Genomic DNA, 72089 nt, shown 5'->3' on the forward strand with positions numbered 1-72089 from the left:
GTTTGCCTGCTTTATGGAGCTCAAACCAAGGCAAAATTGAAGTATCAGTATTTAAATGTAAATAGACTCAAACTAGGAGTGGATCAAAGGGGGTCCTTTCAGGTGCCAAATCTCCACTGCTAACATTTTATGCATGTTTAGCTTAATTGTAGAAAAGGTGCTTGTAATAATGTTTGGGTGAATAGGTGAATGAGGCATGTTGTATAAAGCGCTTTTTAATGCACGAGCAAAATACAAAAACCCTATATAAAAAGCAGTCAGTTTACCATTTATGTATTTGTTCCATTGAACGCTTCTGTGAAAATCAATTTGATACTTGTTCAAATAAAAAAATTGAATCGATTAGTTGTTTTCTCAACATTTATTAATCGACTATATGCAGAAAACTGTGACACTGTGGAACCCTTATTGCCGTTGTTGCCCTGAGGCAACAGACCAATTTCAATAGCATCAAATAAGGGTTAAAATAATTTAAGGAAAAATGAATTCAAATGATTTTCTGTAACTACAGAAATGACCTAAATAAGACACATTCATTTTTATCGTTTTGTCAACAACAGGGCGCATGAGGTTTGTTCAATATTTGTTGTGTCTACAAGGCTCAGGCGCCCCCAAGTGTCTTATTTGTATAGTTGAAAGCATTATAAAGGAACGCAAAACTAAATTACATATAATTATAATTCTTGGCACTTTCTGGTGTGTGTGAGTTAGTGTTTCTCTTTTATGATTTGTGGGTCCAGCATCAAATTCAGAATCCTTCCCATCACACATGAGGTCTTGAATAATCATCTTATTTTAAAGACCTCGTAGTTTGATAGTTTGCTCCCTGACCGTGGTTCTGCCAGAGGGTGCTTCCTGTTAAAAGTGAGTTGTTCCTTCCCACTGTATTGAGGTTTTTTCTTTTTAATTGTAGACTTTCTACCTTACAATCTATACCACCTCGAGGAGAATGTTGTTGTGATTCAGCTCTGCATAAATACAATTAAATCGAATTAAGTGGGTTCAGCTAATTTGTGAAATAAATGTGAGTGACACGGTAAGTAATAGCCTGCATGTAACTCATTGTAAGAAGAGCAATATCGCCCCCTCCTGGTTCAACTTTTTTTTTCTTTGCAGTAATCTTTCCAATAATAATACATATGCACTAACCTCATGCTTGCTGTTAACAATAGCCTAAAGACATAAAATCAAGTTTAGTTTTTTCTTTAAGTTTATGTTTTTTATATGGTTGGCATTTATTTTGTTTCTTTTTAATAATTATATTGATTCTATTGATTGTTTGCCAAGCACTGAGGTCTCTGCTTAGACTGTGCTACTGGGATCACTGATTTAAAAATGAGGCAAAAGCGCCAAAGTTGTGCTCAAAAACAGTACAGTGAGCTACAACCTGTTGCTGTAGTAATTCTAACACACTTATTGTTTTTAAATACATACATGTTTAGTTTTTTTAAACCTAATTATATAATTTTTTTTGCAAAAGTGTCACCTAAACACCCAAATATACGTAATTCAAAACTTACTTTAATTATTACCCATTTGGCTGGTAACATGGACCCAGTCTGATGGATAGTTACTGAACAGATAGTCTTTTCTTTAAAGGCTGCAGTCAAAGCAAATCATTGTAAAAACAAGACAAGTCAATAAAAAACAAGTAATAACTATAATACTAAACTACAATAGAGAGAAAATCCAGTAAATATAATTATATTATGTAAAAAAATATACAAATATTTACCTCTAATTTAAAAAGACATTACAAGGGTACTAGTTTCATTTTAATCTAAACATAATCTAAATTGACACTAAATCAGTTTAAATATTACAGCTGAAGGTGATTTTAATAAATATACTGCTGCTTGACTTTGTTTTACTACTGCAGTATAATTTATCATGTACAAAAGCTCCAAATGTTGTTTCTCTGACTTAATGTTCTGATGACGTTTGTGTTATTTTGCAGGAAATAGTCAGGACCCAGATGAACCTGTGCTGGAATTCAGTGTGGGTGAGTAATATGAGCATTTATGAAGGCTGTCCATGACCCGTAATTAAATTTAGCGTCATTAGTCTTATTTTGTCTCTCAGTGCAGGTATGTAATGTGACAAAACCGCTAATGATCTGATATGTTTGGGATGGATGGGCTGTGAATTATATAGTGAATTGTCTTATTTTGTCGCTCTGTGCAGGCTAGGGCCTATTATATGCTGTAGCCTGAAAGTAGCTGAGTTGCAGAGGATGGAGTGATCACTGGCTTTCTACTTACAGGGTGGTGGGTCTCAGAGGACAATTGCTACCCCTGTTGAAGTGAACAACGTGTGGAGTGCAACTGGCTTTGTGGCATAGCTGGCTCTGGCCTTGGACTGTGTGTTTTTACTTTGTACCTAAATGGGACACTGGACTTTTAACTATTATTCATTGTGTTTATAAATAAAATTTTAGAATTTTATTGACTGTCATCTTTTTGCCCACGGCGGAGACGGTTGGTCAGACCTAGAATCTCTTTATGTGTGTGTGTGTGCGTAACATCAGCAGGGTTTTGCATAAAAGAGTGTGAGCAGGTCAAAAGGTCAATTCATTTATTGTAGTTTTATGGCAGCACCTTCTAGTGGCCTTGAAGCAAACAGTCTCCTAACTAAGCCATGGCATCTCCGGTCTCTCCTACTTTTGTGTGCTCTGCTGGAGGAGCAGCATTGGATCTAGTGATACTGAGTAAGCTGATTAGGACTGGCGTGGAGAAATGTGGTTTGCATGAGTTAACTGCTACTCCTCTACATCTAAACGAGCCAGTTGAGGAGGTTCAGGCATCTGACAAGGGTGCCTCTTGAGCGCCTCCTGGGTGAGATGTTCCAGGCATGTCCCACCAGGACAGACAGGACACACCCAGGACATGTTGGGGAGATCACAGCACTCAGCAGAGAATGCCTCAGTGTCCCCCAAATAATGGAGGAGCTGGCTCGGGAGAGTAAGGTCTGGGTCTTCTCTGCTTATGCTACTGCCACCAAAACTAGACACCAGATAAGCTCAGAAAAATGAACAACCTGTTTAAATAAAGGTTAATTTAAAAAAATGTTTGTCATTAGCTAGTCTGTGTACATGTACTTCTTCTCCAGTGTTGAAAATGTTAAACTCACAACCTGCACATTTTCTGGTTGCATCATCAAATAAATACCCCCAAAAGTAGTCTGAATACTTTTACACTGGTTTTATGCTGCGATATTTTCAAAGTCTTTCACTGAACACATTCAGTCACACATTGTTCATAATTTATTGGAAGTTTATTGTTTAATGTCCTGTCTAAATAACTTCAGTCACCATTTGTATTCATTAATGAATAACTGACTTCTAATATTAAAAGAAATAGAAACTGTTGTGCTGTTGTTCACGTAGAAGGGCCTGCTTCTGGATGTGCAGACTTTGTGCGTCAGTGGGAAGGTCAGGGTACAGGGTTCGAACCTCCTCATGAGATGTCGTATCTGCTGGATAAAAGCAAGCTACATCACATCAGGGATTGTCCTAGAGCTGCCCTACAGTAACAATCAACTGACTAATATATGAAATACTTGCAGTAGCACAATAATAAACACAAAGCAAAAAAGTGTTTAGTGAAGATAAAAAAAACCCCATCAAAGTTTTAGTTTCGTGGTACATCGATGGAGCTATTGGTTTGGTCGCACTGCTGATAAGAGCTGTGTGTCTCATCATAAGGAAAAGAATGAAAGGTGAGAACATTTACAGATACAACATTTGTAAGTTGTTCTATGAATGTTAGAGTTGACTGTTTTTGTCTTTCCAGGAAACAAAATGCAGAAGAGTGAAAATCCTGTGAGTTTTGAAACATCCATCCATCCATTCACTTCCGCTTATCCTTTTCAGGGTCGCGGGGGGTGCTGGAGCCTATCCCAGCTGTCATAGGGCGAGAGGCAGGGTACACCCTGGACAGGTCGCCAGTCTGTCGCAGGGCTAACACATTGAGACACAGACAACCATTCACACTCACACCTAGTGGCAATCTAGATTATCCAATTAACCTATCCCCACAAGCTGCATGTCTTTGGACGGTGGGAGGAAGCCGGAGTACCCGGAGAGAACCCACGCAAACACGGGGAGAACATGTGTTGTACGGTGGCCCTGAGAGGCCACTGCAACTTAAGACAACACCAGCAATAAGAAAAATGCTGCAAAAGCACACAAAACACAACGAAAAGAGGAAAAACGACAGCGGAAATAGGAAAAAAAAAGATTTGCAAAAGCACAAAGTGTTTCTGGGGAGACAATAACCTGACGGACCAGTTGCAGGAACCAAAATATGCTAAGAATTGCGCTGGGAGACACTTAAAAGAAGTGGAGGATTTATCGGTTTTGTGAGGAAAGAAAAGATGAGTGGTATATGTGTTAGCCTAACTATTAGCCTAAAAATTCATCATCAGTATTATATGAGTCATGATAAAACACACCTAGCATGTTTTGGGTTCCTGCAACTGGTCCGTCGGGTTATTGTCTCCCCAGAAACACTCCCCTTTGCTTTTGGAAATCTGTTTTTTCCTATTTCTGTTTTCGTTTTTCCTATTTACGTTTTTTTTCCTATGTCTGTTACCATTTTTCTTATTTCTATTTTGTTTTGTGTGTTTTGCAGTGTTTTTTTTATTGGTAAATGGACTGATTCTTATATAGCAATTTTCTACTCTCCCAGAGTAGTCAAAGCACTGTAAACAACATGCCTCATTCACCCATTCATACAAGCACGTCTAAAGGTATAGGTGAATTGAAAAATCTAAATTGCCCATAGGTGTGAATGCAGGAGTGAATGTGAGCGTGAATGGTTGTCTGTCTCTGTGTGTTGGCCCTGCGACAGACTGGCGACCTGTCCAGGGTGTACCCCGCCTCTCGCCTTATGACAGCTGGGATAGGCTCCAGCACCCCCCGCGACACTGAAAAGGATAAGTGGATGGATATTACTGAGGAGTCAGCATGTTTTTCTCTTCATTGTTTAGGTGGATCCTGAAGTTTCCTATGTCACCATCAGCAACACCTAGAAAACCAAGATAAGGTGTTTTGTTTAGTGATATCTGTATGTTTGTTTGTTTGTTATTATTTTATCTATATATCAGACAGCTTTTTTCAGGTTCGTGTTGATGATGAAATGATGCAGTGACTTCTGCTCTACTGTCAATTTTAAAATAACATAGTTCAAGCAGTTGAATTCTTAAATGACTCTTCTTTAAAAAGTGTTCAGTGTTTTATGTCTGGTCCGTGTGTCATCTTTGTCTTTACAATGTTGCAGCAATACTGTAGTAATGATATGATATGATATACCTTTATTAGTCCCACAAGGGGAAATTTAAATGTTGGTTTAGTGTAAGCTCAGCTTTTTAACTAATGTAAGAAGTGTTATGACTGACTCGTTTTTAATACCTAAATCTGGCCTCAGTGCACAAACCTAAATGAATCGGTACATATGAAAGCGCCCAAGTCACAAGCTGTGTTCAAGGACATGGATAAAACAAAAAGGTTCAAATCTGTGCACAAAAACCCCACAAATCAGTGTCACTGTTTTAAAATCTGCTGCGAGACCGCTCTAAATGTCAGCGTTTTCTTTACGTAAAGACTGGGGTCTGTAACATATCAGCTCGTTTCTTATTTATTAAAGAACATGCCTGACACCAGGCTTTTGAGTTAACGGCTCCATTAGATCTCTGCAAGTATTTTTAAGTATTTTTAGGTTCTTTCCAGCAGGATTTGTGGCTAGTTCTGGAGCTTGACCCTAAAAGATTTCAGTGTGTCGGTGCTTCTGCTTTCCCTGTTGTCCTTCTGTTCCATCTTTTTTTCTGTTTCTGTCAAATTTAAAAACAACTGCACTCTGAAATACACACTCTTTGCAAGATGTTGTCTAAACTAGTGGTTGGAAGGCATAATTGTGTTTGGTCTCTGATGGTTTATTTACACTTTTTGCAGGCCACGCCCACGGACTACAGAGCCATGATGAGCAACAAAGCCAAGAAGTCTATGGACTTCCTGCTGATGCAGGACACCTCCCCGACAATAGCCACGGACGTGTCACTGCAGTACCGCCTCGACATCGTCTTCTGCCAAACGGTCACCTACACATATTTTAATTATTGAATGTCTGAGCTGATGCGTTTATCCTGGAGTGACTCAGAGTGAAGGAGAAGGCCAAGAAGAAGTGTAAATATCATAAAAGCAAGGAGTTCAGAGCTCTACGACTTAGTGTCTTTATGGTATTTATGTGTGTAATGGAGACCAGGGGTTCCATTACCCTTACTTGTATTTTTATTAATTGACTGACTGATTTGTATTTAAAAACCATAATGAAGAAAAACACACACTGGTTGATTGTGATCTTTATTAGGTTTTTTGGGTTGTTATTTAAGTGACTCGTGAAAGGTGAAGAGACAGGGGGACTGGCCATCCTACCTGTGTCAGGAAAAGAACCCGTGTTAGAGCTGTTCACATTTAATCATTTGTCTGTAACCTAAATTAGTTGTATATGTAAAAAGAGAAGTGTTAACAGTACTCACTTTATAAAGAGTAAAAGCAGCTCAATCACCTGCTTATGAGCTCCTGGAGCAAACCAATGTGCCAGGCTAGGGGAGTGTGTGTTGGAGTGATTTTGTTAAAAGTTGTCATTATTGTGCTTGGACCTTGTCTTGAACTGTATGTTCAGATATTTTTCTGTTCCTCCCCCACATGTAGGATGTTGGGGATGTTACTAGCTATAGTTTTCAACTGCAGGCACAATCTATGTAAGATTCTGGTTTCCTTATTTGGTAAGGAATGTTCACTTCCTGCCCTTTACAGTATGGGCTCACCATGTAAATGGTGGACTGTTAAAGAGGTTAAGCCATATACGAGGTTGAGGGGAGATGCCCTTTTATGACTAGAGATGCGGTTAAAACGTTTGTAACCAGGAAGTCACGTATACAGACACACATACACACACACACACACACAGTGCCTTAGCTTTTACCACACAACATATGGGGTTTACAATGGGCAGTTGTGTAACTGTTTTCATTCAATAAAAGGCTGGAGTTGGAGTTGTCTGAGTTTGGGTGTAGAGCTTGCAACTCTGAGAATCTGACCAGGCTTCCCCTGCACAAGTAAAAACCAATCGAACTCTGATTGTCTTACTTTGTTCTGAGTCAGCGAGGGCTGAAACCTAACTGTGTGGTTAAGGTGTTTTAATGCAGCGGTCCCCAACCGCCGGGCCACGGACCGTCGTTTGGTCGAGAGATGAGGCTCGGGTGTGAAATGTATGGTTTTCAGAGTTTTTATCGTTTTTTATCGTTATTTTGTTATTGTTTTTATCGTTAACTCTGTTTTCCTGGGTCTTTCACGTGTGTTATGAATAAATCTTCTTTTTTTCCGGTACCGGTACTAGTTTTATTTTGTTGTATTTATCTGTGACACCTTAAAGGCCGGTCCGTGAAAATATTGTCGGGCATAAACCGGTCCGTGGCGCAAAAAAGGTTGGGGACCGCTGTTTTAATGTATATAGAAGAGACTGAAGTTTATATGTTATGGAATTATTTATAGGACTTGTTCCAAATCTTCATATGTCTATGATGTGTTATATCTTGGTTATATTGTAGTGGTTTTCTTATGGGGAGGGTTTTGTTTTCCTTTGGTTTGCTGACCCCCAGACTTGGTCTATTCCAGATGCTCACCTGAATCAGGTAGAGTATAACAGGAAGCCATTTGCTTTTCAGAAGGGTTGGATTCTTTGCTGTATCACCATGTGTTCTCATTAATAAAGTACATTTTACTCCAGTCTCGTGCTATTTTAGTGGAAGTGACCCATGACCGTCGGCCAAAACTGACAATATGACTATTAAAAGTCTGAGTAATACTGTAATTTTCTGCTGCTCATTCCTGTGCAACATCCCATTTGGCCTCCCGTCATATTTCTTTTCAAGATTTTCTTATTTAATCACTAGTGTACATATATTTATATTTATAGATACATATATATTTAGTCATCTTTTCTCTTTTACCACGTCTCTCTAATATTTTGCTCTTTACTATTTTTCTATTTTTTATTTTATTATATTTTATTATATTTCTACTGTACCATGCTGCTGAGTGACTGCTGCTCGTCAAACACATTTCATTGCAATGTTGACCCTGTGCTAACTTGCATATGACAAATAAAACTGAAAACAGTAAAGGCAAAGGGAACACATCAAGTAAGGATTTCACACTCCCACTCACAACGGCACTTTCAAAGCATAAAGCCAAATATTTCAAAATTTCATTTTGAGGCATTTTAAAAATGAATGTGTTTGAGTTTCATTGCTCCAAAGCAATGTTTTCATATAAGCAAGACAACAACCAGTTTGCAACCATGTAAGTACAGTCCTCTATTGTAAACAGACGTGTTGGCAATCTGTCTGCGTTTATAAATTAGACAACAGTTATTTGCAGATCTTCATCAATCTGCCTGAGAGTGATTGCAGTCGGTCTGAGTTGGACTGCAACTGTTTTGAGTCAGGTTGCCTCCAAGGAGGCAGTTTATTATTTTCCTTTCCTAGTTGGAGAGATGGCTGTTGTTTTGTTTTTACTGTAGTGTGCTGGGCCATTAATGGCTCAGGGGCTGCAGCGTATCCGCGCCAACACCTAAGGCCAACGTGGAATCACCGGTCAGACTAACATAAAGAAAAAATCTGTTAAATTACACATTTGTATTCATTAAGTCACAGACAATGAAAACAAGCAGAAATCAAGATGTAATATTTTTATAATTTTATTGATGTTAAATTAAAGTCCCAGCTTAGTTATGTTGTCAGTGCAAGTCACTTCAATCTGTATAGCACCAAAGGAAACAATGGTGTTTTCAAGGTGCTTCACACTGTAAGGTAACAACTTACAGTATTAAAAAGAAAACCCCAAAAGAACAAACCCCTCTGAGCAAGCACGAGGCGACAGTGGGAAGGAAAAACTCCCTTTTAAGAGGAAGAAACCTTCGACAGAACCAGGCTCAGGGTGGGGTGGCCATCTGCCGCGACCATTCCTGGGGATTTCAAAAATGACTTGATCTGATCTAAATGTAAAACTAGCTAATTTAAAGTGTCCAGTGAGTTTTAGAAAATATCTTGCTGTTGATATCACGATGTCACTATAAAGGGGAAACTTTGTTTCCTCCCTTAAACCTCCCAAAAAATGCACGCACCGATGAAAAGCACTTAGATATCCAACTTGGTTCTGGGAATATCTTTCTTTTGAAAGTTTTAACAATATCTTCATCAAGATCTTGGACGTTTAATTGCCAGGATGTCGCAATAACCGCTACATGCTTCCATCTTTTACAGAGGGATTTGAAAACCCTCTCGCTGAGTTTCTTGAACTTCTCTGGGGGGATTTTGTTGTATTCTGCCCTGATTTCAGTCCAGATTTTCATGGTAAGCCGGTTGGAGATAGCTTCAGCATTTTCAATGCTGAAGACTGTGTCTGATGTTTTTGCAACCTGGGAAATCAGTCCTTCCACAAAGATTTCCACTGAAAGTCTGCATCTTTCTTTCTTTTCATATGATTCCAGTCTATCGATAATTGTTACTGCCAACAGGTGTTCTTGGAATACTGAAGTAGTTATGATATTAAATATTGGTTCTCCCATTAAATTCATTGAATCCTCCTCCCCACTCCTCCCCATTTCCAATGATATTAGTGACCAATTATATAATTGGTCACAAATATCAGTGAAAATGGCATTAGCAATGCAGTCAAAATAATTCTGCACTTTTCGGTCTAAATGCAAATCCATCCCCTTGAATTTGTCCAAGAGTAGATCCAACAAACGTTTTTGGTGAGAATGAGGGCACTTTAAAAGTTTACCAAGCTTTGAAAGCACAGCCTGAATTAATGTCTCTAACCATCTTTCAAAGTCTAAGGTGTTTTCAGGTGGCTCACAGTCTACAGAAGATCTGTGATTCTGTATCTTTTTATATGACTCCGTTTGACTTATGTTTGTTAACGGTGGGATGCTGGCTTCATGTTCAACACAGGATTTCTGCTGCTGGGGATCTGGAATTGGATTGTTTTCTGCTTTTGCAGCACTGTGTTGGTCAGCATTTTGACAGCGTTCTTCTGTGTTAGCTGTTTCTTGGCTGTTAGCATCTATATTCTGTGCTGTATCAAACTCCTGCTCAGCAGAATCGTCCAAAAATTTCACAGGTGACAAAACCGTTTTGCCAGTGGTGGTGTGGACAGAACAGTTTTCATGTACAGGGGAGTTCTGGGAAGACCTCAGTGGTGATACTGCTAGTGACTGTGCACACAGGTCCATTACGTCCTTTAAAAAACCTGCAAGCCGCTTAGCGGTGAAGCAATCCGGATAGCCTGAGGTAAGCGCGTCCAACTGCTTTTTCGAAAAACTACTTAACAAGTTATCCAAGAGGGATACCAAAGCATGTACTGTAGAATTATCCCGATTGGTCTGAACTGTTTCATCATTTGTCATTGTGTTACAGTTTGAGCTTGCCATTTCACTTTTTTGTTTTTTATGTCTAAAATGTTGTTTTGTGTTAAACTCCGTGTTTGAACGTTTAAAGCGCTGCTGTCCCGCTGTGTGAATGCGTTTCAACTGAACAGCCAGGTCTATATATAAGGTCGGTTTCTTTGTAACGTCACCAGTCAAAGGACTGGCCCGGCTCGTCATAACGAAAGGGGCGGGACAAATCTGTTGCTTAGCAACTGAAAAAAAGGCACACCGCGCTGAATGCTACATCCGTCCTGCGACGGTACACCGCCTCCGCACCACCGTTTAAACATGAAGTGTGGATGTTAGAAGATCCCAAATATGGTGAGCTACTGGAAAATTACTCACGTTTTTGTTCTTGAGAGTGAGCGATAATAAGCGACATTTTATTGAGAAATTACAGTAGTCTGTCTGTTTCTCTTCATAGCTCTTTTCAAAACACGGTTACCTTTGGTTTGTTTGGCTTGCAGCTTAAAACGTAGTTTCAGTGTTTTTGCCTTCTGTGATTAATTCTGGTTTGCCTGCTTTATGGAGCTCAAACCAAGGCAAAATTGAAGTATCAGTATTTAAATGTAAATAGACTCAAACTAGGAGTGGATCAAAGGGGGTCCTTTCAGGTGCCAAATCTCCACTGCTAACATTTTATGCATGTTTAGCTTAATTGTAGAAAAGGTGCTTGTAATAATGTTTGGGTGAATAGGTGAATGAGGCATGTTGTATAAAGCGCTTTTTAATGCACGAGCAAAATACAAAAACCCTATATAAAAAGCAGTCAGTTTACCATTTATGTATTTGTTCCATTGAACGCTTCTGTGAAAATCAATTTGATACTTGTTCAAATAAAAAAATTGAATCGATTAGTTGTTTTCTCAACATTTATTAATCGACTATATGCAGAAAACTGTGACACTGTGGAACCCTTATTGCCGTTGTTGCCCTGAGGCAACAGACCAATTTCAATAGCATCAAATAAGGGTTAAAATAATTTAAGGAAAAATGAATTCAAATGATTTTCTGTAACTACAGAAATGACCTAAATAAGACACATTCATTTTTATCGTTTTGTCAACAACAGGGCGCATGAGGTTTGTTCAATATTTGTTGTGTCTACAAGGCTCAGGCGCCCCCAAGTGTCTTATTTGTATAGTTGAAAGCATTATAAAGGAACGCAAAACTAAATTACATATAATTATAATTCTTGGCACTTTCTGGTGTGTGTGAGTTAGTGTTTCTCTTTTATGATTTGTGGGTCCAGCATCAAATTCAGAATCCTTCCCATCACACATGAGGTCTTGAATAATCATCTTATTTTAAAGACCTCGTAGTTTGATAGTTTGCTCCCTGACCGTGGTTCTGCCAGAGGGTGCTTCCTGTTAAAAGTGAGTTGTTCCTTCCCACTGTATTGAGGTTTTTTCTTTTTAATTGTAGACTTTCTACCTTACAATCTATACCACCTCGAGGAGAATGTTGTTGTGATTCAGCTCTGCATAAATACAATTAAATCGAATTAAGTGGGTTCAGCTAATTTGTGAAATAAATGTGAGTGACACGGTAAGTAATAGCCTGCATGTAACTCATTGTAAGAAGAGCAATATCGCCCCCTCCTGGTTCAACTTTTTTTTTCTTTGCAGTAATCTTTCCAATAATAATACATATGCACTAACCTCATGCTTGCTGTTAACAATAGCCTAAAGACATAAAATCAAGTTTAGTTTTTTCTTTAAGTTTATGTTTTTTATATGGTTGGCATTTATTTTGTTTCTTTTTAATAATTATATTGATTCTATTGATTGTTTGCCAAGCACTGAGGTCTCTGCTTAGACTGTGCTACTGGGATCACTGATTTAAAAATGAGGCAAAAGCGCCAAAGTTGTGCTCAAAAACAGTACAGTGAGCTACAACCTGTTGCTGTAGTAATTCTAACACACTTATTGTTTTTAAATACATACATGTTTAGTTCTTTTAAACCTAATTATATATATTTTTTTTTGCAAAAGTGTCACCTAAACACCCAAATATACGTAATTCAAAACTTACTTTAATTATTACCCATTTGGCTGGTAACATGGACCCAGTCTGATGGATAGTTACTGAACAGATAGTCTTTTCTTTAAAGGCTGCAGTCAAAGCAAATCATTGTAAAAACAAGACAAGTCAATAAAAAACAAGTAATAACTATAATACTAAACTACAATAGAGAGAAAATCCAGTAAATATAATTATATTATGTAAAAAAATATACAAATATTTACCTCTAATTTAAAAAGACATTACAAGGGTACTAGTTTCATTTTAATCTAAACATAATCTAAATTGACACTAAATCAGTTTAAATATTACAGCTGAAGGTGATTTTAATAAATGTACTGCTGCTTGACTTTGTTTTACTACTGCAGTATAATTTATCATGTACAAAAGCTCCAAATGTTGTTTCTCTGACTTAATGTTCTGATGACGTTTGTGTTATTTTGCAGGAAATAGTCAGGACCCAGATGAACCTGTGCTGGAATTCAGTGTGGGTGAGTAATATGAGCATTTATGAAGGCTGTCCATGACCCGTAATTAAATTTAGCGTCATTAGTCTTATTTTGTCTCTCAGTGCAGGTATGTAATGTGACAAAACCGCTAATGATCTGATATGTTTGGGATGGATGGGCTGTGAATTATATAGTGAATTGTCTTATTTTGTCGCTCTGTGCAGGCTAGGGCCTATTATATGCTGTAGCCTGAAAGTAGCTGAGTTGCAGAGGATGGAGTGATCACTGGCTTTCTACTTACAGGGTGGTGGGTCTCAGAGGACAATTGCTACCCCTGTTGAAGTGAACAACGTGTGGAGTGCAACTGGCTTTGTGGCATAGCTGGCTCTGGCCTTGGACTGTGTGTTTTTACTTTGTACCTAAATGGGACACTGGACTTTTAACTATTATTCATTGTGTTTATAAATAAAATTTTAGAATTTTATTGACTGTCATCTTTTTGCCCACGGCGGAGACGGTTGGTCAGACCTAGAATCTCTTTATGTGTGTGTGTGTGCGTAACATCAGCAGGGTTTTGCATAAAAGAGTGTGAGCAGGTCAAAAGGTCAATTCATTTATTGTAGTTTTATGGCAGCACCTTCTAGTGGCCTTGAAGCAAACAGTCTCCTAACTAAGCCATGGCATCTCCGGTCTCTCCTACTTTTGTGTGCTCTGCTGGAGGAGCAGCATTGGATCTAGTGATACTGAGTAAGCTGATTAGGACTGGCCTGGAGAAATGTGGTTTGCATGAGTTAACTGCTACTCCTCTACATCTAAACGAGCCAGTTGAGGAGGTTCAGGCATCTGACAAGGGTGCCTCTTGAGCGCCTCCTGGGTGAGATGTTCCAGGCATGTCCCACCAGGACAGACAGGACACACCCAGGACATGTTGGGGAGATCACAGCACTCAGCAGAGAATGCCTCAGTGTCCCCCAAATAATGGAGGAGCTGGCTCGGGAGAGTAAGGTCTGGGTCTTCTCTGCTTATGCTACTGCCACCAAAACTAGACACCAGATAAGCTCAGAAAAATGAACAACCTGTTTAAATAAAGGTTAATTTAAAAAAAATGTTTGTCATTAGCTAGTCTGTGTACATGTACTTCTTCTCCAGTGTTGAAAATGTTAAACTCACAACCTGCACATTTTCTGGTTGCATCATCAAATAAATACCCCCAAAAGTAGTCTGAGTACTTTTACACTGGTTTTATGCTGCGATATTTTCAAAGTCTTTCACTGAACACATTCAGTCACACATTGTTCATAATTTATTGGAAGTTTATTGTTTAATGTCCTGTCTAAATAACTTCAGTCACCATTTGTATTCATTAATGAATAACTGACTTCTAATATTAAAAGAAATAGAAACTGTTGTGCTGTTGTTCACGTAGAAGGGCCTGCTGCTGGATGTCCAGACTTTGTGCGTCAGTGGGAAGGTCAGGGTACAGGGTTCGAACCTCCTCATGAGATGTCGTATCTGCTGGATAAAAGCAAGCTACATCACATCAGGGATTGTCCTAGAGCTGCCCTACAGTAACAATCAACTGACTAATATATGAAATACTTGCAGTAGCACAATAATAAACACAAAGCAAAAAAGTGTTCAGTGAAGATAAAAAAAACCCCCATCAAAGTTTTAGTTTGGATAAAGGGAGACAGAACACCAATCTAAACAAGTCTAAACCATCTACAAAGTGATTGTAGGAGGAAACAACCTTGACTTCCTTTACATAGCTTAGTACTGAGAATAAAAGAAAAGCATGATTAGAATTATTTGTGCTTCTTCTTCTTTCGGCTGCTCCCTTTAGAGGTCGCTACAGTGGATCATCCGCCTCCATCTCTCTATTTCTAGCATCCTCCTCAGTCACACCAACCCCCTGCATGTCCACCTTCACTACATCCACAAATCCAGCACCACAGTTACTCTCTTCGCACCTTATCATAGCCTTCACTCCTACCCTCTCTATGCCTCCCGTCTCCATCCTCTTCAGAGTTGCCTCACTTCCTTCTCTAATTCAATTTTCATCCAAAGTACTCCTTCTCTCTTCTCAACACACATTCTTCACATTAGCACATTTCCATCTCTATACTTGATTACTCTCTTCCAGGACAATTTATGTGCCTTGCCATTCATTAAAAATCATTTTCTCCTTAGTGTCCAGCCTCACATACAACTCACTACAAGCCTTTTCCTGTGCCAGTGACACCGCTCTCTTTGCTGTGCACCTAGCCTTTTAGTACTCCTTCCTTCAGCTCCCTGACTATCCCACTCTTTCTTTGCCAGTCTCTTCCTTGAATACATTCCTGAATCTGTTATTATTTGTGCAATGAAAATTAAATCAAGAAAGATTTTGCTTTTACAGTCTCACTGCAGGTTGACACATTATAAGCACGCCTGTGGTTCACATAAGCATTAAAAGCTTGTATTACTCCCTGATGTTTTGCCTGTTAGCATGTGCAGCAGCTGGAGAAGGACTCCTAGCTGAAGACAGGACAGCTTCTCGATGTGCAGATTGGTCGTCTTCTACGCAGAAGCAAAGGAGAAAAACCCCAAATTAAACAGAACAACTACTTCTAATTACAAACAGACGTCTCTCTAAAACCGTGGCAGCAGTTCACCATGTCAAATGCTTTCTTGTCGTGCACAGTGACTATAACAATTAGCCCCACTGGCTGCACTGTCCTGCAGTGACATAAGTTAATTCAGCATTGCTATAAAACAATGAGGCTATTACGTTTGACCTGTACTTGCAGAATACATTCCAAAGCTTTTGTTCCCTAAAGCATTCGTCCTTCTTTGTGAGCAGTTTGTGTCAAAAGAAAAGCCCAGAAACAGGCACCAGTTCAAAGGCATTTCTCAGATGATTTGCTGTAAACTTGAATACAAGCACAGATGAATAAATGTCTTGTAAAACATTGTACTGAATACATTCTTCACTACGAATATCAAATTAAGATCACGCGTTAACAGCCCAGAGTTAGTATCGTAACTGTTGTGAATTTTAGCACTACGGTTAGCATTTACAGGATATTGTTTTTGATGATATTATACAAAGGACCCTGTTTCTGCAATGCCTTTTGTTTAAACTTCATTTCCTCTTTCTGTGACCCCACGGGCACTTCCTTTGGCCTGCTGGTTTGGAAAACCCAACAGTTCATCTATATGTAAAGAAGGCACTTAAACTGGAACAGGCATGGCTGCGTTGATCCTGCCGTGGTATAATAGGACAAAGTGCATTCCTCAGTGCACCTCAGGCTTACAGCCTGCTAAAGCTCACATACAATTGATTATGTGCCTTTAGGCATATATGGTTAAACATTTCCTAGTGTAAATGACTACATGCAGTATTCTACCATGTGTAAACTTATATCCCTAAAGGATTCTAACTGTCTAGTGTTTAATGGACCTGTCAAAGATATATTGAGATTATAGAAGGCCCCTTTCAGAGCTAGGGGGAACTTCCTTATATGGTTGTAACTTGAAAACACACGAACCCTTCTGCCTATAAAAACCCTGCACAAAAGAATAAACTTTGAGTTGATTTTGGGAAAGCAACCCGTGCAGTCTCTGTGTCGTTTTGTTCTCCCAGCTGCTCCCGACGTCGTAACTAACCCAGCTGAACGGCATACCTGATTGTTACTTTGAATAATTTTGAATCTGATACAAAACTCTGCTTATCGGTGCTCACGCCTCAGGAGGAAACCCGATCCACGGATGATCCGGGACGGAGATTTCTTTCAGTGTCTTTGCCTCACCACATCTGGGGGTTAACTGGGTTAAATTCAACACAGCAGCATCTCTAAATGACTGATTCTAAGCCTGGCACAAAAGATAGAAATCCCTGTTGTTCTGGCATCTTATGCCTGCACACATTACCCTGCTGTTCAGTGGTGCCTGACTGCAATACCTGTTTACCAGATTGTAGTGGGTCTCGTGTGAATCTGTGCAACCCATCTGAACCTCCAGTTGTCACCGCTCTTTCCTCAGACACCAACGTAAGGCTGACAGCACTCTGAACACTTCCTGTTGATCATCTGAAGCACAACAGGGGACTGAAGGCGGGGCAGGGATCGGGAAAATAAAGGTTTATAATTTGCACAAATCTTACCCTGCTGGCTGGGAATTTCATTGGGTGGTGGGTGGTTTGGTGCTGACACTGAGCAATTCTGTGAATGCAATTTTTTTTTTTTTTATAGAGTTGTCATACAGGGCAAAATGTGAAAAAATTTGCAGTGAGTTACTCAGAGTTCTAGACGAGCGCTGGCTAAAAACAGAGGAGGGCCTAGATGGCGCAAGATTTGCCAGCTTTTTCTGCAAGGTTGGGATGGGCGGAGAGGGCTGCCTCTGCAGGACGACAACTAGATTCTTTCTTTGTCATTCTTTGACAACGACACAGCGAGCTGAAGCACTCCTGTCTTTTCAGGCTTACTGTACCTCATAATTCAACCATGAGTCTCTCTCCACCCTGGTGGTCTGAGGTACCTTCTTAGTCTCTTTTTCCTGCCTCACCACCTTTTCCTCCTTCTGCTGACGTGTTTCAGCTTCATGGATCCTGCCTTGGTTTTTCAGCTTGTGCTGCAGAGTAGATAAAATTATCTCTCAAAGTCCACTCCATTGTGATACATATTTAACATTACTGTTTCTCATTTTCTAAAGCTTAAAACAACACTAATTGCTTTAAGACCAAGAGTGCAGCAGGTCAACTATCACAGTAAATATAAGGACTTTTTGTTAATAGGTTGTTGCATTTTCTTTGTAATGCTGACTTCACACAAACTGGACGGCAACACGTTTTTCAACTCGAGCAATCTAAACATCACCACAGTTAAATCAAACCAGTCGTCGTCTGATTTTTGTTATGTTTAAAAACTATAGTGTCACTGTCTGCCTGAGAAATATTCTGCTACAAGTGGGCTTTGGTATTGTTTTTCTCTCCTTTTCTCTCCCTCTATCGCCTGGGCGGAGGCCATTGTGGGCTCCCGCCTTTGGCCTACATACCTGGGAGATGGTGAACACCTGCGTCTCATTAACCGGCCTCTACTTACGGGAAGAAGTTAGACTGCTCTTTGCTGGATTGTTGCTTGACTCATGTTAGTGAAGTCCTGGCTAGGACACTAGTAATCTAGTTCTCTTGGATTTTGAATCTTGTGCTAACACGTCGTTTCCCTGTGTACAGACACCCTGGACCTGCCCTTGTTCCTTACAGAAATTCTGGTACGAGAGAGGAGTGAGAGACTGGTGAGACGCCAAGAGAGACAGAAGGAGAGTGAGTGTGTTCCCCCTGCTTTTCCCTGCAGATTCCCTGGAGACCTGATCCCTGCACCCTTGTATATAGCACTTTGACACTGTCGCACATTTAACTTGGTCTAACACAGGGCCATATAGGTTTTTTCCCTCTTAATAATAAACAACTTCATTTAGGAATTGCATTTTGTGTTTATTTGTGTCATCTTTGTCTAATATTTAAATGTATTCATCAAGGGTCATCAGTTCAGAGACTGTGACAGTTGAGACTGAGAACAAGAACGAAGTGAGACAGAGAAGCAGAATGGATGAATTCAGATGGATTCAAATGTTTTTATGTCTGATGCTGATGATTCAGATTGTAGGTAAGAATACAGGAAACATTTTTATAGCAGTGAAATAATAATCGTATCAATATTATTACAATCACTTACCAATAACATGAATAAGACAGCTGAGCATGATCTGCTGTTTTAGGGAAGCATGTTTATAAAGTTGTTTCTAAATTGATTTTCACTCTTATTGTAAAAAGTGCTGTATTCTAATGTTTTTTATTGGTTTTCTTCAATGAAGATTGTTGATGATGTCATTCAGCCTCGTCTAAATGTGATGACCATAATAACTGTGATGGTACTAAATGTTTTTTTATTTCAAGAAACTAACAGCACAGCTGATCAAACTTTGACAGATCGGTGAAAAGGCCACAACTAAACCAGACAGATTGATTATTGAGGTGAAATGTTCTCTCTCTGTTATAAAGTATTACCCTATTTACTCAGCAGGATACAACACAGTGAAGTGTGAGGTGACTGATACACACAGGAAGAGTGCAGCCATTTACCTTCAGCCCTCAGCCCTCAGGTGAGGAAACAGGTGAGCTCACGATCAACTGTTTAAGATGACCTCAAATATTAGTTTGATAGATTTTAAATTTTTAAGATCTTTTTTTTTCATTAACAACTTGTGAAATAATGACACACTTTTTGGTTTGGTTTTGTCATTTATTCAGCTGAAGCAAACACAACAAAGGAACCAGCGAGAAAAACTGAAAGCAGCACAAAAGGAGAGTTCATACTTTAGTTTACATCTTTTTTCCTAATGAATATTATTTACATTTTGATGACAGAAAATCACTTACCTATCCTATAGGAAACATAAGATGTAACATTTGATATGATGGTGTGGTTTTGGCAGGAAACATTGTTCACTTGACTATCATGGCTGTTAAATGGTGTGAAAAGTTTTTCAAACATTAACATGCAAAAATGTTTCAAATTTGTTTTATCGCAGCTATTTCGTGGTACATCGATGGAGCTATTGGTTTGGTCGCACTGCTGATAAGAGCTGTGTGTCTCATCATAAGGAAAAGAATGAAAGGTGAGAACATTTACAGATACAACATTTGTAAGTTGTTCTATGAATGTTAGAGTTGACTGTTTTTGTCTTTCCAGGAAACAAAATGCAGAAGAGTGAAAATCCTGTGAGTTTTGAAACATATAATTAAATATTCCTATATCTGCCACTAAAAAGACAATTAAATAAACCGCTCATCTTTGAGGGAGTGTTAACAAGAACTAAACTGCCTTCATAGAAATGGTTTTCCACTAGATGTAGCCGCACTATTGTCTGTTTTTCAGGGACTGAGTTCAAACCCTGCGGAGACTCAAACCAATTAGAACTCGGTGAGATCTCCCACTACACCCAGAGTTAAAAACACTTCTTCTTATTCTCTAAAAAATTGTAAATGCATGACACTAACTGAAAAAGCATCCAAAAGATAAGAAAGTTAGGCCAAAAATAAAATCAGTAGACCACACCATGAATCGTAAAACCTGAAGTAAGAGGTCAAAACACAAATGCAATATCTTGAGACATCATTTCTGAGAAATTAAAGTGATGAATGAAGAGTTGTTTATGTTGCATTACAGTGAGACATATTTTCAAGGATAACTGTTGGCAAAGTAGGATCCAAGTGCAGAACTCAAATCCATGTTAAACTCAAAAAGCAGCTTTATTGCTGACCTTAGCAGGCCAAAATGCAAAACACAAAATAATTCAGGCAACACTAAAAACCTGGAACTCACAAACTAGCCTCTAAGGAACATAGAACATAACAAAGAACAGAAGCAAACTGGGGCTTTAAATACACATGAGGAGATTAGGCCATCGTGGAGACTAGGAACTCAGTTGTACGGTGGCCCTGAGAGGCCACTGCAACTTAAGACAACACCAGCAATAAGAAAAATGCTGCAAAAGCACACAAAACACAACGAAAAGAGGAAAAACGACAACGGAAATAGGAAAAAAAAAAAGATTTGCAAAAGCACAAAGTGTTTCTGGGGAGACAATAACCTGACGGACCAGTTGCAGGAACCAAAATATGCTAAGAATTGCGCTGGGAGACACTTAAAAGAAGTGGAGGATTTATCGGTTTTGTGAGGAAAGAAAAGATGAGTGGTATATGTGTTAGCCTAACTATTAGCCTAAAAATCCATCATCAGTATTATATGAGTCATGATAAAACACACCTAGCATGTTTTGGGTTCCTGCAACTGGTCCGTCGGGTTATTGTCTCCCCAGAAACACTCCCCTTTGCTTTTGGAAATCTGTTTTTTCCTATTTCTGTTTTCGTTTTTCCTATTTACGTTTTTTTTTTCCTATGTCTGTTACCATTTTTCTTATTTCTATTTTGTTTTGTGTGTTTTGCAGTGTTTTTATTGGTAAATGGACTGATTATTATATAGCAATTTTCTACTCTCCCAGAGTAGTCAAAGCACTGTAAACAACATGCCTCATTCACCCATTCATACAAGCACTTGTAAAGATATAGGTCAATTGAAAAATCTAAATTGCCCATAGGTGTGAATGCAGGAGTGAATGTGAGCGTGAATGGTTGTCTGTCTCTGTGTGTTGGCCCTGCGACAGACTGGCGACCTGGCCAGGGTGTACCCCGCCTCTCGCCTTATGATAGCTGGGATAGGCTCCAGCACCCCCCGCGACACTGAAAAGGATAAGTGGATGGATATTACTGAGGAGTCAGCATGTTTTTCTCTTCATTGTTTAGGTGGATCCTGAAGTTTCCTATGTCACCATCAGCAACACCTAGAAAACCAAGATAAGGTGTTTTGTTTAGTGATATCTGTATGTTTGTTTGTTTGTTATTATTTTATCTATATATCAGACAGCTTTTTTCAGGTTCGTGTTGATGATGAAATGATGCAGTGACTTCTGCTCTACTGTCAATTTTAAAATAACATAGTTCAAGCAGTTGAAAAAAAAGAATTTGCATTTAATGGAAAGACAATTTTTGAATATTGTTTATGGGTCCAACAGATTTAACCCTTGTGTGGTGTTCATATTTTTGTTACTCAGCCAGTGTTCATGGGTCTGGTGGACCCGCTAGAGTTTTGGCTTTCCAAATTAACACTATCAAACAATTTTATGTTAAATTACTCAACAGATGTTTACTTCATCCCAATTACAAGACATATGAACAGCAAACATGGTTAATTTTTTCCCTTTCCCTTTGTTAGATCACATTTATGAATTAATGTGCTTCTCGTTTTTTGTTTTTTTGTTTTTTTATAAAATGTTATAAAAAAATAAATCAGTTATAATCAAGTGGAGTGAGTGGAAAGACACAACACATTTACACGTGAAGCAATATGTTTCACAACTAAATGGGATCAGCTGCTCATCAATGGTGACAGGGGAGGTGGTGCACACACTTATCCCACACTGTCCTGATGGCAGGTAGCTTGTCTCTCTGCCGTCGAGCTGGTCTGTCGTCTCGGTTATCAAAACGGATAATCCTGGAAATTTTGTGGAAGTTTTCCAGAGACATTGATGCACGGAAAGGTTCTTGCCGGTTTCTGCATCCCACAGGGATTCTGTGGATTCCCCTTTGGACCTGAAAACTCCTGCAAGGATAAGAACCCCAAAGTAGGCCTTTGGGGTTCTTGGAGGAATTTGGTCCATCTCCTTCCACCTCTCTCCAAAAACACACCTTCCTTCTAGATTACTGCAATCCAGAATAATTTTCTGGATGGAATCTGGGATGAAAAGCTCAAATGAAGACTTGATGTCCTGCACATGAGTAACTGTCAGCCGTTGGCCCTGGCCAGTAGCAGCTCTGCAGGGTGGCTCATTTCTTGGGCAAGAAGACCATTCAATTTCACCAGTTATTGACATCCATATTTCTTCACTTGCCGTCTGGTGGGCTTGTTCTGGTCCTGGAGCTGGCAGCAGATGGGGTACTCGTCTTCGTTTTGTTACTAAATGGTGCTCAACCTCATCCTCTTCTTCAAAGTCACTGTCAGACTCTGAATTTTCAGAAATGTGAAATATTCTGAAACCTCTTTGTCAACATCATCATCCGAAGCCCCTCTCTCTTCCAAAATCAATTGGATGGCCCTCGCAGCAGATAATCTTTTGCCATCTTGATCAGTTGTGATAAAGAACCACACTGGCAAAGTCTTATTTATAGTATTATGCCCCTAATTTGCAGGTGGGACAGGGTATGAGAAAATAAAATTTGGATCCCTCAAGAAAGAGGGTAAAATGTGTGGGAATGTAAGAGCAGACAACAATGTTGCAACTTTGTGCGGGAGCAGGAGGGGAAGAAAACACTATCAGCAGCACCAGAAAGGAGGAAGACAGAGTGTGGGAACACAGGACCTACACTTTCAACACTTTTATTAGACCTGGGTCCAGTGGACCCGAACACCTTGTATGTAATGTAAATGTGTGGGGGGAGGTACAGTATGAGGTCATTGAAAATTAGTTTATGTTCTTCACAGAAAATAAGCCAAAGCCAATGAATTTCAGGTTGAAAAAATAAATTGTTTAATTTTTCTTTTCAAAAAAAAACTGAAAACGGGTCTCACAGACCCGAACACCATACAAGGGTTAAAAGGTAGAAAAGCTGGTCATCCAGTTTCATATTGGGCTCTTTGTGGATGCTCTGACCCACAAGGAAAGCCAACTTGTGGGCGTACTGGCAGGGAGCAGGCACTCTGATGATCCCCTAAAGCACAAAGAAAAACAATCAGGCATGACCAACACAATGCCAAAGTCAGTGACATTTACACAGTCGGGGAAAATTATTTGATCCCTGCTGAATTTATACGTTTGCTCACTTACACAGAAATGAAGTCTAATTTTTAATGGCAGTTTTATTTTAACAAATACAGAAAAAAAAACATTATATCAGAGTTATGAATGGATTCACATGTCACTGAGTGAAAAAAAGTATTTGATACACAAGTAAAACACAAGTGGGTACTTTGTGAAGGAACTCTTGGCCAGTACAGCCGTATAGTCTGTCACCAGGTTTGCACACATCTCTGGAGTGATTTTGGCCCGGTCCTTTTTACAGAAACTAAGTCCTTTAGGTTTCTCAGTTGCCACTTGGGAACTCAAAGCTTAAGCTCCCTCCACAGGTTTTCTATACAATTGAGGTCTGGAAACTGAATAGACCACTCAATGACCCTAATGTACTACTTCTTTGGCCGGTATGTTTTAGGTCATCATCATGCTGGAAGACTGATTCGGACTAGGGCTGCCACGATTAGTCGACTATCAAAATCGTCGACGACTAATTTAATAGTTGATGTGTCGTTTGAAGCTTTGTAAGATCCCAAAAGACGCAGGAATAAGTAGTAGTATTTAAGGGTGTAATAACGGACTGAAGCAGAAGATGGCAGCACTGCATGTACAAGGATGCCAGCTGCCGTTAAACCTTGAAGAAGAGGAAGCCTAATGATAGTTATATAAGAGCAGATGCTGCTGGTGCAATAAGCGGTACGTTTTACGTCCAATGGATGCATGATCTGATTAGTCGACTAATCGCAAAAATAATCGGTGACTAGTCGACTATCAAAATAATTGTTTGTGGCAGCCCTAATTCGGACCCACCTTTAGTCTTCTGTGCTCTTATCGGAAAAACACCTCCAAAGTACAAAGTTTCCACCTTCATGTTTGACTGCAGAGATCATGTTCTTTGGCAATACTCTGCATTTCTTGTCCCACAAATACAGTGGGTTGAGCTGATGCCAAAGAGCTCAATTTTGGTTTCATCTGACCGCAGCACTTTCAAAGCCTTCTCTAAATCATTTAGTTGTTCACTGGCGAACTTAAGATGGGTGTGCCATGTGCCTTCCTGGTGTCCGTAGTCCCAGCTGCCTTCAGATCTCTAACACGCTCCTGGCATGTAGTTTTGTGCTGATGACCACCTTTCTTGTGCACCCCATGAGCAAAGATCGTATGTGGAGCTCCAAACCGAGGGCAACTGATGGTCATTTTATATTTCCAGATAATTGCACCAGTAATTGTCACCTTCTTACATCCCATTCCCTGTTTGTCCTTTGACAGCTCTTTTTCAATTACTGAAAAATATAATTAATTGAAGAAATTGATTCTGTAGACAGGTGTGCTTTATAATTAGACACTCTTGAACTCATTGATTGTAATTTGCCAATTTGAGTCAGAATTCTGGCTGGGTTGTAGGGGATCAAATAATTATATCACTCATTGATTTTTGACTGATATTCTCCCTCCATTAAAATTAAATTGTATTGCTTTGTAAATTTTTAAATTAGAGTCGATCATTCAAAAACGTCATCATTTAATGAAAACTCCTTAAAAACACTGAGGAGAAAGACGCCTGATTATGACCAGTTTAGATGAAGACAACATTTTCAGTGTAGAAAGATTTCTACTCAAAAAGGTCACTCTGATGCCAGCCTACCTGCCAGTTGTAGTACATGTGGCAGAGCTTGTAGGTGAGCCGCTGCATGTGATCTGGCTTGAGTCCACTGGTGTCATACACGACATTGTAGTGGGTTGGTGAGACACTCTCACTGCGAACAGCCTGGCTCACAATATAGAAGTCATACCTAGAAAACAAACGTGCAACAGTACTGTCACAATACAACTGCTCCTATGTAAATATCAAAAGACCGTTAACAGCTAAAAACAAAAAAACAACAAAAACCCCGCCCCCCTCAAAACAAGACGTACCACTCTGGCCGGGTGACCTCTGCGTCAACGATGGTGCCAGGAGGAGGATTGGACACCTTGCCATTTATGTGGGCGAAAAACCTGCTGCTTATGCGCTTCTTCACCACCACCACACTCAGCTTTGGGCTACAACAAAAAGACAGAGGCTCTGGGAAAACCTGACACTTCTACTAAATAATCTCAACTTTGTTCTTTAGATGCTCAGGAATAAATACTAACAGCACTACAAAAACGTCCATGTTCCAACCAGTCATTTTACTTTACTGTCCTTACAATTCTCAAATCAAAGGAAGGAATCATGTATGACCATTTGTATTATCAATAACCCCACAGTGCAAATTTAACTGCCTCTGAGGGCAACGGTTTTTAGAGATTTAAAAAACACCATAACCGTTGGAGATGTAAAGACTCACTTGTAGTCTTGCCCCACTGACTTGATGGAGTCCATGATCTGCTGAACCTCATAGTTCACCACACTGTGCAACTGCCCATCCCCCACTCCGTCTCGGTAAACGATGATGCGTGAAGGCAGACAGCCATTGAACCTCAAATACTCTTTCAGGGCAGCTGGAAAACAAAGTGTTAAGACAGTTTCTGAGATCCTCTGTGTATTTAAAAGTAAAAGTTTTTGAAATGACAAAAGAAACTTGCCACTCAAAGTCTTCTTCAGCTCATCCATGATCTCCTGACCTTTGTGTTGCAGCACACACTTTGAGAGCCACCTTGAAAAACATTTGAATCATTAACTGTACTATTGCATTTAAAGGCTGGGAAACCACACACACACACACACACACACACACACACACACACACACACACACACACACACACACACACACACACACACACACACACACACACAAAACGCCAAGTGAGGCCTTGTTTGCACATGTTGAACATAACCGAGAGCATTGCACTGCTCCCAGTGTGAATTCCCACCTCAGTTACAGAAACCAACCTGCTCATGCTTTGGTTGAGACTGGCCACTAGAGCACCAATAGACCTTTTCCCAGCAGCGGTGTCATGGTAGCAGTCGATGCCCACGATCATCAGCTGTTTGAGCTGCACAAACATGACAATATCACAAGGGGTTGCCACAGCAGGTAGCTCCGGATGTATGACTTAGCAGATTTTCTTTCTTTTTCTTAATGTTGGACAGCTACAGAACCATAGATGATTTCTGCACCTCCAGAGATCAAACTGGGGATCTATTTTTAAGAAGTCATCCCAAGGACAGTCAGAGGCATTGTGAACCCAATCAAACCAGTTTTGGATGAAAGGAGAAAAAAAAATACATTCTCATCTAAAGCACCAGAAAGTTTAATCAATTCAAAAGTTACTACTCTTTGCTTTCCAAAACACCTTAAACTTTAATCTCTGACATCTGAAGTATTTAGTTTGTGTGGGACTTACAGGGATTTCCACACTCCAGAGTTCCCCTCCCATCTTGCAAGCCATCTGCAGCGCAATCTTTGTAGCTATAGTCATGAGTGCCTGAGGTCGGCTGAGGGTACGGGCCACCACACACTGGCTGGGAGTGGGGCAGTCCACACAAAGGAACTTCTTAACGCTGTCATACTTATCCTTCCTGTTGTTGGGGAGGACTACCACCACCTAACAAACAGAAACACCCTGAGGTCTGGTACCGCTTTGGGAAACGTCAAAATTAAGATCCCTGATGACAAAAATGCATTGTGACATAACTACAATACACTGACCTGCAGTTTCTGTCAGTTATAAAAAAATGGCTACAATTCGAGCATTTAAATGCAAATGTGGTTCATAAAAAAACATTTTAGACCTGAAAACTGAAAAGTAAATGTACAAGTGTGTGCACTTCACACATCACCAACCATCTCTATCTGGGGTCCGACACTGTGCCGCAGGGCTGTGAGGAGAGACTCCTGATGATCTTCATACTGTATCCTATAGAAAAACAAGGATGCATGATAACGTTTGTGAATTAAAAGACAAGACAAGAAAAAAAAAAACCTACAAGTGTTACAGTCAAAAATTTCACTTTACATACATGACAGTCCATTGTGATAAAAAAAAAGTGTTGCAGAAATACTTAAAAATGCTCAACTCACATGACAGGTTTTCCCATGGCGATTCCCAGTGGGCCTGAGACTCTGCTGAGGGTCTGTAGAAGAGAACTGGCTTCATTGCCGTTACGACGGGTGTGAAAGAGGAGCCAGTTGTTCAAGGGAGGAGCGCTTATCACAGCTAATCCACGCATCTCTTTGGCCCAGTCAGCGGCCCAGGGGTTGTAGTCATACTATGTGATAATTATATTAAACATATTAAATGAGCCCTTAAATGTATCTGTTTAATTAACTGAGAAGAAGAAATTATACCGAAAGGGCCTCAATCTGGACGGAGGCTTCTCAAGCTCCAGGATCTCGAAGTCCTGCTCCGGCAGCCCTGGTACATTATCATACTGGGAGGCATTGGAGCCTCGGTCGGTGCCGGGGGCGTAGCCCTTGGAGCGTGGCCGGCGGTGAGGCTGAGCGGTGTCATCTGGGCTGGAAGGAGCCGGCGATGGCCCTCGGCTCATCTGAATTTCCCGCAAAGCTTCTAGCTTAGTCTCGGAGGGTTTGACCCACTGGGGCCCAGGCATGTCTCTGCGGGAGCTAGAGGCTGCGTTGGAGTTGTGGTTGGCGATGGCGTGAGCCTTTCCTCCATCCACAGCGGTCATCTGTGGTGTTGGGGTGGGGGCTGACAGCGGTGTCTCCCCCCTCTCTGGTGTGGTGTAGGTGGATTGCTTTTGTGTCTCATTTGAGATTTCACCTGACCCCCTCGAGTGGGTTTCCCTTTTGTCCCCCTTGTGGTGACGGATCCGTTTCTCCAGCGATTCCCGGTGGGCTCGGCTCGGGGGCCGTCCGTCCCGCTGGGGGTCCGGTAGAGGACTTGGCTCCCTGGGGGGCTCGGCTGGCTCCGCGTGGCTTTGACTGTTGGCCACGTGGTTTGCTGCGGCTATCTCAGGAGGAAGCTGCCCTAGAGGCTTCTTGGGAAACTCGTCCTCTTTACCTGTAAAAGATCGGAGGGGGAAAAAAAGGTGTAAACGCATTAGAACGCCATCAGGAAACAAAGGTGAGCGGTGATGACTGAACACACTGTGTGGCGCTGGTTCACATCTGATGACGTGTCACAAACGGGCACATGAATTCATGCAACAACACTGCCATAGAGAGTACAAAATAAAGGAGAATACACTCATGAAGACACATAATCACATATCCACAGGCAAAGAGTGGGAGGAGGATAGGGAAAAAACATCAGAAATAATGTTTGATATAAATTCCCATCATGGGAGACTCAATTAGGAAGAGACACTCTACTGAGCGTGCTCTGAAATTATTAGTCTTTCTACATTTCATTAAACAGTACTCGGCTGCAGTAGTAGCTCCAGGCTTGAAAGGTCATACAGAAATATTGCTTGATTAATGAACCTTCTTAAATGCACTGAGACTTATAAGTACAACTATAAAAAGAGAGAGAGAGTACTCAGCTTCTACAACCAGTACAAGGTTTGACATTAGTACTCAAACTTGCTGCTTTACATCTGAAAGAAATGAGCAGAGCTGACAGGAACACACGGTGTGGGTTATGTGGGTGTTTTAAGGGAAAAAGTGATGACCAGAGTCAGGTCAGGACGACAGCAGCTGGAAGAAGTGGAAGCGCTGTGGGAGTTATCCAGGAAGTCGACTTATTGGACCTGCATCCACAGAGCGTGTGCGTGACGAAATTACCCACTGACCTCGGTCACTTTTGTTCCACCACAAACTGCTTAAAACCCACCGGGGGACAAAGTTAACGTCTTTCACTTATTGAATTTATTGTTTTAATTTAAAGAAATAGAAACTTGGGATTTTCTACAAATTTCAACTGGTTAAATTTTTTTCCCTAACCAACTTTTCTGTTTTGTTTTCTTCGTTCATTTCCATTCACGTTTATTAGACGAGCCAAAACACAATCATCTTTTTCATTCGTGCGTTTTATTAGATAACAAAATACAAATCAAACTTGTGTTTCTTCTGCTACTGCAAGACTACAGCCCTCAATCAAGAGGTTTATACAGTGCTGTGAAAAAGTGTTTGCCCCTTATTAATTCCATAGTTTTTTGCATATTTATCACACTTACATATTTCTGATATTGGAACAAATATCAATATAAGACAAAGATAAGGGAAGAATACAAAACACAGTTTTTCATTTATTAAGGAGCAAAGACGTTATAAGCCCTTAACCCTAATAACTGCTTGTGCCACCCTTCGTAGCAAATGCAATCAAACTTTTGCAATTACTGACTACGTGTGTTTCACATTGCTGTGGAGGAATTTGGGCCCAGAATTGTTTTAATTCAGCCACACTGGAGGGTTTTCCAGCACAAACAGCCTGTTTAAGATCAAAGCACATCAATGAGATTTGCGTTTAAGCTTTGACCCAGCCACTCCAAAGCCTTCACTTAGTTTTTTTTTGAGCCATTCAATCACTGTCCTGCTCCAGGTCCAAAGTGCTTCAGGACACAAACTGATGGCTGGAGATTCTTCTTCAGGGTTTTGAATCTTAACTGAGGTAAGTAAGGCCTGCAGTTGTTCAGATTTTGTTTTAAGTGTCCTTTAACTTGTGTGATGCAAACAGAAAAGTGATACCAGTGTAGTGAGCGATTGTTTTTCCAGCATGACTGTAGAAATGCTGCTGTAGAGTCTTTTCACCTCACCTGCTGACAGGTCAGAGGCAAATAAAATTGCTCTTTGAAGTCAACACCCCTGTATTAAATGCCATTTCTGCAGTTGTTGGAAGCAATAAAGAACTCAGAGTACTGAGTAAATTACATGCTGTGGTGATTAAAAAAAACTTAAATTAAGCCAAGTAAACACTCAGAATCATAAAACTGTCAAATCTCACAGTTCAGCCTATTCAGACACAAGGAGGATTTTTTAAGGAGTTTTCCCTGCTTATGTTTCTAAGGATTAGGTTAAGGGGGCTGCGGGGATCGCGAGAGTTTTTTTCTGAGTATGAGTTTTATTCTAAATCTACAAATGCATATAAATCGAAATAAAGTTTTGCCCCAAGGCATGCAGCCTGTATTTGTGGCCATACTGAACGTTACAAAAGCACAAGTTTAACTAAACAATTTTAATATGGTTTAAGAGATTTTTAAACACATGAGCACGGAGCCCGAGAGAGCACGGTCCGGAGACCTGTGATTCAATCAAAAACCAAAATACTTCACCCGGTATCTTTGTACTAGTTTGTCTGCATAGCTTGAATTCAAATATTTAGAAAAAAACTGAAAAAAACAGTACTATGTGAAAAAGAATTAAAATGAAAAGCTGAACTATTAGTGCAAGTAATTAGTAAAGCTTTTAGTAGGATGAAGTATTTACTGTTTAAAGAACCTCAGTTTTTGAACAACTTTGCTTTAAAGACTCAAGAATTCCTGTTTCAGAAACAAACATCTAAGATGACATTAGTGTTGTTGTTGCTGTTTACGACCACTCACCGGGCAGACGGACGAGTGTCTGGGATGCCATGCTGTCAATATGAGTTTTCACTGGTGGAGTCCTTCCAATCTGACGAAGAGCCTGCAAACGAGTCACCCTTTATTAATCATGTTCCCATAGAACCACATCACACAAAACAAAAAACAAACAATTCCTCCCCCAAAAAACAGATCGCGTACCTGAACAAAGAGCTTGGTGCACTTGATATCGATGATGAGCGGGACAGAGTAGTCGATAGCCATACGCCTGGTCCTGTAGCCTTTGGTGACAAAGGAGGAGAGCCTTCGACCTCCGCTGTTCCTCATGGAGAGGTTAATGACAAGGTCGAAGTGGTTCTCCTCCAGGTAGTTCATGATGCTGCGCTGCTTCTCTTTGGTGGCACATTCATCGCTATCGTACTCCTCAAACGGCCAATCGATTGCAGTCACCTGTACAAGGAGACAAAACAAACTTAAAGACAATATCTTAAAGAGTCTTAAAGTTTCTATCCTGATTTCATCCTGTCATAGATTAATACTTAAAATAGAGTGTTATTAAAGTACTTAAGTGAACGCCACAACTATGAGCAATGACATTTCGAAATAAATTTCTGCTGTTTTTCAAAAGCTCTAGCAAAATAAAACATTTTTTACAGTTACATTGTATCCATGTATAAGTGCTGCTCATCTGGAATCTTTGGTTTAATGTGCAATTCAAGAGGAATGATAAAGATGTAAAGGGTTACCAGGATTAAAGCATTTAAAAACAAATACACATAAACACGACCATATTCATGAGTCACTCACAGATGTGCCACTGCAAAATAAGTCGATTTTGATTTAAATAAAGTTTGTTACTCCAAAAAACGAAGCCTGTGTTAAAAGAATTACCTTGACTCCATGCTCTGTGTAGAAGTCAGCCGTGCCCATGCTGGCATACAGGTCATATCCCAAAGACTCCAGGGCCTGCACGGTGGGCAGCAGCTCACTCTTGTTCTGCAAACACAAGTCAATGCAAATAGTTTGGATAAACCATAAAATCATAACATCAGTGCTGAAAGCTGGAAAAATCTATTTCGTTTACTATGCTTCACACAACCGGAACACTCTGCAGATGCTCCTTAAAATCAGATCACTTTTAAACTTCTTAAATCTATTGTGGTAGACAGACAGTTTCAGTTTCAGCTCATCTTATCTGACATCGATGGCCTTTTCATACAGTTCCATTTGCTGTTTTTTTAACCCAGCATTCATATCTTTAGACTTCCCTGAACCACGGTCACCCCTTAATCTAGTTTTTATATTTTCTATATTCAGGCAAACAGATCATAATATTTCAACGCCGCAGAAAAAAATGTGGTTCGATGATTTTTATTCCATTTGTGTTGCTGAGATGGTTTTGATCGAGTTTAACTACATCTGGTCTCATGGTGATAATATTTACAGTTATCAGCTGTTGGTGGAATCATCAACAGCTGCTGCAAAAACAAATAATCAAGGTTTGTTGCTTTTCTCGTTAGAAAAGTAGCAGATGCATAAAATCTGTTGTTTATTCCCATGTGACTGATCAGCCACAAAAACATCTGCCAAACATAACCCACAGTTGTGACTAGACTTTAATGTGCCACTAAAATGCATCATTCGTACTTCCAGCTGCATCACTTGTGAGCTGAACTCACTGTTCACATCTGGATCCCTATCTGTTGTGTTTTTGTCAGTCGAAACCTTTAAGTACCTTATAGCTGCCGATGGAGAGCAGGATGTTCTTCTTGGGGATCTTGAAGCCTGTGGAGAGCATGGCTTTGAGGTAAGCCTCGTACTGGTTCTCCCCAAAACAAGCTACTTCTCCAGTGCTGGTCATCTCCACCCCGAGCACCACATCAGCTCCGGCCAGCCGAGAGAAAGAAAACTGAGGGACCTGGAGGACATTTGGTTGAAAGCAATCCGTGATGCTCAGTCAGATGAGAAGACAAAAGTGATTTAACATGAAGGGAAATATTTATGATTGCTTTCACACTACTTACCTTGACTCCCACAATCCCTTTCCCTTTCATCAGGCCCACTGGCTCCACGTCCTCCCCGATAATGTACTGGGTAGCCAGAGCCACCAAGTCCACTCCCAGTGTCTTGGACACAAAGGGGAACGAGCGAGAAACTCGGACGTTGCACTCGATCACTTTGAGCTGGTCATCCTGAGAGAAAAAACACAGCGGTCATTCAGCCGCCACTGTGTCAATCTGCTTCACCACTGGCAGGATGGACCAATCGTGACGCAGCTTTCTGACGGCCAGCTCTGTGCTGTTAGAGGGAAACGTGGATTTAGTGATAGAGGACAAACCTTAGTTTGGATTCTTTAAAAGCACTTTATCTAAAATAACATTTCATGCTGATAATACCCTAATCACAGAGAAAGTTACCATTAAGTTAAAATAAGACAGTGATTATTTCCTTTCCTACCCACCTCTGTACAGCCAGTGCTATCTGCTTGTCTGAGAAGCCCAGCTGCTTGGCCTTAAGCATCACCTCTGGAGGCATGGAGCTCTCATCCTGGACGGAAGGAAATTAATCCAGCATCTTAATCCATTTCGAACAGCTCTTAGTTTTTTCATGTTACGTCTTATCGGCCTTACCTGATTGTAGGTCTCCAGCAGCAGCTCGTGGTCGGCGATGTTCTTCATCTTGTGCAGGAACCAGCGGTCGATTTTGGTCATACAGCTTTTCCACAGTGTAGCCAGCTTTGAATGCTGCCGCCAGCACAAAGATACGCTTATCTGTAGGAGTCTGCAACTCCTGGTAAGCAGAGGGAGCACAACATACTAACTGTGAAGTAAAGTGCTGCTAGTTATTTGCCAGCCATGAGCATCAGCTCAGACATTTGGGCTTATTTTCTCAAAATAAATAAATAAATAAAAATAAATCAGCCACACACATAGTAGCAGAACATGATTAACAGCATGCAATGAAACATTCTTCAAAAAACCCAGAAGCAGGAAGCATTACAGTAGTAGATAGCTCAGGGGAGATCTGGCACCATCTACTGGTCCCGTTAAGACAGAACAATACAGTTTTGACCTTTTAAAATGTCCTTATCACAATCATTTATAGGGTCACCATCCTAATAGAGGTGTAGTAAAACAGATCAACATGCTTTAATGTGCTGCACCATCACTCATCCTTAAAAGCCGATGGCATTGCATAGCAAAAGCACTAATGTTGTGTTCTGACCAAATATGAATCATCATATCATTGCATGGTTGGCTGAAAATGGTTAAAAATCTTTCAACCTGAGATAAAGTATTTGCTGACACTGCAGTGAACAGGTCGTGCAGCAGCAAGGCATTTTTTAACCAGTACAACCATTTAACCTGGACTTCAGCTATGGGAGGTTACCTTTTCAGAGACAGGCTTGATGGTGTGGTCAAAGCCAACACAGTTCTCATCCACCATCCTCAGAGCTTTCTGGAAGGCTTCCTCAAAGCTACGACCAATAGCCATCACCTCCGCTGTTGAAGAAAAGGTTCTAGCACTGAGCACAATATCCATAATAAGCACCTGACTTACTGGCTTCTCTGCCCGCACTGGTAAAGGTTAACTTTATAATCAAACTGTGAAATAAAGCAGTAGAGTAAAACTTTAATGCCCTCATGGAGAAATCTGCTGTGATAGCAGTGCAGAAAAAATAAATAAATAAGAATAAAAAAAGAAAGAAAAAAAACATAGTAGGTGCAAAAAATGACCATCTGAATTTATTGTTAGCTTTACTGAGACCAAACTAAGTATTTTTAAAATGTTCTGGAATACTAACAGTACTAAATCTACTACCTATTTACAATTTGTTACAACATATTTTTGTTCCAAGCTCGCTTTTGCCTCTTACCAACACTCTTCATGGAGCTGCCTATCTTGGTGGAAACCCTGAGGAACTTGCTGAGATCCCAGCGAGGCACCTTCACCACACAGTAATCCAAACTCGGCTCAAAGTTTGCCGTCGTCGAGTTTGTCACTGAGTTTCTGGACAAAAATACAGACGCAGTGCAAATATTTTTCATGGGTGAATCACTTAATTTAAAGGCGCTTTACAGTTAAGACATTTATGCCAAAAAAAAAAAAAAAAACTACAATGCTTATGCTGCAACTGCTCAAAGCAGTTTTGTCAAAACAATAACTTCAAATTAACCAAACTGCCAGCTGTGCAGGTGATGAATATCATCTTGTCACCAACATTTCCAAATTTCTTTGCTGATGAAAAATTGTGAAAACGTTTATACTAAAAAAAATGATTGAATTTCAATGATCAGATGTCTTCAAGTGTAATGATTGACTAGCTACATGTTTCCTGGGTCGGTGTGACACTGTGGGGGTGACTATTCAGGGTAAGCACAACAGGTCCACATGCAGTGAAGGCAGCGAGTCTGTGCTGCCTTACTTTACAGGCATCTATGCATCACAATTGTTTTTTGGTCGTTTAATATAGAAAAATTGATTTTAAGCTTGAATACTTTAAACCCCACTTTTAAAAAATGTTCAGTTTAGCAGAATACTGGAACGTCTTTGTTGGATGCCATCATTCTTTAAAAGCAGCGATGCCCCTGTTAGATCATTATCCGCCGTTCTTAAGCTGAGAGACGTACTTGAGCTGTGGCAGCGGGATCCCCAGACCAAGTTTAGCTGCTACGTAGGCCAAAGGATAACCAGTCGCTTTACTGGCCAGAGCAGAGCTCCGTGACAGGCGGGCATTCACCTCAATGATGTAGTACTGCAACACATTATACATAGAAGATACAATTCAATCACACACATTACGGGAATTAGACCAGGAGCAGGAATACCAGCTCCCCATGCACACAAGACCTGTTTAAAGGCCTGTTCTGATACATAAAGCCTATTCATACAAATCTATTCCTGGTTTGTATGAAATGAACTTGGTCACATTGATACCTAAAACAATTTTCTTTTAAAACTTATTGAACTAGAATTTACATAGCAAAGACTTTTTACAACCTTGTTTTGGAGCCAAAACAGTAAATGTAAGCCGTTGACATACCTGGCTGTTACATTATCTGCAGATCCAGCCGCACACTCTGTACATCCTATAGCCATATAAACTGTATATACTTAAAGTCATGTTACCACCCATGCTTATTTCAATATACCTACACTTTCTGTACTATTCATTACAGCATGTCACTGGCTTTAAAATAAGGAAATGAAAAACAGATCCACTTTATAGGTGAACACAGTCCTATTTGTGCTTTTCATCACCCAGGTCTTCACATATATGCTTACCTGTTCAGATTCGGGGTTAAGAGCGTACTGGATGTTACACTCTCCCACGATGCCGAGATGTCTGATGACTTTAATGGCCGTGTTTCTCAGCATGTTGTACTCGCGGTCATTAAGCGTCTGACTGGGAGCCACTACAATGGATTCCCCAGTGTGGATACCCAGTGGGTCGATGTTCTCCATATTACACACCTAAACAAAAGGAAACAACAGCCACTTTAAATCGCCCTCAGTTTTTTTTTTAGTGAGTATAAGCTGTTTGTTCTCTGGTCTCCTTTTACTCACAGTCACACAGTTGTCATAGGCGTCCCGGACCACCTCGTACTCAATCTCCTTCCAGCCTTTCAGGGATTTGTCCACCAGCACCTGAGAGGTGTGAGCGAATGCTGCCGTTACCAGAGAGGTCAGCTCCTCTCTGTTGTTGGCAAAACCGGAGCAGAGGCCTCCGAGAGCGAACGCTGAACGAACCAAGACGGGGTAGCCAAGACGCTCAGCAGCCGCCACCGCCTACAGCAGAGTTAATCAGATAAATTTAGACTTCACTGGGGCAAAAAACAATCCAGAAGCTATTAATTTATAAGCGAACACGTCTCCTCACCTGTTCCACCGACAGAGCTGCTTCACTGGGAGCTACATGCTCATTGATCTCTTCCATTTTCTCCACAAAGATTTTCCTGTCTTCGGTCATCTCAATGGAGGAAACAGGAGTTCCCAGAACCTGCACTTTATATTTCTCCAGAACGCCCAGCTTGGTCATCTCTACACCGCAGTTCAGAGCAGTCTGACCTCCAAAAGTCAGCAGGACGCCGTCCGGGCGCTCATTTTTTATCACCTGTAACAACAAGATGTAATGACACGAAGCACTCACAACACATGAAAATGAGACAAACAGCTCTGTGGATTTCACACTGGGAATTTCATCCCGTCCAAGACATTTGGAAGTCTGCAACTGAACTAAAAGCAGCTTAAGTCATCTTTTACTTTTTTTATTAGCCTCTTCGTTTCCACTCTATACTGCCGTATGATGGATGCAGGTAGAAAGCTGAGCGGGGATTTTTATATCTTTGAGCCAGCACATTTTTACAGAAACGTATTATGAACACTGAAATTTAAAAATAAAAATAATAACAAACTACATTAAATAAACCTGGGCAAAGAAGGTAAAAATCTGAGGGAATATTTGTCCTCAAACTTGTTTCTTTTCATTGTCATTATTAATCTGCACTCTTATTTTTCCTCTCTTACTAATTAATTACTGGCTGTTGTCACTATATTGCATCTATATAAAAACCAGAGTGGAGCAACGAGCTCTCTTTAGTCCACCAGCACCAACCTTTATCTTACATGATGACTTCCAATGGAGCCGCGGATTTAAGGGCTGTAACACAAAGCTCATGTTTTGCCTTTGCTTTGCTAGTGCTGCATTCAAGTGTTCAACCAAACAAAGTGATGGACCACGTAAAAGTGTATCTTATCCACAGTAAAGAAATAAAAATAAAGGTTGTCCTAGAACCCACTGCCCCAAATCCTACAATACAGACACAAAAGAAGACTGAACTACCTTCAACAGTCACCAAAGCTACAAACACACCTGTGCAGAACTGCTCTGTGTTCTGTGGTGGGCTGTGATTATGTGAGACCCCTCAGTCTTTTAGACAAACACAATCTGGGGTCAATACTGACTGATCCGAAAAAACAAACAAACAAAAAACAGTTGACCTACAAATTTCACTGTGTCCACAGTTTCTCTTCTTTCATCAGTCACAGAGTTGCAACAGAGTGAATCCATACCTGAGTGACGTACTCTGCTGTAATCGGCAGAAAGTAGACTTTGTCAGCCAGATCTTTGGAGGTCTGGGCCCTATTTCAGGAAGCCGGTTTAGTGCAAACTCTGAGTAAGTATACCCTGATTTAACGAAAACTCTGGCTTTTCGGTTTCACAAAGCGAGTTTAGATTAATCCTGAGTGAGTCACTATGACGACACACTCTGTGAAGCTAACCCCCACCTGTTTTTCGGGCCGCCGCTTTTTTTCTGTTGGCTATAACAGGTCACATTTGAGCATACAGAGTAAGCAAATATGTACTTGTAATGTGCTCAGATAATTTCAATAAGTGCTTACAGAAAGAAAATTAATGTAGCCTCTAACTGCAATTGATTTACATGGGACAAACAGACCAAGCACTATGGCTCATAATACAATTACACCTTACCTGTTTGGACTATATTTTTATATTTCATTTTTACTTGCTGCCAGGAACGTTTGGGGCCTGTTGGGTCACATCAATGTTTAAATTAACACTCACGCATTGACTCTGTCGGCTATGTTTTGCCATGCATGCTCCCTTTCTTTTGCAGCTGAGGCTGTGTTACTTTTTTCCTGCAAAATTTTTTTTTTTTTTTTTTTTTTTGACAGACAACCATTCATACTCACATTCACTCGCACATTCACACCTAGTGACAATTTGGATTTTCCAATTAACCTATCCCCACAAACTGCATGTCTTTGGACGGTGGGAGGAAGCCGGAGTACCCGGAGGGAACCCACGCAAACACGGGGAGAACATGCAAACTCCACACAGAAAGACCCCGGCCTGATGGTGGAATTGAACTCAGGACCTTCTTGCTGTGCGGCAACAGTGCTAACCACCGTGCCACCGTGCTGCCTTTTCCCCGCAAAATTTGCATGTTATCGGCATATGCTGCCATCAGAATTTCGGCCTCAAGCGCTGTAAGATACATTGACCGCGCCTTCTTTCCCTCCGTCTCCATGGTGACTCGCTTAATCTGTGCTCCACTAATCAGGGCTTTACGTATTCTCGTGCGCGCGCTTAACTTGGGGTTAAAGCAACTCCGCGTTGATTGAACTAATTGTTATCAGCCTTTCTGAAACCGAATATTCCGAGTTGGACAGTTCGGGGTTACTCAACCCTGAGTATCGTTTTTCACTCTGAGTTTTCTAAACCGGTTTCCTGAAATAGGGCCCAGGTCTCTGTGGCTTTTAAACCCCAAAACACGCTGCGCCAAAAATTGGTCCACCCCAAGGATCGGGTCCCCCGACACAAACAGAGTAAAATAGTGTACGCTGTTAAGTGCCAGGAGGATTGCCAGGATTTATACATCGGGGAAACCAAACAACCTCTGGCGGAGCGGACGGCACAACACAGAAGAGCTACCTCGTCTCGCCAGGACTCTGCGGTCTATTTACACCTACAGGCCAGTGGACACTCTTTCAATGATGAGGATGTACACATCCTGGACAGAGAGGAACGCTGGTTTGAGCGCGGAGTCAAGGAGGCCATTTACGTGAAAAGGGAAAGACCATCTCTGAATCGAGGAGGGGGCCTAAGGGTACATCTTTCGCCATCTTACAATGCTGTGATTTCAGCCATTCCCCAACTCTCTGTGAATGGTACTCATGGCCATTGATCTGTGGTCTTTGATCAATGGGTTTTGGTCAGTGGTTGTTGATCAACGGTCATGAGAATTTTCGTAATTATGATTAAGGAACTGACCTCCCAGCCCATTGTTCCTTCAGGGGGCTGGTTTCAGTCATTATACAAATGTACTGTTTATAAGATTTGGAGAACCCTGCAGTCAGCTGAGACTGAAGAAGTCACTTGGATGAGTGACGAAACGTTTCTCCCACAAAACGCTACGTCCAGATGAACAGAATCAACTTTGGAGATAGAAAAATATAGTTTTTCATGTAAACTTGATTATTGTCTGTAGTAGGGCTGCCACAAACGATTATTTTCATAGTCGACTAGTCATCAATTATTTTTGCGATTAGTCGACTAATCAGATCATCATCCATTGGACGTAAAACGTACAGCTTATTGCACCAGCATTCATCTGCTCTTATATAACTATAATTAGTTTACTGCTTGAAGTGTTTAAAGTATGTGCTAACTAAAAATAAAGACAAGATGATAGATTAGACTTTTAATAAATTTGAAAATTGTCTCAGTGGTTTAATAAATTAAGTCGTCTGCTCTTTGCTCCCTAAAATTTAACAGGACATTGGAGTAAATTCTCGACCATCTCAAACTTCTGTTTAATCAGTTTTCTGTTTGACGTTTATTCAGATATGTAAAATCTATAACTTTAATCTCAGCCAAACCGAATTACTCCGGATCAAATAAAACACTGAAAAAAGCCAAACAATAACATTTTTTAGGTTATCTAAGTGACTTATATATCATGTTTAACCTGAGTAGCAAAAGACCGCGGGGGTTTGAAAACGATGTGCCGGGTGTTCGCTGTTCTACACGGATCTAGTGAACCTTACCCCAGCTAGCTATCAAGCTGGTGGGTAACAGATGTCTCTGAAAACGTCGGCGCACTTTTGAAAATATGTGGTGTCTTGATAAACTGAGCAGATATTTGAGGTTTACACAGTTACATTCTCGCCTGAAAATATGTTAAACGTTTATTTTGTGACCCAGAAAGAATAATAAGAGTAATATTAAAACTAACTAGCTGCCGCCATTGTTGGAAACTGAGCTGGGCAGCGCTATGAATTCTGGGACAGAGCTACTTCTTCTTCTTCGGGGTTTAACGGCAGCTGGCATCCTTGTACATGCAGTGCTGCCATCTTCTGTTTCAGTCCGTTATTACACTCTTAAATTCTACTACTTATTCCTGCATCCTTTGTGATCTTACAAAGCTTCAAACGACGCGTCGACTATTAAATCAGTCGTCGACGATTCTGATAGTCGACGTAATCGTGACTAGTCGACTAATCGTGGCAGCCCTACTAGAAAGCGAAAATTTCAGAAGAAATTTTAAGTGTGCCTATGCTGCCGCTAATCAGTATAGTTTGCCATTCAAACGGCTACAGAGAGCAAAACTCAGCAGAGCAGCCATTCTCTACCATGAACTATGGTAAAAACAAACACCGCTCGCGCCTCACAGATGACAGCTTGCAGTTTTGTGTAAAGATGATGTGACTTCTTACAGCCCCGATTTGTAGACGCTGTGCGCAGAGGTTCATAAGCAGACCCGACAATTTCTTCGTGACGTCCTGCCACTTGCAAATGTGCCAGAAGAAGCAATGGAGTCAGCAGAGTCCACGTAACATCTTTAAAGTGCAGTGCTGCCATGTGTTAACATCTGAGACTCCAACATGAAGGACTGAAATAAATCTTTAGAGCATTAAACTGCTGGTGAACTGGACATTTTTTGTAGGTATCTCAAAAACTTTCAGTAGCAGAGTCTGCACTGTAGATACTGGGTTTTATTAAGAGAATGCAATTGCAACAATAACAAATTGAAAAGATTTTTTCATTCCCTGTAATGTATGGCTGCTGAGTAGCCACACCAGACATGCACACAGGGTGACTAGATCACAATAAGCCGCATGTCGGACTTTTCAACTCTTGCTAGGTAAACACAATAAGAATAAAGGGAAGTTTTCACTCCCCCTTGTTATTTCAGCTGCGGTTCTGTCTGGTAACAGTCTATAGGTTTGAGTAAGGATGTATCCATAGGTCTTTTTGGAGCACTAGCTGACAATTTATGAATCTTTAGCCAAATATCACACAAATATACTGTGTCGCTTCACACCATTTTTTCTCTTATGTGAAACTGAAAAATAACTCTATCCAGTGTTTAGAAAGGTGGATGTCCTGCAGAGCCTGTAAAATGTGGGACATTGGTTCAAGATGTGGGAGAGGGGGGAAAGCATAAAAATGCTGTGCAGTCCCCCTTATAGAGGGACATCTGATCCCCCAACCTGCACATCATGAAGTATGAAGTAACACCAGTAACACAACACCTTATGGAGGTAAACCAATGTGTAGACAGTGATGTGCAAAGCTGTTCATAGGAACATCCTCCATCCATGGTGGTGTAATCTTTATTCTGATGCTGAATTGATTGATTTATGAATTTACTGTAAACATTTCTTACATTTTTCTTATTGCAAGCAGACAAACCTGTCCCGGGATTGTTCCTGCTCCTCCCCTTCATTTTATAAACACTCTAAATCAAACTCATTCCATTATATATTTTTTTTATTTTAGGACGATGTTTTCATACAATCCTCTACATCTGCATCAAACCAGGCTTGTCATATACAACCTGCTTTTAGTCGTATATATTATATCTTTGAGCAATTGCTCAGCAACAGAGTTGGACGTCCGTGCAGTCTGTGCTCAGACAGGTGACTGCTTGCACCTGTCTGTGGTAACACTGTCATGCACCATCATTAACAGTCTTGCACTATACATGCAGTGCGTATATCATATATTGTGGCTCTATAAAAATCTATTTAGATCACAAACCTGTGTTTTGTTTGTTTCTTTCTTTCTTTCTTTCTTTCTTACTACTATTGTACATCAGTAAAGTGCAGGAGCCCATTTTTCCAACTAGATAAAAGTCTTATACAACCCAAGAAAACAGCTTAACCATAAATCACACTTTGTAATATCTGTGTTTGGCACTGTCATGTATTTTTAGACTCATATGTTTAATAACAAATATTTTGGCTTGTGTAGTAAGGAAAGTACAGGGGATATAATGTAGTGTCCACAAAGAATTGTGCCAATGACCTAGCATGCATAAAAACAGGACCATCACTAATCCACAATACTTTGACTCTGTTCATGTTACAGCATTGTGTATTAAAACGTGGGTAAAAACTGATGGTTACAAATGTTTATTTGTGTGTTTGTAGTTTCCTGGGGAGATAAACTGGATTGCATTTTTGTTGGGAACTGTTATTTCAACATAACGGAGTCCAGTACAGCACGTCCCCAACAACTGGAACCTCAGTAATAATAGAGCCAACACACGAAACAATAAAATGCAGAAAAATCTGAAAAAAAAACCGTCCTATTAACGTTGAATATGAGCTAAATATGATATTGTAGTCCATTCGTAAGAGTGTTTTGAAGTGCTTATTTTACTATTTGAACTCTGTGAGGCAAACATACAGAATGCTGTATGCTATCTGTGAGGCTCATATGCAATTTCTTAAATCCAAATCAAATCAAAACAAAGCTTTTATGCAATGAAAAGGTTCATTAAAAAATGTAAATATACATTTCAAAACAATTCTATGGGGCAACTGTTGCCAAGTCATGATGATGTCATAGGCTCCATTCCCCAAATTCCACAGTTAGGTTTGATTTTGTGATCTGAACACTTCAAGACAAACTTCAGACAAAAAACTAAGAAAAACAGTCACAAAACTCAAGATGAGTGAAGAAGGCCAGCCGCCATACAAGTCGAGCTCAGTGTATAATGAACTCCGTTCGGAGGGACAATTTTGTGATGCAATCATCAAAGTGGAGGATGTTGAATTTCCGGTCCACAGGGTCATCCTGTGTAACTGTACGCCGTACTTCAGGTGAGTTGCTGACCTGATAATGTGAAGGACAGTTGACTGGTTTATACCTGTGAAAAATGTAATTCATGTACTTAGTCTGTGAAACAGTGCCAACAAAAAGGAACGGGTTGAATCATAAAACTTTTGTTTTAACTTCCTGTTTGCCATTTGTTTGAAAGTTGTGTTTTGATCGTGTCCTGTGGATTTTTGAAATTTGGCCATCAATTTCTGGAGCAAAGACTACTCAAATTGTTGGAACTTTTGGTACAACCCTGTCTGGATTACGACTTTGATACAGGATATTGGACTGGACTAACGGAGTTAACGAGGTAATTGCAGGCTAGCCAACACGTTACCAGGCTAACGGCTGACTGAGGAATCAGCTGAGCTGCTACCAGGGTAACCAGATAAAATGGGGCCGAAGAGGACACCGACAGCTGAGGAAGTCGAGGACATTAAAAAGTCCCTTGACTTCATAATGGAGGAAATTTCTACTATCAGGTTGCAGCAGAAAAATATCATTGAAATTGTGGAGGAGGTAAAGCTCCTCCGCATCCAAAATGCCGAAAAAGATAAAAAGATTGCATACCTGGAAAGTAAGGTCGCTGACCTGGAACAATACTCCAGGATAAACGACGTCATCATCACTGGGCTCCATATTAAACCCCGGTCATACGCTCAGGCGGTGACCGCTGACAGCAATGAGGAACCTGGAGAGCTTGACATTAGCTCCACGGAACAACAGGTGGCTGCTTTCCTGCGGTCCAAAGGGATTGCCCTGGACTGTAACTCTGTCGAAGCATGCCACCCTCTTCCCAGGAGGAACGGCAACATACCGGCTATTATATTAAGGTTTGTAAATCGAAAGCACAAGATTACGCTGCTGAAACAAGGAAGAAAATTAAAAGGATCTAATGTCTTTATCAATGAACATCTAACCAAACACAACGCTGAAATAGCCAAAAAAGCGCGACACCTTAAGAAGCTGGGAAAAATCCAAGGCACTTGGACGACGAACTGCAAAATATTCATTAAACTAAACGGATCACCAGAGGAAGCCAAAGTTCTGACCATTAAAAATATGGCGGATCTCGAAAAATATCAGTGAGCAACACGATCTGGACGGCAAACAAGGTAACAGACAACCACACACTCACTTATGACACACACTGGAAGGAAGAACTCAGATACATCTGGAAGAATCAGCTGCATCAGTCAGACAGTTGCAGAATATGATCAATTGGAACTGAAAACATTTAACTATATGGATCACAATACACACGACTTGGAATATGAAATAGATCCAGACAACAACTTTTTCTCATCTAACAATAACAATTGCTGCTACTATACAAATAAAGACTACAATCAGAGGATTAAAACTGAGAATAAATTATCAATTATCCACTTTAACTGTAGAAGTCTCTATGCTAATTTTAGTCATATCAAAGAATATCTTAACCAGTTTTCACATCCATTTAGTGTCATTGCCTTATCAGAAACTTGGATCAATATGGAAAAAGGAACAGACTTTGAACTGGAGGGTTATGAATTCACATTTATAACTAGGCGAAACAAAGGAGGAGGAGGAGTGGCCTTGTATGTGGACAAATCCTTGAAATTTAATGTGGTGGAAAAGATGACGATGGTGATTGATAATGTACTAGAATGTATTACAGTTGAAATTTGTAAAGAAAAAAGTAAAAATGTAATCATTAGCTGTATATACAGAGCTCCAGGTAGTAGTATTGAGACATTTAAAGACTGGATAGAAGAAACATTTATTGAAATAGCTCGCAAAAAAGTTTTCATTTGTGGAGACTTCAATATTGATTTGCTAAACCCAAATAAACATAAAACCACTGAGGAATTTATAAACACAATGCACTGTATGAACCTATTCCCTAAAATTACTAGACCTACCAGGATTACATCACATTGTGCAACTCTCATAGACAACATTTTTGCAAATGACATTGAAAATAAGACTGTAAGTGGACTCCTGATTAACGACATAAGTGACCATCTTCCAATTTTTACAATCTATGATAGGAATTACAAGATCAATAAAATGGACAGTAAAAAAGAGTACAGATGAGTAAGAACAGAAGAAAGAATGAATGCATTTAAAAAAGATTTATTGAAGGAAAACTGGGGTGAAGTATATCAGGAACAGGACGTTAATAGTGCTTATAATAAATTCCTTAGAATATTTACATTACTGTACAATACCAACTGTCCAATAAAGCAATATAGTAGGAAACAGAAATATATGGACTGTCCATGGATAACAAAAGGTCTGCAAAATGCATGTATAAAGAAAAATGCTCTATACAGAGAGTTCTTAAGAACGAGAACTAAAGATGCTGAAATCAGATACAAAAGATATAAAAATAGGTTAACTAATATACTTAGATTTAGTAAAAAGGAATACTATAAGAAGCAATTAGATATAAATAGAAATAATAATAAAAGATTATGGGAAATCCTGAACAGTGTTATAAAATGTGGGACTGGACAAAAGAACTATCCCAAGTATTTCATTTGTAATGACCATGAAGAATACAATATGGATGTTGTGGCAAATAGTCTCAATGAATTCTTTGTAACTGCTGGACCAAATTTAGCAAGAACAATCACTCATCCTGGGAAAGCACAGGAAAAACCCGATACACTGATTGACAGAAATCCATATTCTATGTTTCTCACAGCCGTTGATGAAAATGAAGTTCTTGAAATTGTCAAAAAATGTAAAAATCACAAATCTTTGGATTGTAATGATATTGATATGATAGTGGTTAAAAGAGTCATTGAGGCTATTATAAAACCATTTACATACATCTGTAATTTATCATTTCAAACTGGTCGATTTCCAGACAGAATGAAAATAGCAAAAGTTATACCTCTATACAAATCTGGAAACAAACACCATTTCACAAACTACAGGCCTGTCTCTTTACTACCTCAATTCTCAAAAGTTCTTGAAAAACTGTTTAAAAACAGACTGGAAAAATTTATAGATAAACATAAACTACTCACTGAGAGTCAGTACGGATTCAGATCAAGCAGATCAACATCATCGGCACTATTAGATTCAATAGAATACATCACAAATTCCATAGACAAAAAGCAATATGTGGCTGGGTTATTCATAGACTTGACAAAGGCATTTGACACTATAGATCATGATATATTAATAAGAAAACTGGAAGGTTATGGTGTCAGAGGGGTAGTTTTAGATTGGGTCCGGAGTTATTTAAGTGACAGAAAGCAGTTTGTGAAAATAAATGGTGGTTGCTCCTTATGTATGGACATTGCTTGTGGTGTACCCCAAGGGTCAGTTTTGGGTCCAAAATTCTTCAACTTGTACATTAACGACATCTGTAAAGTGTCCAAAGTATTAAAAATGGTTCTCTTTGCTGACGATACAAACATTTTTTGCTCTGGTGATGATCTGCAGAATTTATTGGAGGATATGACTAATGAAATAAGTAAAGTGAAGTTCTGGCTTGATTAAAAACAAATTATCATTAAATTTGAATAAATCTAAACTGATGTTATTTGGAAATAGTAGTTTAAATACAAATGCAAAGATTCAAATAAATGGTGTTGATATTGAAAGAGTCAGTGAAAATAAATTTCTGGGGGTAATAATAGATGAAAAACTTAACTGGAGAGCTCACGTAAGATATATTCATTCCAAAGTATCACGAAGCATTGCAGTACTAAACAAGGCAAAACAGGTATTCGACAGAACATCACTTCATATTCTCTACTGTTCACTGGTTTCACCATACTTAAGCTATTGTGCAGAGGTCTGGGGCAATAACTATAAAACCACATTACATTCACTTTTTACTCTTCAAAAGAAAGCAATTCGAATCATCCACAATGCAGGTTATAGGGAACATACAAACTCACTATTTTTGCAGTCTGAAATATTGAAAATTGACAATATAGTGAAATTCCAAACAGCACAAATTCTATTCAAAGCAAAAAATAATGAACTGCCAGGTAATATTCAGAGTATGTTTTTTTTTTTTTTTTTGAAAGAAGGAAGTTATAATTTAAGGGGTTTTTGTAACTTCAAAACAATGAAGGTACGTACTACAAGAAAAGGTTTTTGTGTTTCTGTTCATGGAGTGAAACTATGGAACAAACTGAATATGGAATTAAAGCAATGTCCAAACATAAAACTGTTCAAAAAGAGTTATAAAAATATGATCTTCTCGATCTATAAAGAAAAGGAAAATATTTAAATTAAGTGAATGTCTCTATTTAAAAACAAACAAACAAACAAAAAATTCATGATGTGATATTATAGTATATAGTATATCAGAAATCTGTTCACTATTTTTATTACAAATTATATCAGTAAGGAAGCTGACTAAATATTCACTGATAATTTATGGCAAAGGGGTGGGATTAAATAAGTGTATACTTCTTCCCACTCCCTTTCAACATGTAAATTAATCAGAATGTTTTTTTTGTATGTAATTTGTATAGTATTTTTTTTCTCTCTTATTTCTTTTCTAAATGTACTTGTATATTGTTCACATGTTGAAATAAATTACCAAATAGAAAGACTTTGTCACGGTCAACTGACAGATACACCCAAAACATAATGCAAACATTTGCAGATTTCATCTTTACCTTCACAGAGCTCCAGATTCCACTTCAGTAAATGTGCCATTTAAAAAGCACTGTGAATCACTTGGTGATTGTGTGAAGTCTAATTGAAGTGTTTTATTAAGTTATATTAATATCTTCCCCACTGTTTGATACAGTAAGACACACCAGACTTCCTGATACTAAAAATGTTGAATTTTGTTATACAGTTATACGCTGAGCAAAAGTTTTGAGTTGCCTCTCATTTTTTTATATTTTGCTTTGAAACAGATGATTTTTTAAAAGTCCACTTGAGCAATAGTTCTCAACGTGTTTTTTTGAAGACTTGTAAAGGTTTCGTTTGGACATTTTTCACCCTTTTTAGTCCAGTGCTTGTACCCGAGGAATGGTTTTGTTTTTGTTCATTTGTTTATTTGTTTGTTAAGCCATTTAACGCTGATATATGAATCATTCAAGCATAAAAAGGACACTAAAACTCAAAGGATGAACCATTATTGTTTCTACACATAACGCATACTTAGTGTGAAGAATCAATTTTAAAGACAAATGGTAAATGGCCTGCATTTGTATAGCACTTTACTCAGTCCCTAAGGACCCCAAAGCGCTTTACACTACATTCAGTCATTCACCTATTCACACACACATTCACACACTGGCAATGGCAAGCTACGTTGTAGCCACAGCTGCCCTGGGGCACACTGACAGAGGCAAAACAAGGAGTAGCACGTATTAAAAAAAAGTAATGTTCTACAGCAAATGAACAGTATCTGAAAGTCATGTCCTTAAGAAAAAAGAAAGAATGCAGCAAATTCATGACACAAGACCATTTAATCCATCTACTTATCATGAAACCTCATCAGAAATGGTTTCATGGTTCATGTAAAACCTGTTAAAACCAATAAATAAATGTTAAGAAAAAAAAAGAAAAGAAATGGTTGTGGAAGGGAAACAGAGACTGTAATTAAGCAACATGCACTGGAACTTCCATAAGGAAAGGAAACAGACTGAGGTATGCCAAATTATGCAATAACTAGACTAAAGATCAGGGCAAACTGGCCTTATGGAGTTGATTTCAATATTTGTCATAGAGGTACAACAGTGAGTGTCTAGAGTTAACTTTAAAACACGGTGGAGGCTCTGTTGTGGTGTGGGACTGCATTGTGTTTGGCAAAAGCTTCATAAACATGGTGCCAATGTAATAAAGACATTGAAAACCCAACAATCAAGCGCACTAAACATGTACAAACTCTGTTTTGGAGTTATATACTCTATGGCAATATGGACTAGACATTACAAGACTATCACAGTAATCACATAGTAACACATGTAATTAGGAAATCATTTCCATTCCTGTCAACAGATTTTATATATTTATCTTACTTGTGCATGACATAGTTTATTATCTTGTTGCCTCCACACCGTTTAATATTCTCTACTCTGTCTCCATCTCTACCCTCAGGGCTCTTTTCATCCGCTGGAGCAACCCAGAAAAACAGGTCTTCAACATACCTGGCTTGTCTCCTGAGATGATGGAACTCATCATTAACTTTGCATACACCGGCTCAGTTTCCATAACGGAGGAAAATGTAGTGGAACTTCTCATGGCAGCTGATCAACTCAATGCAATGGACATTGTGAAACTCTGCTCTGACTTCCTCAGGGAGCAACTGTGCCCAGAGAACTGCGTTGGCATTTGGCAGTTCACAAAAGTATGCTTATCACCCGAACTACGCGCCAAGGCCTACCACTACATCATCAGTAACTTTGAGCAGGTTGTTCTTGAGGAGGAGTTCCTGCAGCTAACTGTGGAGGAACTTGCTGACATCCTTGATAGAGACGACCTCAATGTGCAGTTGGAGACCACTGTGTATGAAGCGCTTACAAAGTGGATTAGCCATGTACCTGTACAACGGAAACAACACCTCACCGCTCTGTTGCCCAAGGTCTATAAACTTTCATTACTACATTTAGTTTGGACTTAAATCTTCAGCATTTAGGTCATAGATTGAGTCGTTCCATCTGGGTGTAAGGATGCTTTAATATCTCAAGATGTTGCTCTTTTCAGCTGTAGCCAAACCACATTTAAGAAATTCTCTTCAAGAGCATTAAAACCGTATGAGATCTCTACACACATACTATAGAATAAATTATATTTATTAAGTATAGTTGCTAGGGCTATGACTAAAAACTGTCCCTGCTGACGAAAAGGCTAATGGTGTCTGACTTTGGTCGCTCTCTTGCTATCAATAAGAAAATTAAACAACATTAGGAGCATTATCCTAAAGAAGCTTGAGTTTACTAAAACTGATGTAGTTGAAATTCAGTGTTTTTTCTATTCTCCAAGTCATATTCTCTTCTGTCATCTCTCTGTAGGTCCGACTGGGATTGATGACGTCAGACTACCTAAAGGACAATGTGCTGTCTAGTGAGCTGGTGGGGGCCAATTCTGAGTGCCTGTCCATGATAAGTAATGCCATCTTAGACATACATGGTCTAGGAAGCAGACCCTTCATGTCTGGCTTGTGTCACCATCTTGTTCGTCCCCGCCTGCCTCATTCCATCCTGCTGGCCATTGGGGGGTGGAGTGGTGGTAATCCAACTAACGGCATCGAGGCCTACGATTGCCGGGCTAACCGCTGGGTCAACGTAACGAACAACCTCGAGTTTCCTCGTGCTTATCATGGAGCCGCCTTCCTCAACGGGTACGTCTACTTCATTGGTGGCTTCGACAAGGTGGAGCATTTCAGCAGCGTCCGTAGGTTTGACCTGACCACTCGTGCCTGTAAGGTGGGGCCCATGCACTCCTGCCGCTGCTATGTGAGTGTGACTGTGTTGAACGGGTTCATCTATGCCCTGGGAGGCTTCGACGGGCATGTACGACTCAGCAGTGCAGAGCGCTATCAACCTGAAATCAACCAGTGGAGTCTTATTGCACCGATGCACGAACAGAGGAGCGACGCCAGCTGCACAACACTTAACAACCGGGTGGGTGAAGTAAAAGAGTAGCAGAGAAATAGAGTAGGGTCTCAGGCACACAGGCCTAGAGACCTGTCAGCAACCTTTGGTAACAACCAGTTGCTAGGGAAAAATGTGTACTCCTCAGCTGGTTAGGCAGTGGTTGTATGAAAGACTCTACAGATTTCTACAGCAAATAGTTTGTGAGTATTTGCAGACAAGTCAGAGTACTCCATGCAAACCTCAACAGTCTGCTTACGACCAAAGGAAACACAAGGAGGCTTGTGGTGCAACACCTTCCTGGTTACAATTTCACAGTAGTGACAGCCATCAACCTCCAGCAACCACTTGCCAACCAGTCAGGGAATACACATTTTTACAGTGAAGCGAGGTGCAAGATAGGTCACAAACTGGTTTCTGTGTTCATGTTTTCAAATTTAAAAGTATAGTTGAAAAATATACTAATATATATCTATTTTGTTTCTAACTGATCACAAGTGCATCTTTGCATTTATGTACAGTACTTTAGTTGAGTTGACTTGTCAACTAAAATATAACAGATATTAAAAAAATAGTAAAACACATCATTATTTTATTATATTAAGATCCCAGATTACAATTATTTATCTGCATTCCTGAACAGAAAAATTAGCCTTATTGATTGAATGTTATGTTTGATTCATTTCTGGCTTTCTGACTGAAAGAAGTCCCACATACTCAGGTAAAAGTTGGGTGCATAAACATGTTTTTATGACAGGTAATTGTAAAACACACACATTTGTTATTACACATTTGTATTTTTCAGTTGGACACTTGGGTACTGAGTATCGGTCTTACTTCACAAATGATGTGGAAACATTTCACTTACAGGTAACATTGTTTCCAACTGAAATCTAAGAAATGTAAAGATATTTAATGTCCCTTTTTTGTTTTCAGATTTACATTTGTGGTGGATTCAATGGCAACGAGTGTCTGCAGACAGCTGAATATTACAACCCAGAGAGCAACCAGTGGACGATGATCAGTCCCATGAACAGCCGCTGCAGCGGGATAGGTGTCATTGCATATGCGGATCATGTCTTTGCAGTAAGACCACAAAGTAGTGCTGACACTCACGTAACATACAAATCAAATCTGTAATGTGCTTTGATCAGCAAGGCTTAACACAGATTTGGCTGACACAGAATTTTGCTAACTTTGTTTTGTATTTATCAATGATCAGATTCCTATCCTGACCACAGGTTCAGAGAAGGCATTCTTACTCATTCTATGTATTAATTTAACCGATTAATGATGTTTCTGCCTCATTTTTCTTTTCATGTTCCCCATTACCAAAATGTTGTGTCTTTAATGATTTCACTCATGATTTCACATTTCACTCAGTACAACAGAAATACTTATTCAAAACCAACATTGTCATCCTCATCGTTCCATAGAGGACATATGTTAGAGACAATTTCAAACTCATCCTGCAACACCTTTAGAAAAATGAGGGAATAAGCCAAGTGATTAGAACTCATCCTCTGGGGACGGTAGGCATTTTAGCTGTAAATTTTATCTTGCTATTTGCCTTAAAACCACTTATTTAGTTGTTTTGCAGCTGCACCCTTTGGTAAAAAGCAAAGATTTTAGTCTCACCTTCTGAGACACACTTCTTTCTTTATTTAGCTAGCTACCGTTTAGTATTTATTTTCTATTCAGACTAAGTCTCTATTCAAATAAAGGAAAAGTTATTATCAGCAGAATGCAGTGACCTTACCCTGGTGCTGACCTCAGGGTCTTTGATCAGGCTTTTAGGCCCCAAGGCCTGTCAGGGCTACTTTAATCTGTTATAGGAAGAAAGGACTGGAACTCAATGTTCCTTTTTGGACTAAAGGCAAAAGAGCTGTGAAGACATTTATACTGAAAACACAAATACTTTTTGTCGAGGGCTATTCATCTTTGTTGATAATAGCGTGGTGTGATAGACAACAGTGCTTTAATAGCTGTAGTTGAGGCTTGAGTGAAAAAAGGTCTCATACAGACTTCCACAACAGCTGGCTTCTACTTTATTTTACTTTCTCCTTTTAATTCAGAAGTCATTTTCACACACCACTGCACCCTGATCTTTTCTAGACATTCCCAACAAATGTGGGCCTGTGAGGATGCAAATACTGGGACGTTAATGGGCCTTTTTTAACCAACTTTTATGTGTAAACTCCATATAACAGCATGAGAATATGTCAGGTAGCTGTTCGCTTTATCCAGGTAAAACCCTAAACCAATCAGAGTATTTCCAGTAGTCAGATCACACCTAAGGTAAACAATCTCCTTGTATCTGCTACATATTAAGGGAAACTTTGGACAGTATTGCAACTTAATTCTTCAGTCATTTTCTGGAGTATCTGTGCAAAAACAGCTAAAGACATATAGCAGGTACATTTTCTTACAGGGGTACGGTGAAGCTGGTTACACTTACATTCAATCATTTGACCCACGTATTTACTTTTAGGTTGGTGGCTTCGATGGAAACAATCGTCTGCGCACCGCTGAGGCTTACAACCCACATTCCAATACGTGGAACCTCGTGTCCTCTATGCTGACCCCCCGCAGCAACTTTGGCATTGAGGTAATTGACGATCGCCTCTTTGTCGTCGGGGGTTTCCTCGACTTCTTCAACACTTCGAAAGTTGAGTACTACGACGCTTTAACCAATGAGTGGTATGAGGCGTGCAAAATGGAGGTTTTCCGCAGCGCCTTGAGTTGCTGTGTGGTGTCCGGACTTTGCAACATGACTGAGTACACCTTTCCTCGTGACGTCCTGCCACTTGCAAATGTGCCAGAAGAAGCAATGGAGTCAGCAGAGTCCACGTAACATCTTTAAAGTGCAGTGCTGCCATGTGTTAACATCTGAGACTCCAACATGAAGGACTGAAATAAATCTTTAGAGCATTAAACTGCTGGTGAACTGGACATTTTTTGTAGGTATCTCAAAAACTTTCAGTAGCAGAGTCTGCACTGTAGATACTGGGTTTTATTAAGAGAATGCAATTGCAACAATAACAAATTGAAAAGATTTTTTCATTCCCTGTAATGTATGGCTGCTGAGTAGCCACACCAGACATGCACACAGGGTGACTAGATCACAATAAGCCGCATGTCGGACTTTTCAACTCTTGCTAGGTAAACACAATAAGAATAAAGGGAAGTTTTCACTCCCCCTTGTTATTTCAGCTGCGGTTCTGTCTGGTAACAGTCTATAGGTTTGAGTAAGGATGTATCCATAGGTCTTTTTGGAGCACTAGCTGACAATTTATGAATCTTTAGCCAAATATCACACAAATATACTGTGTCGCTTCACACCATTTTTTCTCTTATGTGAAACTGAAAAATAACTCTATTTCTCAGTATATCTGTCATCTGCTTCGTGGTATTTTCCACTATATTGCACAGAATGATATATTTGTTCATGATAAAAGCACCAACTTTATATGTACTGAGGAAAATCCAGTGTTTAGAAAGGTGGATGTCCTGCAGAACCTGTAAAATGTGGGACATTGGTTCAAGATGTGGGAGAGGGGGGAAAGCATAAAAATGCTGTGCAGTCCCCCTTATAGAGGGACATCTGATCCCCCAACCTGCACAACATGAAGTATGAAGCAACACCGGTGTACCACAAGGCTGTGTGATGAGCCCTTTCCTCTACTCCCTCTTCACCCACGACTGCAGACCTGCTGATGGTTCCAACACCATCATTAAGTTTGCAGATGACACCACGGTGATTGGCCTCATCAGTGACAACGATGAGGCCGCCTACAGGGAGGAGGTGGATCGTCTGGCTGAGTGGTGCGACACAAACAACCTGCTGCTTAACACCGAGAAGACCAAGGAGCTCATCGTGGACTACAGGAGGAATGCTGACCCACATCCACCCATCCACATTAAGGGGACGGCTGTGGAGCGTGTGAGCAGCTTCAAGTTCCTGGGAGTCCATATCTCCGAGGATCTCACCTGGACGACCAACTGCTCCAAGCTGGTCAAGAAGGCTCACCAGCGCCTCTTCTTCTTGAGGACTCTGAGGAAGAACCACCTGTCCTCAGACATCCTGGTGAACTTCTATCGTTGCACCATCGAGAGCATCCTGACCAACTGTATAACAGTCTGGTACGGGAACTGCTCTGCCTCGGACCGGAAGGCGTTACAGAGGGTCGTGAAAACTGCCCAGCGCATCGCCAGAGCACCACTTCCTGCCATAAAAGACATCTACAGGAAGCGGTGTCTGAAAAGGGCTGGGGAAATCATCAGAGACCCCAGTCACCCATCACATGGACTCTTCACCCTCCTGCCCTCTGGGAGGCGCTACAGGAGCCTCCGGACTAAGACCACCAGGTACCGGAACAGCTTCTTCCCCACAGCTGTCAGACTCCTGAACTCTGCCTCCTGACATCTGACCCACGTTAACTCATGGACTGAACACACACACACACACACACACACACACACACACACACACACACACACACAATGGACAACTGTACCCTCAAACACACAATAATAACATGGACTGAACCACCACTCACAACCACTAGCACTTTATATAGCCTCTGTAGGAATTATCCACACCCTCACTTATCTTAACTGCACTACTGTATAGCTCTGTGTAAATAATCATTCTGTACATACGATAATTTTTAACCCTACAACTGTTTACAACTTGCATAGTTCCCATTTCTGTTTAGCTGTATATCCCAGATTCTGTAAAGTTATTTATTTCATATTCTGTATAGTTTTTCATATTTATATCCTGTTCATATCCTGTACATAGCTTGTACTCACTACAGCCTGTACATACCTATAGTTATAGAATATTCACAACATACTTCATACCGTGTACATTATAACATACCATAATAGACCCATTTCTGTAATATACTAACATATCTATATTATTGCTAATATATATTGTAATATATCTATATCACTAAAGCACTTCTGGATGGATGCAAACTGCATTTCGTTGCCCTGTACCTGTGCATGTGCAATGACAATAAAGTTGAATTCTAATTCTATTCTAACACCAGTAACACAACACCTTATGGAGGTAAACGTGTAGACAGTGATGTGCAAAGCTGTTCATAGAAACATCTTCCATCCATGGTGGTGTAATCTTTATTCTGATGCTGGATTGTTCCTGCTCCTCCCCTTCATTTTATAAACACTCTAAATCAAACTCATTCCATTATAATTTTTTTCATTTTAGGATGATGTTTTCATACAATCCTCTACATCTGCATCAAACCAGGCTTGTCACATACAACCTGCTATTAGTCCTGTATATTATTTATTTTAGGACTCCCTGTGACCTCTGTGTTGGTCTATGATAACATTACACGTATTGATGCATATACTTGTGATGCTTAGAGGAACTGTAAACTTTAATAAATGGTGCATTAAAGTTTATACCAAAACTGCGATGCTAGCTCACACATTGCTCATTGCAATTCCTGTTTTCATAGCCATTGCTATGAAAAAGTAGAATGGGAGGGAGAACCTTCAGTTTTCAGGCACCTCTTCTCTGGAACCAGCTTCCAGTTTGGATTCAGGAGACAGACACTATCTCTACTTTTAAGATTAGATTTAAAACTTTCCTTTTTGGTAAAGCACATAGTTAGGGCTGGACCAGGTGACCCTGAATCCTCCCTTAGTTATGCTGCAATAGGCATAGGCTGCTGGGGGACTCCCATGATGCATTAAGTTTTTCCTTTTCAGTCACCTTTTTCACACAGTATGTGTTAATTGGTAGTAGGCTTTCGAGCCTATACAGCTTGGAGTAAGACAACATGCATGAAGAGGGTGATGTGGACAAAATACTCATTTGCCTAATAATTCTGCACTCCCTGTATTTGAAGATCCTAGATGACTTCCATCTTGAGTTATGGCATTCACAAGATTTTCAGAAAGCAGTGCATAATAAAAAGGCTGAGACCACAAGTGACCTCTTATCTTCCAATGTGTCATCTCCACCTCTCATCCTGCTGCTGTCATTACACTGTCTTAACACACACCCTGCCACACTTCCACACTCGCTGTTATGCCCCCAGAAATGTGTTCTTTGTGTTCTCTTTATCTCGCTATCGTAGCTTAGAGCGGTGTGTGTATTTTCGTAACCATGACAACACGAGAGCAGTTTACGCTGAGAGTCAGAAAGTGAATCTACTGTGTGACTCGGGATATTAGCGTGTGGGCTCATTCAACCGCCGTTACAGGATTAATCCTTTTCTCTTCGCTAAGGCATAGTCTGTGAGTATAATTCATTTTGTACAATTAAGCGGTGAAGCGTTTTGAACCGTTGTCTGTTATTCGGTTAACTTTATTGTGTCTCATATAAGCTATGCGGCTAGGCTGTCAAGCTGTGATAATTAGCCAGATGCTTTGAGCTTATTGCATCTATAATACATTTCATATATTTCATTGTATTGTGTTTACAGTATATTTCATTGTATTGTGTTTACAGTATATTTCATTGTATTGTGTTTACAGTTTCACAAAAAAGTGCCCAGTAAAAACTTCTGGAATCCAATCGTCTGAGTCCTGGAGATTTTCTTGGGAGTGTTTAAGCTGAATGGAAACTTAGCCCATTACAGTGAAAAGACTGCAACGCAGCTAATAGGGATACGAGGATCGCCGCTGTACGGAGCTACTCATTATCGAGAGATAAGCAGCCTCCAATATAGCCTCGGAAAACTTCGCCGCAGCCGACATCTCCCGATACTGGAGACCCAACGACACGCAATGTCACAACGTAGCAATGCTGACAAAGGAAATGGAGACAACCAGTCAGAGTGTGTGCGCTCAAGGAGCAGTCGCTCATCTGGTACATCGTCTGGCTCAAAAATCAGCATAGCCATTGCCATGGCAAAAGCAAAGGCTGAAGCCGCGCAAGCTAGAGCGGCACATTCAAAAAGAGAAATCGAGCTTAAAGTGGAGCAAGCACGTATTCAAGCCAGCCTCGACGCACTAATCGATGAAAAAGAAAGGGATGCCGCCGTTGCTGAGGCGAACTCCCTAGTAGCTGGTCTGCAGGATATGGGTCTCGAAGTACGCAGCGAAGTTAACAGCCTGGTCCACCAGTCTGTCAAAGACCAGCGCGTAGCCGCCTTTGTCTCCGAACAGGCCAGCCTGAGCGCCAAGGGTCTATCGGCTACAGAAAATAACCTTCCCCCTTCTCAGCCAGTCACTCACCCGCATAACGCGGCTCAGACCCAAGCTGCCGCTCCTGCTGCTATTACGCCACACCAAGCTCTTCAGGGCCCCTGGAGAAGCGACGCACCAACACGACAGAGCTCCAAGTCACCCTTCTACCCCCCTCCAACTCCACTCCTACAGCAGAACCCCAAACGAGATTCTACGTTTCCCACGCATCAGCCCATCCACGGGACACTCTACGGAGGTGATTACGACCATTCTACAACCACTGACCTCATCAAATATCTCGCTCGTAACCACTTGGTGACTTCAGGTCTCACCGCATATGACGACCAGCCAATAAACTATTGGGCCTGGAAAACATCATTCCAGAACGCCATTGCCAATCTAGACCTGTCTGCTGCAGAAGAACTCGACCTCCTAACCAGACACCTGGGAAAGGAGTCAACAGAGCAGGTAAGAAGAATAAAAACGGTCAACATCAGGAATCCAACTATTGGACTGTGCTCAGCATGGGGGCGCCTCGACGAACTATATGGCTCCCCAGAAGCCGTCGAACAAGCTCTGTTCAGCAAACTAGAAAGCTTCCCAAAGCTCACGACAAAAGATCCACGGAGACTCCGGGATCTAGCCGACCTGTTGTCAGAGCTACAAGCCGCTAAAGAAGATGGCTACCTCGCGGGCATGTCGTACTTGGATACCTCCAGAGGAATTAAGCCCATCATCGAGAAACTTCCATACAGCATACAAGAAAAGTGGCTATACCACGGGACGAGATACAAACAAGAACATTTCGTCAGCTTCCCACCTTTCTCCGTGTTGGTGAACTTCATCCGCACCGAGGCGAAAGCACGTACGGACCCAAGTTTCAACCTCTTCACGCCAAGCCCCCCAAACGAGAGAATGAATAAATGGGAGAGGCCCACGAAGACGTCCGTTCACACCCACAAAACACAAGTCTCAGGCACTGCCAAGTTCGAGTCTAAGGAAAGCAGGGAACGTATTGACCCGAATAAACATTGCCCCCTGCACAAAAAACCCCATCCTCTGAGGAAATGCAGAGGTTTCCGCGAGAAGAGCTTAGATGATCGCAAACAGCTTCTGAAAGAACACTACGTCTGCTTTCGCTGTTGCTCGTCAACAGAACACTTTGCAAAGAACTGCACAGCCAAGATAACATGCACCGAGTGTGGTAGCGCTGCCCACGTGACAGCCCTCCACCCTCACCCACCTACCTGGAAATCTAAATCGTTCCCCTCCATCTCAGAGGATAGCGGGGAGGAGGACAAAGCTGATAACCAGGAGGTCAACGCAACGTGCACACAGGTATGTGGGGAAGGTCTGAGTGCTAGAGCGTGTGCTAAGATCTGTCTCGTCAGGGTGTTCCCAAACGGACGAAGAGAGGAAGCCAAGAGAATGTACGCTATATTGGATGAGCAGAGTAATCGCTCCCTCGCGCGGTCAGAGTTCTTCGAAGCCTTCAAGATCTCCGGGCGCTCGTACTCATACACACTAAAGACCTGCGCGGGACGTACGGAGACATCAGGAAGGAGAGCCAGCGGCTACACCGTAGAGCCGTTGGACGAGAAACTGAGTATCTCTCTGCCTACACTCCTCGAGTGTAACCAAATTCCCAACATCCGCGCGGAGATTCCCACCCCCGGTGTGGCCTATCATCATACCCACCTAAAACGCATCGCTGACAAGATACCACCTCCGGACCCAGACGCCAGCATTCTTCTCTTACTGGGCAGAGATATCTTACGGGTCCACAAGGTCCGAGAGCAAATAAGCGGCCCAGGAGATGCTCCCTTTGCCCAAAGGCTTGACCTGGGATGGGTCATCGTCGGAGACGTGTGCCTCGGAGGTGCTCACAGACCACCGGAGGTGAGAAGCTACAAAACAGCCGTTCTAGGGAACGGTCGTACAAGCCATCTCCAGCCATGTAACAACCAAATCAAAGTGACAGAGGTGTTTGAACAAGCACGTGACTATCAACAACATCCAGCGCGAACCCCGACGACGCTAATCGGAGACAATTTGGGGCAAACCGTCTTCGCTCGCACTCCCAACGACCACAAACTTGCTCCATCCAGGGAAGATTTGGAGTTTCTAAGGATAATGGAAGCCGAGTGTTGCCAAGACAGCTCCAACAGTTGGGTCGCACCTTTGCCGTTTAGGTCACCGAGGCAGCGACTCCCTAACAACAGGAAACAGGCTCTCGAACGCCTCGTCTCACTTCGGCGCTCACTGGAAAAACGACCACGGATGAAAGCCGACTTCCTAGAGTTTATGGAGAAGATGCTCAAGAAGGCGCACGCAGAAGCTGCCCCTCCCTTGCAACCCGGTCAGGAGCGTTGGTACTTGCCCCTGTTCGGCGTGTACCACCCCCGGAAGCCGGACAAGATCCGCGTGGTCTTCGACAGCAGTGCATCCTATGAGGGAGTATCGCTCAACGATGTCTTACTCAGTGGTCCCGATCTTAATAACAGCCTACTAGGTGTTCTTATGAGGTTTAGGAAGGAACAGGTTGCAATCACCGCCGACATCGAGCACATGTTCCACTGCTTCATCGTGAAAGAAGACCACCGGGATTTTCTCCGCTTCCTGTGGTATAGAGACAATGACCCTACCTCTGACGTCGTGGATTACAGGATGCGGGTGCATCTCTTTGGTAACAGCCCCTCGCCTGCCGTCGCAGTGTATTGCCTGCGGCGGGCGGCTAAGGCAGCAGAGGCCGACTACGGCAGCGATGCTAGGAGATTCGTCGACCGCGATTTCTACGTCGACGATGCCTTAAAGTCTTTCAGTACAGAGGAAGAAGGCATCGCAGTTCTCCAGCGAGCGCAGAAGATGCTCACGGCTTCCAACCTCAGGCTGCACAAGGTTGCATCAAATCGTTCCGCGGTCATCAGAGCATTCCCCTCCCAGGATCGCTCTCAGGATTTCAATGGCCTGGATCTCTCCATCGATGATCTGCCTATCCAGCGTAGCCTGGGACTGTTCTGGAACATGCGCACGGACACTTTCACGTTCCAGATCGAGATCGATCAGAAGCCGTTCACCCGCAGAGGGGTACTCTCGACCGTGAACAGTCTATACGACCCCCTAGGGTTTCTAGCACCCATCACAGTTGATGGAAGACGGATCCTAAGAGAACTCACCTTGCAAGCGGAAGATTGGGACGCACCCCTTCCCAAAGACATGGAGACCGAGTGGACTAGATGGAAACAGTCTCTTCAAGACCTGGAGGGGCTCCAAATACCACGGCCTTATACGTCCCTCTCCACCACAGGAGCCCTAAGGAGAGAACTCTGCGTCTTTGCCGACGCATCCGTCAGAGCAATAGCGGCCGTAGCCTACATCAGGGTAACTGGCAAGCAGGGACAAACTGAGATTGGGTTTGTCTTTGGGAAATCGAAGTTGGCTCCCCAACCTAACCTAACTGTCCCTAGACTTGAACTTTGTGCTGCTGTGCTCGCCGTCGAGATCGCCGAGATGATAGTCGCAGAGATGGACACAACGTATGACAACATCACCTACTACACAGACAGTAAGGTCGTACTGGGATACATCCATAACCAGTCAAGGAGATTTTATGTCTACGTACACAATAGGGTCCAACGTATCCTTCAGTCACCCTGTCCCGGCCAGTGGAAGTACGTTCCAACGCATCTTAACCCAGCTGACGTTGGGTCAAGAGCTGTAGCATCAGCCCTGCTCAGCAGTACACCATGGCTCAAAGGACCAGCCTTTCTTTGCGACGCATCAGGGCATTCATCCGAGCTTCAAGAGACGTACAATCTTGTCGACCCCGACATCGATGCCGAAGTGCGTCCACAGGTGACAACGAAACTCACCCATGTTGCTAAAGGCGTGGTACGCCCTCAACGCTTTGAACGCTTCTCCAAGTTCAGCACACTCCATGCAGCCATCGCACATTTGATCCACGTAGCTAGCTCCTTCGCTCGCTCGACGCAGGGCGAATGTCGAGGCTGGCACATCTGTCATCCTACAGAAGAGGAGCTGCTGAAAGCCAAAGTGTGCATCGTAAAGAGTGTCCAGGGTGAGTGCTACGCGGAAGAGCTCAAGTGTATCGGTTCTGGAGTCGACATACCATCTTCCAGCAGCTTGTGGAGATTGCATCCCATTATGGACCAGGATCGACTACTCAGGGTAGGAGGTCGGATCGAGCAGTCAGGCTTAGGCATGAACGAGACTCATCCCATCATCATTCCTGGCCGGCATCACCTCGCAACTCTGCTTGTGTCCCACTATCACGAAGCAGTAAAACACCAGAGGAGACATCTTACTGAAGGTGCCGTTCGGGCCGCAGGTTTTTGGCTCGTGGGAGCCAAACGCTGTATCAGCAGTCTGCTCTACGGATGCATCACTTGTAAGAAGCTGCGAGGGAAGGCCGAACATCAACGGATGGCAGCCCTGCCGGCAGAACGGTTACAAGTAGCACCTCCCTTCACCTACATAGGTGTCGATGTCTTTGGACCGTGGGGCATCGTTTCACGCCGCACAAGAGGAGGAGTTTCGAACTCCAAGCGATGGGCGGTGATGTTCTCCTGTATGTGTTCCAGGGCAGTGCACATTGAGGTGATCGAAGCCATGAGTGCCAGCAGCTTTATTAACGCCTTGAGGAGATTCTTTGCGGTCAGGGGCCCCGCGAAGCAGATACACTCGGACTGCGGAACTAACTTCGTCGGCGCTTCCCGTGAGCTAGGGATGGACAAGGAAAACTCAGGGTTCGACAGGGTGGAGAAGTACCTCAGTAAACAGAGCTGCACCTGGGTGTTTAACCCACCCCATGCATCCCATATGGGTGGCGCATGGGAGAGGATGATCGGCATTGCCCGCCGTATCTTGGACTGCATGCTGCTTGAACAGAGAAAGTCTCGCCTGACGCACGAGGTTCTGACCACGCTTATGGCCGAGGTAGCAGCAATTATGAACGCAAGGCCGATCATTCCAGTGTCATCCGACCCCGAGTCGCCCTGCATCCTCACACCAGCCATGCTCCTGACTCTCAAAACAGGCTCCGCGCCTCCTTTGCCGTCAGGCAAGTTCGAGGAAGCAGATCTCCTCAGGGAGGAGTGGAAACAAGTTCAGGGCCTGGCAGACATGTTTTGGAACAGATGGAGGCGTGAATACCTCAAAACACTGCAACTTCGACACAAGTGGCAAGGGAAACAGCCGAATCTTCAAGAAGGGGACGTAGTTCTCTTAAAGGATGATCGGGCAGAGAGAAATGAGTGGCCCATGGGCATCATCACGAAAGCCTTTCCAGGGAAGGACGGTCTGGTCCGGAGAGTCGAAGTGGAGGTCGTTAAAGATGGAAATAGAAGAGGATTCTCTCGTCCCATTACAGAAGTAGTTCTGCTTCTTTCTCCAAAGTCTGACTCTGCCAATTGATGTGGGCTCTTAAAGACCCCAAGCGGGGAGTGTTATGCCCCCAGAAATGTGTTCTTTGTGTTCTCTTTATCTCGCTATCGTAGCTTAGAGCGGTGTGTGTATTTTCGTAACCATGACAACACGAGAGCAGTTTACGCTGAGAGTCAGAAAGTGAATCTACTGTGTGACTCGGGATATTAGCGTGTGGGCTCATTCAACCGCCGTTACAGGATTAATCCTTTTCTCTTCGCTAAGGCATAGTCTGTGAGTATAATTCATTTTGTACAATTAAGCGGTGAAGCGTTTTGAACCGTTGTCTGTTATTCGGTTAACTTTATTGTGTCTCATATAAGCTATGCGGCTAGGCTGTCAAGCTGTGATAATTAGCCAGATGCTTTGAGCTTATTGCATCTATAATACATTTCATATATTTCATTGTATTGTGTTTACAGTATATTTCATTGTATTGTGTTTACAGTATATTTCATTGTATTGTGTTTACAGTTTCACAAAAAAGTGCCCAGTAAAAACTTCTGGAATCCAATCGTCTGAGTCCTGGAGATTTTCTTGGGAGTGTTTAAGCTGAATGGAAACTTAGCCCATTACACTCGCTGTGTTATTAACTTACATGACCTTTGAAGTAGAGACCTACCAAATCTTTGAACCATAACCCAACCTTCTATAGTACGCTTGTAACCAAACGGAAAAAAAACAACCCACAACACACACAGACATGTACATGTGACACAGTGTGTCATCACACGCTGCTCTGAGCTCAGACCAAGGGCTTTTTGTTCTGATTGCTCAACAATATGACTATTCTCATGGCTCATGACAAACACTGCTCTATTTAGACTCTGAGCATGCAGTGGGCACCCATGAATGTAAACACACACAGACAAATTAAAATCACAGTGAAAGGGCGCACAAGCACACTGCAAGTAAGAAACTGCTCACCTGCATCCACAAGTAGCCAAATACATGCACACAAACCAACTCTGCCTCATCCGTGCACAAAAGTGCACACACACACACACACACACACACACACACACACACGAAAAACAAAAGGGAAAAAAAGAAAATTACAAGAGATGAACCTGAGTTTATCAAGGTGCATACAACACATGTGACAGATGGTCACTGGGCTCAACATGCCTAAACAGCTCAATAATAACATGTTGGCAAGTCAAGAAAGATACTACATTTGTTCAGCTCATCACACACACACAGTTCAAGGTGTGTGCATGAGGGGGAGCGAGAGAGAGAGATAAGTCTTTCTGTCTGTCTCTCTATCTCAGAATCTCTCCCTCCCTCTCCTGTCTTTCTCATCTCCGTCTGCATGGAACAGCAAGTTGACATGTTTTCTTTTTTCTCTGTTTTCCACATCACGCAGAGCTGAACAACAATATGAACTCCCATACCAGTCCTGTGGAGAGTTGACATAGCAGTTGTGGATGTTGGTTTTGCCAGCGTAAATGTTATTTCAACAATGAAGGTGCAAGTACATGAAAAGACAAGCAGAGATGTGGGGATGTTTCCGGACATTAAACATCTCACTGTGGCGCAGTGATCTGGAATTTTTTAAAATCCTGCAGGAATCGATATTTTTGGTAATAAAATGGCCTGTTGAATTTAAATGTCAAACTCTTTGACATTTGAATCACGTGGCAGAAAATTTTAAAAAAGCAGCACTTCTATCTCCAGTGGAGACACAGGTTAAATTATAAGGTGGGGCTGAGAAAGACAACATCCATGTTCTCTAACTAAATGCTGTACGTTAACTGTTAACTGTAGTTTTGGGGATAATCAAGAGAAATCAAGAATCATCATCACCTCAAAATCTATAATACATGCATCCATTCTCTTCCTCTTATCCTTTTTCAGGGTCACGGCGGGGCTGGAGGGGGGCTTAGGCTGAGAGGCAGGGTGCACACTGGACAGCTCACCAGTCTGTTGCAGGGCTAACACAGAGACAGACAACCATCCACACTCACATTCACACCTATGGACAATTTAGAATGGCCTATTAATCTAACCCCACTAACTGCATGTCTTTGGACTGTGGGAGGAAGCGGAGAGAACCCAAGCAAACATCCAACATCCAGGCAGATATTAAAAAAAACATTACTGCAGCAAGAAGTTTTGGGTTTAACGTGTTACTATAATCAAAGTACATACTTAGAAAGGATAAGAGTGTGACGGTTAAGTGCTAACAGCATCAAGTACAGAAACAACAACATTATATTGCTAACACAAAGATAGCAAAGAACCCAGAAAGACGATAAAGCTGAGTTCATGCTAATCGCAGCCCAGCACCCAGACGCTGAACTTCAACAAAGGCATTGACATACAGCCAGACTTCCATTCTCCATTTCTACCTGTGCATGTTTCTAAAGTAGAATCACAATGGCTTTAAAGTCTATTAGGGATGTTTTCATGTTGTGTTGTCAGCTTTCTTATTATGTAAACCCTAAAAGAAAGCTCTATGTGCGTCTACATTAGCAGAGAGATTTGTGGTGGTGTGTGGAACTGTAACCCAACCTTTATGTTATTAGCTGGTAATTACATGACGATGCATTTTAGGTCAATTCACGGAGTAACGAGAAAGTAATGTAACTAGTAGTGTAACAAATTACTTTCTCTTTAAGTAACATACTGCAAGAACAGTAAGAAGTAGCATGTAATACATTACTTTTTTGGAATAATGACCCCAACACTGGCAAAGGCTGTGTTAATGATGTTAGTTTAGTTAGGTTTGTTTTCACAAGCATGGATGGCTCAGAGGCACTGAACCTCATGTTGTTGTTCTAATATGAATAGGAAGGTTAGCAACACTGCACTGACTTCATTATGAATGGAGGATGGTCAAGAAAGAGGTAGGGGATAGTTCTTAGTTTTATCCTCCCATAACAGTAATTAGAGTGTAACAAGAAGTGCAAACAACTCCTCACCATCACCTTAAGTATATATATGTCAGACCTTACAGAGACTTTCCTTTACACTGAAAAAAAAAAATACACAGTGTACATCCTAAAGTATTAGCTACATGTAGATCCACGCTCAGAATTTCATCCATTTAATATTGAGAAAATATTTCACATAACAACTTATATCTACACTCTTTCATTTAAACGTGACTAGAATAGCCTTTTCTTGCGCAAGCTTTCTTGTATTTTCTCTATTATGCCTTCACTATGCACAGATGTAACGCAATAATTCATGTCTTATTGGCTCATGAATCTTGTCCCCTAGCCAAAGGCTGTGTACCATTCAGCATGAAGTTGGGTAATGGCTGAACAGCCTCCACATCGCTGTCCATTCAGGCCGGTGATGAAGTTTTATAAGGCTGCTTTAGTAGTCAGTCGTGGGAAACTGCCTTAATAACCACCACTATTTCAGTTGTTGGAATGCAAACATTGTGTGACTACTTAAAAAGGTCAGTTCATTCAAATTACAATGTATTTATCACACAGCTCACGGGGACAATAAAACACCTTTTATATTATTACTATCAATCATGTCACTTTCTCTAGAGAAACAAAGATGTTGTGCCCTCTGTATAGGTCTGTATAGATCTTCCAACTTAAATTAACTCAACATCTGATATATGATCATGCAAATCTCATTATCTGCTCAAACAACTGTTTTTAATTTTTTTTTTTAAATGTCCTCTGTAGTTCAAAATGTTTATCCAAATCATCAGTGGAGTCCTTTTGTGGTTCTTCTTGTATTTGATTTGTTTGTTTGTTTGTTTTTTCACCCAACTTAGGACAAGAACTACCAAAACTAAAAATATATACGTAAAAATGATAAAAGTATTATATGTCCTTTAAGCTGGCTCATACTGGAATGGATTCACTTGTCACACATCACTTTGAAGCCGATTGCCATTTGGTTGCCTAGGTAACCGATTCGGATCTCTAATCAGCGGTATCCCGCGCTCTCATTGGTAGCAATTTCAGTCATTTTTGGCATTTCTATACCATGTCTGAATACCATAGTTAAAATGATTAACAATCAACACTAAAACACTTCTAAAGCGTTGGCAGGTTAACTACCCACAGAAAACCTTTTCTTGAGCGCTAGAAAATGATGGTTACTTTCCAGTAAACATCATTTTCCTCAAGAGGTTTTCCTCTAAGCTTGTTGTTTTATATAATTTACAACAGCTTCACGAGTCCATTTAAAAACTCGGATGCTAAAAAACATGTGGGTTGTGCTGCTGCGTGCGCACATGTACTTGTATTACCTCTACGCCATCATATTCCTGCTCCAGTGCTGTGCAGTACTGTGGCAGTCCCAGCTGACTCAACCATCGGGAAATAGACTGATGCTTCATGGTGACAGATCAACCACACAGATGCACGCAGAGTTGAGTCTTTCAGAGACTAAAACACAATTTTTTAAAAAAAGATTGAGAGAGAGAGAGAGAGAGAGAGAGGGAGAGAGAGAGAGAATATGTGTTTAATGAGCAGTTAAACATATAATACAATAATACAATTAAGTTGCAAATTTTAACACTACAAGTTGCCTATTTCAGTGTCGGATTTGGTGCTGTATGCAGTTTCTCACACATACACTAAGATTAATCAGTGTTTCTCTGCTTAGTGACCTTGTGTAACTAATGGCTCTGGAATTTGCCAATTAATTATGAGCTGGACTGAATGGTGCAAAAGACTCGCAAACTATGATAAATATTTCCCAAACTAATTTCTGTGTGTGCCTGGATGATATCCGTCTGTATCTGTATGATATTAAACTGACAACTTTTCTTCAGTCTTACTCTTTATCATTCTAATGAGCTGTTAGCAGTATCGCTACAGGACACCCCAGAGCGATGATGTCTCAATCTTAACTGATACTGATAATGCAAATCAAACTGTCTGTGCCTGTGCTGCCAGGGCCAAGATACACCCTGAAATCATTTTAAAAAATGAACATGATACTGGGGAATAACGCTGATATAACCAAAACGCCCTTACCGATTACCACCACACATCATTTTATCTAGAAGCCCAAGCTAACATTCACACATGAGCACAAGTCAAACATATAGTCAAACATAATAAAATGCATTCAGAAAGTATTCGCTTCCCTTGGATTTCAAATTTTCTTATTTTGGAGCCTTTCTGGTAACCTGTGTTCAGAATCACTCAATTCAGAATAACTCAAGAGCTCAATAGGAAACATTTGACTGATGAACAGTGAGTAATCGCTCTCTTTGCTGCACATCATTACGCTTTTTCTTTTTGAAAGCTAGTATCATTGTGTATCATCTGTGTGATCATATTATTTATACATTGTGTCATGTAGGTGGCAGAGTACATATGGGGTGGTATTGTGTTTCATGCATGTCTGTGTGTGTGAGTGGTGGCATGTCACATATAAAGACAGAACATCTAACAGCTTGTCAAGCAACGACGGAGTGACTGAGCACACGCAGCGACCCCCACCCACCCCAACCAATCACATTAAGTGACGTTATGAGGATTTACATTTTATCAGTGACGTCCCCAAAGGTTGTCAGAACCTACCAACATCAACCAATGCTGGGATCCATCATCCATATTAATCTAACCTGTGTGTGCCATTATATAGATTAGAGAATAAGAGTCAGTCACGCAGTATAGGGACTCCATTCAGTGTCTAACACTATTTCCAGTTCAGCCCAATAGAGGTCATTTGAGAGAGTAATCTCTGTATATTACTCACCAGCATATATACAGTACATACTCTACACAGTGTATATTATAGGCATCAGAAAAAATATTCACTCCTCCTTAATCTGGATACTGAAGGAAGTTAACTACTGAAGGGATAGAAAAAAATAAATACTACATTTAAACACATTTTGCCTCACCTTCATCCAGCTATCTGGAGACAGGAGGGTTGCATTTCTAATCTGCTGACAACCAGTAATTAACTGTAAGTAACAATGTCAGGAATATTTATGTTTATTTGAATGTGACTTATCTGTTTGACTTAAGTTTGACTTATCTGACTGTTTTAATTCGCTTAATGCGCCTTATGGTCCAAAAAAATACAGTGATAAACTCCAAAAACAACTGATTGTACGTTTAAGGCTTTTTGGATACGTCAGCAAACGTTAACACTGAGTGTATTTTTTCATTTGTGCAAACATCATATAAAAAAAAAAAAAATGCTGTCAATAAAACTAGCCAATACTTATTTGATCCGGATATAAAATTCTCTATATGGCCATTAACTTACAGTGAAAGCATTTCTGTGCAAGCTCACCTATTCTCTCTCTCTGTGTGTGTGAGTGCACATACATACACAAATGCACAGTCATTCACTTTACTGTCCAATTTCATTATGGTATTATACTATCCCTGCAAACACACACACTAATATAACTAATCTCCGTACATTATTTGTGAGTTGATCCATCAAGCTGTATTGTTTTCCTAAACATTACTCCAAGTCAATTTTATGAGTACAACTGTGCCACACAATGCAACAAGACACTAATGATGATTAAAGTCAGTAAAGGACTTGTATCACAAAGTAGCCCTATAGCATCTACAGACACAGCAAACAAATTATCTAAATGGCAGAGCTTCAGCTTGATACCCCATTTACTGAACACTAAAATCATCTTTGTGACAGCTGGTAGAGAAACAAACAAAATATGAGACACGGGAAAAAGGTAGACAGTCATTATTCTAATGAAAGCCACTAATACTGGCCACAGTGCTGTTGTTTTGGTCGTCCTTTACACAGATGTGTAGTTAATGTAATGTTTTTGTAAGGTTTTATGGTAAAACTGACATTTTCTAAGGTTTAACAAAAATGAGTAATGAGTACTGGGACGCCACGTTTTAAACACTAAATACATAAATACACACATATTCTGACTCACACACCTTATTACACTTTGGTCACAGGTAACTGGTCCAGTCATCCAGTTTATGATACATTAGCAGACAATCCAGAGGCTTAAAACTCGTTGAGAGTTTTTTTTTTCTAAAACCGCATTATGAGATCACTAGCATAAACTTTTTAAATTTGTTCTCAATTTTAATCTACTTTTCTAGCATGCCTTATGTGAAGCAACTCGCAAGAACAAACAGAAATTGATCTAAGTGAGGTTCACAAACTGTCCATTTCACTTTCGCTTGTTAACAGATCGAGAAAGGTCGAAGTTACGTGGTTACTATAAAAATGTGCCATCCAGTCTTGGAAATTTAATGACTGGGTTAACTGAGCTTGTGCAGTACAAGGATGCTAGTGAACCAGTGTTGGCCACACCCTGTCTACTACTGATATCAAGACCTTTTCACTGCATCTTTCAGCCAGATGCTTCGTGTAACAACTGAGTAGCGTAGACTATTGAACAGCTGTATATCATTTTAAAGTGTTGAGGCTTCTCCCAGATATTGCGAGTGGTTTATCGCATAAAGATTTTACAAGGCTCCACATGGCTGCTGGAAGATAACAGAGTCTTTCCAGATGATCCCAAAATCTAGGAACAAATCTGAAAACTGTGGTGGAGGTTTAAGGGAGTTGGATAAGTTGGGGGAAAAAGTCATATATTGCATGCCCTTCTTGCCTTCATAAGGCAGTTCGATAGAGATGACAACAACTGGGCAAAGAGAAAGGTCTCATCAGAAATTTCTGGGATGTCTTTTCTACATTTTTCTTTAATATACAAAGAATGGGATCTGCTAGCATATTCCCAATAGAGCTGCCAGAACATAAAAGCTCAGAAGAAACCAGCACATGAGTACAAATAAAGTGAGCAGTAAAGAATCATACAGGAATTTCCAGTAGAACCAGTCAACAAGTTCACCATCAAGAAAACTACACTCTGTCCCTTGAGAGTTCTTCGTCCTCTCCTCTCCACTTCCTGTTGGTTTGACCTCAGCTGTTTCCCATGACCACATTTCTCTGGGGCGCTGTCACAGCATGCATTTTTACTATAGCATATAAATAGTCTCCCTTGCTGTATGATCTAAAGAGGCCAGGCTATTTGATAGATACTTACCGAATACCACAGCAGCTATGGCAAACAACAAATTCAAAGGCCAGAGAAGCCAAGACAGCATTAGAGGACAATTTCCCTTCCCCCCCCAGCCACTGTCTAAAGCCTGTATTGGCTGCCTTTTATAGTCCAAGGGCATCCATTTTGCCAATCACATTAGACTGACACAATCCAACCAATTGAATTAAGCTGCAAAAATAACATCAGCATCACCACCAAGGCAATTCCAGCTCCTGTTACTCAGCATCGCAGCAAAGTGTTTGATTATTTTAAATGAAGGGCACTGTGCAGAGAGAAGATGTTTTCCCCTCACATAGAACAAAAGGCCAACATTCCAGGTGGCAGGTAAGGTTTCTTCACGTTTGTCTGCTGAAATGCATCCACCAATTTCAGCTCACTTTGCACATTTTTCAAATGTCATACTCTTTATGCTACTGTGCTATTAGCTGGAAAAATGCAAAAACAACTGGGGGAATTTTAGTTTTTTTAAAAAGGGTGGGGCCACTTATAGAAGCAATAAATACATAGCAAGAGACATAA

General features: G+C 41.0%; 3 protein-coding genes and 1 pseudogene across 4 annotated transcripts; 1 reads left to right on the forward strand and 3 right to left on the reverse strand.

Moving 5' to 3' along the window:
• Positions 1-23129: 23129 nt before the first annotated feature.
• On the reverse strand, positions 23130-27541 carry LOC146614801 (piwi-like protein 1). The gene is made up of 9 exons (XM_085375667.1): positions 27360-27541; positions 27123-27195; positions 26683-26883; positions 26228-26331; positions 25919-25989; positions 25681-25834; positions 25268-25393; positions 24996-25143; positions 23130-23273 (listed from the first exon to the last, which is right to left on the reverse strand). Exons 1-9 carry the CDS (start codon positions 27506-27508, stop codon positions 23130-23132), a joined length of 1170 nt encoding a protein of 389 aa, XP_085231793.1. The 5' UTR covers positions 27509-27541.
• Positions 27542-30723: 3182 nt separating this feature from the next.
• Positions 30724-32920, reverse strand: LOC146614802 (multifunctional protein CAD-like). Its single transcript, XM_085375423.1, has 5 exons — positions 32782-32920; positions 32493-32675; positions 31649-31753; positions 30959-31207; positions 30724-30860 (listed from the first exon to the last, which is right to left on the reverse strand). Exons 1-5 carry the CDS (start codon positions 32809-32811, stop codon positions 30765-30767), a joined length of 663 nt encoding a protein of 220 aa, XP_085231549.1. The 5' UTR covers positions 32812-32920; the 3' UTR covers positions 30724-30764.
• Positions 32921-32970: 50 nt separating this feature from the next.
• Positions 32971-44051, reverse strand: LOC146614803 (multifunctional protein CAD-like; annotated as a pseudogene). The gene is made up of 11 exons (XR_014906989.1): positions 43962-44051; positions 43407-43440; positions 36639-36872; positions 36326-36547; positions 36044-36232; positions 35389-35513; positions 34635-34768; positions 34148-34260; positions 33388-33547; positions 33219-33304; positions 32971-33055 (listed from the first exon to the last, which is right to left on the reverse strand). The product of XR_014906989.1 is annotated as a multifunctional protein CAD-like (transcript).
• Positions 43772-54291, forward strand: LOC146614804 (kelch-like protein 10). Its single transcript, XM_085375422.1, has 5 exons — positions 43772-44506; positions 49461-49944; positions 50375-50986; positions 51893-52042; positions 53448-54291. The coding sequence occupies exons 2-5, from the start codon at positions 49528-49530 to the stop codon at positions 53808-53810; spliced, it is 1542 nt and encodes a 513-aa protein (XP_085231548.1). The 5' UTR covers positions 43772-44506; positions 49461-49527; the 3' UTR covers positions 53811-54291.
• Positions 54292-72089: the final 17798 nt, after the last annotated feature.

The sequence above is a fragment of the Diplotaxodon limnothrissa genome, linkage group LG17 (genome assembly GCF_057381915.1).
Source record: "Diplotaxodon limnothrissa isolate DT_005_m linkage group LG17, D_limnothrissa_male_GT1.1, whole genome shotgun sequence".
Lineage (NCBI taxonomy): Eukaryota > Metazoa > Chordata > Actinopteri > Cichliformes > Cichlidae > Diplotaxodon > Diplotaxodon limnothrissa.

Excerpts from the sequence above, each read along its gene's own strand:
- LOC146614801 (XM_085375667.1), bottom strand. The coding sequence starts at position 27,508 with ATGCGTGGATTAGCTGTGATAAGCGCTCCTCCCTTGAACAACTGGCTC. Across the intron at positions 26,332-26,682 it reads TCTGGAGTGTGGAAATCCCT|CTCAAACAGCTGATGATCGT; the intron begins GTAAGTCCCACA and ends ATGTTTGTGCAG. Across the intron at positions 25,144-25,267 it reads GAGGTCACCCGGCCAGAGTG|GTATGACTTCTATATTGTGA; the intron begins GTACGTCTTGTT and ends TTTGTTTTCTAG.
- LOC146614802 (XM_085375423.1), bottom strand. The coding sequence starts at position 32,811 with ATGAAAGGGAAAGGGATTGTGGGAGTCAAG. Across the intron at positions 32,676-32,781 it reads AAGGGATTGTGGGAGTCAAG|GTCCCTCAGTTTTCTTTCTC; the intron begins GTAAGTAGTGTG and ends AATGTCCTCCAG. Across the intron at positions 31,754-32,492 it reads TCTCCATCGGCAGCTATAAG|AACAAGAGTGAGCTGCTGCC; the intron begins GTACTTAAAGGT and ends TTGTGTTTGCAG.
- LOC146614804 (XM_085375422.1), top strand. The coding sequence starts at position 49,528 with ATGATGGAACTCATCATTAACTTTGCATACACCGGCTCAGTTTCCATA. Across the intron at positions 49,945-50,374 it reads TCACCGCTCTGTTGCCCAAG|GTCCGACTGGGATTGATGAC; the intron begins GTCTATAAACTT and ends ATCTCTCTGTAG. Across the intron at positions 50,987-51,892 it reads GCACAACACTTAACAACCGG|ATTTACATTTGTGGTGGATT; the intron begins GTGGGTGAAGTA and ends TTTTGTTTTCAG.